The sequence below is a fragment of the Opisthocomus hoazin genome, chromosome 4, assembly GCF_030867145.1.
Source record: "Opisthocomus hoazin isolate bOpiHoa1 chromosome 4, bOpiHoa1.hap1, whole genome shotgun sequence".
NCBI classification, from domain to species: Eukaryota; Metazoa; Chordata; class Aves; order Opisthocomiformes; family Opisthocomidae; genus Opisthocomus; species Opisthocomus hoazin.
Genome location: NC_134417.1, coordinates 59,889,625 through 59,961,713, shown reverse-complemented (window position 1 = coordinate 59,961,713; position 72,089 = coordinate 59,889,625). Strand labels below are relative to the sequence as shown.

Below are 72,089 nucleotides of genomic sequence, written 5' to 3'. Positions count from 1 at the left end.
AGAATAAGAATCCACTAATTTCAATAGAGTACTGTCGGTGTGCCCTGATCACCTCAGAGCAATTCTTGCTTTTAGATTTGACAGTTTTGGAATTCCAGGAAGTGTATTGTGTTGAAAATGAATGCAAAGAAAATAAAACTTGTGGATCTGCACTATTCAATAAAAATTCTAGGGCAGTTTGTCTGAGTCAGACCCTGAATTTCAAAGATAATTTGGTTGGCAGTTTGGTTTGGGGTTTTTATTGCTGCTGATTCCTTGTTTAGTTTTTGAGATTTTTATTTTATTTTTTTCCCCAAAGCTCCTAAGCCCTTCATGGTATGGAAAACTACTAAACTTTCCAACCATATTAGGATGAAGATGGGTGTTTCTTGAAACCCTGATATTTTGGGATTCATACAGAAGGTTTTGTTGGACTCTGACCAAAATCTCATCTCTAGGTTTAATTCTTTTCTCCAGTGTCCTGGGAATAACGTACAATGGGAAGCAAGTCACCTTCTGGCGCGGAATGGCAAGCCAATTACTCCATCTGCTCTCTGACATGTTAGGTTCTCTCACTGTTGTTTCCAGGTCTTGCTCTAATAGATGTCCTGCTCCTATCACATCAAAGTTTTGAAAAAACTGAAATGATTGACAATCAACAGCAAAATAACCGCTATAAGCTTATTAAGAATCTTGATCACAAGGGCATCTGGACACCTTGGAGCCAGCAGCTACTAAGACAAAAAACGTGTTTTTTTCAAGCATTCGGTTACTGCACATCACCATGCTTTATGGTGGACAGGTTTAAAATATTTCAAGACCTTTTCAGGATAACTGCGATCGCAAGTGAAGAAACAGTACTTATATTTTTCAAATCAACTACCCGGAGAACAGGTCCTTCTAGTTCATTGAAGGAAAACTGAGATTTGCAAAAGGTTTATGCTGCACAAAAGTTCCCATCTCTGCTACATGCAAGTGAATATGTCAACACTGTGTCTTTCAGATTCTAAATATTTGTCTCATTCACTACTGTTGTAAAAGACTAGTCTAGTCTCTAGAATAGTCCTGGCAAGAAATGTATCAAGAACTCTGAACAGACACCAAAATGTCGCAAATACTAATTAGAACACCGTATGCTGCTCTCAAACTAGAAGCGTTAAACCATACCTGTGTTCATTCATCTGGAGCCAAGTGAGCTTAGCAGCATACCCAGCAGCATTCTAGCAAGTGAAATGTGCAAAATATCCAAATGGTTATTAGTTTTTCTTGATTTTGTGGTAGTAGTACCAGGATTATATGCTAAAGGAACAAGGACATTTCTTTAACATCAAGACAGCTGGGTAACTCCTTTCATCCACAGAAACTCATTGGCTAGTTTCTCACAGATATCAAGGTAGCACGCATAGACTCTAGCAGGAAGTGGTAACTGCCTTACAGTTGCTATGATTGTCCAAGATGTAGTCTTCACAGCAAAATGACTGTCTAGTATCAGTATGTCCTGCTTTGAAATAAATAAATGGGCAGAGAGAATACACTTTTTCCAAGGTACAAAAATAACTGTGCCTAAATTTCATGTTTACCAGGCCTGAGATGTACAGACCACCCTGAAGAATCATCTTTGCTGTCTGTGTCACAGATATAAAGAGCTCTAATAAGGTAAACCAGTAGGAACTTCTGCTTTGGCATTTAGAGAGTTTTTGAATCCAGATCATAGTGCTTGTCTACCTCATGGCAAAGCTCTGGAATTTTAATTAATGCAAATCACAGACAAGTTGCAACAGAAGACAGGGTGTAATAGAAGCATAAACTGTTGTTATTTGTTATTGCACTCTACCACAGAAATTTAGGAGCTGCGGTACAAAGGAATCTGATGAATGCTATGAGAACACTAAAAAGCAGAGATTTTTGCAGAAGTATTGGCTGTCAGTTAATAAGCTTATTTTTCTCTCAAGGGAAAATAGATTTTCCTTCTGTAAAGATTTTTTTTTTTTATTATTTTTTCCTCAGTGTGCAGTACTATAAATTGCATGCAAGGGCCTTGGTTGGAATTTACAAATGACTGTAGCTTTTTATTGTGTTTTATGCACTTATAAAACTAGAATGGCTACTATAACTGAAGTAATATATTAGTCATTTTCTACACAATTTAATATAGGGAAATCTAATGTCTGATGAGAACTTCTTATATGATTGAGCATTAATATTCTTTCCTGTTCTTTTCTGGTTTAGTACATCCTTTCTCACACAAAGTTCGTTGACATTCTCCCAGTCATGCTCAAAGTTACTCATTACGTGACAATTACTTCCTGCCTTTAACTCACTTTTGGGGAATTTCTAGTCTCAGACCATTACAGTGTTTGGAGAGCCCTTCAACAGTTTTAAAGTTTTGCAAAAATCAAAATAATTGCTTCTTTGGAACTACCCAAAACTTCTGGGTACCAGTGAGACACCCTGTGCCTCCTACCATCACCCCCCTTGAGCAGCTGCGGTGATAACCTCTGAGAGCCAGCTGTAGCTTTCTTCCATGCTGCTACCCAAGGCTGATGGCAAGTGAAGTTTCTAAGTTTACCACAGGCCTTGAAGGGTTTCTCTACACCACTCTTGTCCTTTTGATGTGTGACTTTTATCCCAATACACTTAAAGCTATTTCTTGAAATGGATTTGTGCTAAAAATAAGGACCATTGAACCCAAATGTGCCTGAACTCTATAGGTTTGATTTGCAGGGAACATGCCTTTCTGCACTGCCAGCTTTGTGATTTTAAGCTGAAGTCTCCTGACATTTGCTGTTTAAGTTAATGACTTGTCCCTTGAAGACCGGTGATTGTAAGACTGTCTGCTTTCATTTAGGTGAAATCTCTAGGCCTGTAACTGCGTGGGAAAGTTTGAAAACTTACTATGAGTTCGCTTTACATTTTCAGAAACAAAGACTGAAGCCTTCCAATTAAAAAACAATTTAAGCTTTTTCTTGTTTTTTTGTAAATAGAATTGCTTTTTGTCTTGTGGAGATTAGGGGCCTATTAAGGTTATGGAGTTCTTATTATCATTTTGGATTGCAGCACCTTTTCTAAACTCAAATCTTTTGCACTTGGCGAAAGAGCACTTTGCTCCTATTGTCATTTTTGTCATTGTCAAGAAGTTCTTTACTCTTGAAAATTGCTTTGAAGATCTTTTAGATTACTAACTCTTATTAAGTCAGGCTGTTAATGATCAGAGTTAGGGTAACATATTGATTAGTCAGCTGATCCAGGGATCCATATGCATAAATCAATGACATTGTAACTTTCAGATATGAAATTGGATTGGGTTTGTCAGATGAACTCTTTGCTCTTGAACAGAGACATTCTATATATAATAATGTAAATGGTTTTAAGCCTAAAGAAACTAGGGTACAGATATCTGACAGGAAAAAACACAGAAAGGTGTTAGAAGGAAAGGAAAACTGAGAAAATCTGAGCAGTTTTCTTCAAGCACTGTCAATTTTAGTGGGCTGATTAGCACTGAGAAGCCAGAAGTCCTGGTGCTGGCACCCTACCCCAAAGCAAAGAGAGGCTGCCATGTTGTAATAAAATCATTTTCTGCTCCAAGGAAAACTGATTTTTTTTAGCTGAAGGTGGTGTACTACTTCACAGAAATAAAGCAGTGAGATGTGCAGGATGCTACACTAAATATGCAACCTCCAGCTATACTAACTTTTGACAGATTGTTTGTAATCATTTTCTACACCTTCTCTCTCCCTAATCACTAAATTTCAAATGCCACAAGTAGCTGGCAGCTGCCTCCTGGGTGGGAAAAGGGGCAGAAAGGCCCCTGGCCTGTTTTAAAGAAGTCAAAAGGGAGGAGTCCAAGCTTGGAGGGGTCCTCCTCTGCCACAGTTATAAACCAGGATGAAGTCAGTGTTGCAGAATGCTGGTGCGTTTGACTCTGTAGGCTAACGCTTGGGGCACTTAACTGGTAGAGAAAAGATCTTAAGATGTGTGCTCCATGGGGATATATGAATGTGTGACAGTCACTGAATTAAAAAAAAATTAATAATAGTTTGGTTTTAAGAACACCAAAACAGATGTAAGTAGATTTTCCCCTCTCAGATATGAGTTTCTCACTCACTAGGTTATAAGGCTGGGATATTTCTTCTCTGATGTCCTTCTAGCCTTCTAACCATTGCATTTTTAGAATATACCTCAGATTTTCTTGAGTCAGAACCTTGCATTAGAGTTGGTGATATTCCTTCTGTTTAAAACCAAAGCTGAGGCTTTAGCTCCTCCACTGTCTTGTCTCAGTTCCAGCCAGCATGGCATGGCAAAGCTTACCTTGTATTGGCAACAAGTCCACATTGCTAAAGGGTAGCAAGGGGACTATTCTGTTTCAACCACTGTCATTCTAAGCTTCCCCTGAATTTCTGTGCCTTCCTGCAGGCACCTGGAACATCAGGGTTTCTCAGCCTCACCAGTAGCTGTCTGCGACTTCACAAGACCAAGAGGGTGTTCAAACAGTATATTCAGCAAGTACAAACAGCCTCATTTGAGTATTCAATTACTGCTAGCCGGTAGCTGAACATTAGCCACGCCATGGCAGTGCAGAAAAGACAATGAGACTTAATGCTTCATGGCTCGCTCTTTCATCTTGCCAGACTGGTTTGTTTTGGGGTTTTTTTTGAAAATCGTTAAGGAAGTATATGATGCAACACAATGTAATCTAAACATTTCTTCCTCATAAAGTTTGAATCTTCGTTGACTGCCTGATCACCACTCTTCTGAACCCAGTTAATAGCCTGTTTGTTGAAACAGCAGAAGTACATGCAAAGTAATTTTGTAGTATAACTGTAACAGCATTTTTCATATACTAGCAAATCACTTAGAAATGGATTTTCCACGTGCCTCCTGTCTTGAAGTGCAGAGGATCTAGCATTTGGATAGGATGTGTTAGTAGGCCTTGCAGGTCAGGCCTATGTTCTTATTCCATTAAAAATCAAAATCTATTGGAGGTTTTTCACCTTTCCGTTTCATACTTATTCTTACCTTTGTATTTTGTAACTTTTCTCCTCTTCTTTACTGTGTGTTTTCCACCTTCTCCTATTCACCTTCCTCTTTTTGCACCTCCTTTTCCTGTGCAGTTCAAGATTTGATTATCTAGTAAGACTTGTCCTCAAAGTGGAATTAAGCTGGGAATGAAGAAAAATATTTTTCTCACTGCTCAGAAATAGAAACTGACCAGGAAACATACATGCCACCTGTGACAGCAAATAGGTAAAATGGTAATAGATATAACTCTGGAGATAGGACACTCCAGAGTGTCCTCATAGGGGTGTTAAAAGACCATATCTAAGAAAATCCCTCACTCCACAGCTAGGAAGATGATATTGAAACATTAACATTCATGAAGCTTTGACCGTGGGAAAAGAAACATTTTCTGAATGACAAAGTAAATTGAAAGATTCTATTGGTGGAAATGTAAAGAGGGGGAGAAGAGGGAGAATGATGTCACACTTCATGAATAAAATTCAGATGTCCCTCAGGAGAGAAAGTCACATCTGTTGCTCTGCCACCTCTGCCAGGTCAGTCAGCGCTCACGGGCAGAGCCGCTGGCCTCACTTGGGGCATCTCACCAGCACCCCATTTTCATCCTCTTTCCCTTGGTCACCTTTTCCTTGCTCCATCTGGGTGATGGTCAGTGCAGTGTTATGAGGGAGGAAAAGAAAGAAGGAGCTGATGATACAAAAGGAACTGAGATACGATGGGATAAGGGGGATAGGAATATCAGCATTCCTTATTATTAATGAACAATGAGCAACAGGCTGGTTTAAGACAAACATTTTTTCTCTCTCAGGTCCCTAAAGTCACTTTTATGGCTGGAAACTGACTGATATGTGTGAATCTACATCTACCTTTAAAATATGCTGCTAATCCTGCAACACATATACAACGAAGTCTTATTTTACCATTTGAATAAAAAAGAGGGTGGCTTTGGTAAACAGAGAAAGTGTCCCAGTTTCTGTGTCTCAACTGATCCTCATGCTCAACTGTGTCTCAAGTGATCCCTGTGCTATAACCAGAAAGGAGTATTTTTATTTTATTATAAATATGTGTGGCTTATTTACCCCTCTATTTTCAAAAGATATCTTAGTGTGCTCTGTATGAATGGATGTGAAGGCTACAGGAAAAGGTAGTGTTTTCCCAACAGACATTGTAAATACAAAATTCAGCAGCAAGCAGCCACCAGTCTTCATATTTGCAAAAAATATTGGTGCTGAAAGGTGCTATTTTCTTTCACAAAGGTAGAAGTGTGTTATTTAAAGACATGATGATGAATCTGTGTAAAACTTCATTGTGAGCTAATTTTTAAAACTCCTGGAGGAACAGAGCAGCAAAGGTGGCTAAAATACAAAGTGTTCACAAGGACTGGAAAATAGAACAGCCTGCAGAAGACCCTGCAACAATGGCAGCATTGCCTTTGTAACCTGGGAGAGACACTGCCACTGGGGAGATCATTATGCAGGGACTGGCATCTGAAAGCTTTGCATCACCTTATAAAAAAGCAGCAAAACAAAGCTATGGTATGGACAAACCTCTAAGACCTCAGCACAGCCTGCATCACCTCAGAAATATGTAATCCCTGCTTTCCTAACCCCCTAAGAGATCAATTACGGAAATCTTTTGAATAATAAAACACAGGTGAGATTTTGGTCTCAGCTGCTACCTTATCTTGCATTTAAATTGAGTCCTGAGAAAGTCTAGCTTGTGGCAGAGGCAATGGCATGGGAAAGTTAGGGGAAATTTATAGCCTATAATTTACAGTGCTCTGGCTTGCCGTGAATAAAGTAGGTATCTTGCACAGAAATGCTTCAAAAGTCTTCTGGTTACAGTGAATGGTATTGAGCATGTAGTTTGAATCCCCCTGTTTTTAGATAATCTAACTATGCTGCTGCACAAAATATAACTCCGGAGGACAGTTGGCGTAGGGGGTCCTAGCCTGGCAAGAGCTTTTTGGTGTCTTCCCACTGCCCACCGAGGCAGTGGCTGGTCCTTCCCAGTACCCACAACCCACCGCTGCCCAGGGCCCCCTGGGATGGGTTCGTCTGGCACCACACCATAGAGCCCAGAGCTCCCCTTGGAAAGGAACACTTCCACATGAATTGGCACTCCGGGACAGGTTTTTAATTAGTAGCATTTCTTTGCAACTGATGTTGTCTGATGCTCTGAATGATCTGTAAAAGCTCTCCTTAAGGCAGAGGCCATCGCGCAGGAATGAGGGGCCAGTGCCAAGTCCTGTGCCATTTACACAGGAACCCTATCACAGAATTCTGATAGCCCAGGGTGATATCAGCAAGTGATGCATTTGCTTATTTTTGACATCTCGGAAATGACAGAAGTAGTCCTTTTTCTGCAGCACTTCCAGGTTCCTTCTACCTCCAGACTTTTTTTTCTCATGAGTTAGTGCTGGAGCACACTGGTTGTTCACTGAACAGTAAGACAGTGCCTGAGGAATGGGGCAGCAGCTTCTGCATCGCTTCACATGTGGAGCTTTTCCTTTAGTCTGCTATGCTAAGATATTAACATAGCATGCGGTCTATCTGACTATAAACTAATGTTTGCAAGCAATGTGTATAGGAACAGCTTTTATGCAATGAAGCAGGTTTGGAGCAGGAAAGCTGCAATATGAATGTATAGCTTGCTTTCCAGAACAGTTATTAAGAAAACATAATCAACTGAAGTGGGTTGTTTTACCCTAATAAAATTATTTACCTCTTTATTGTAGTTAAATCCCTTTGCAGTGTGGCCAGGTTTGCACTTGGCTGCTGGAAGAAAAACGTGTACCATTGCATACTTTCATCTTCTTTTTTCTTTTAAAAAGAGGGTTTATGTTTACATTGAAAAAAGAAGGCTAACACTGTACATCACAAGCCCTGCAGCCATACTGCAGCTGGGCTGAGAGGCCAGGGTGATGGCAAAGCAAGGGTTACCTGCCCAGGTTCCGTGGGGGCCCGGGTCCCTGCTCAAACCCAGGCATCTGGGAGTCTCACATTAATCTTTAGAGCCAGGGAATGGGATTAAATTTATTTCTGTAACTCTGAAATTGAAAACAGAAGCTACTGAAGTTAATCAGCATAAATTTTGTAAAAGTTCACAGAAATTTTCCCGGTAAAGTATTGATGTATGTGGAGGTGTTGCGTTAACAAGCAAAGAATTGACGATTTAGACCCCATTGATTGGTAATGCTTAACCAAAAAACTGTTTGGAGAGTGAGATAATTAAAGCAAGTCAGATCATACAGAATACAGTATCAGTATGTGAAAGGTTAACAGCAAGTAGTGAGACTGTTTCAGAAACATCTCGGCCAGAACTGACAGTTTTATAGCCTCATAGAAAATATACCTTTTCGTTGCTCAGCAGCACTTCTGAGCCTTTGTATATCAATTGGGCCAGAAGGAAAACGTGAACATGATTGTTTTTTCCAAACAAAAAAAGCCTATTCCAACAAACGTTGTGACTGAAATTAAGGGATTAAAATAACATGTCAAAATCAGTACGTGCTTAGTATCATCAGTGTGACATTCCCTTGTTTTCCTTTGAGTCTATACACCTGCAAACATTTTCAGGATGCGAGAGTCCTTGTGAAGTTCCATGGTTTTGGAGCCTATAGATAAATTCAGTAGCATAAAAATACATGTGATTAATGACCAGTACTTGAAATAATACTTCAGCAGTATTGGTAAAGGTCAATTTCTTATGTTCCCCTACTTCATCTTGTTTTCTATGGGAAATGTTGGCACATGTTGTTGAAGTCCCAGCATGGTATATATGGGTCCATTTATGTCATTGCACATATCTTCCAAACTTCTCACCTACCAAATGATTTTTCTGGAGGTAACTGTGGTTTATGAGGAAGCTATGCCAATTCCAGCCAACAGATCTTAAGTTCAACAGAGTGCAAGGCACTTTCTTTTGCATTACAGCTAAAATCTCGTAACTACCTCTGTCCAAAAGAAATATGAGCTTTTAACAGCTTTGAGGTGAAACTCATAGTAATAACTATTTTATGTAGCATTTTTCATTTCAGGATTGCACAAAGAACTTTGATTCATGGAATTGCTTTTAAGCAAAGAGAAATCACTATGATTTTGGTCTCCTGCAAAGCACAGACCTGTAGTGGTTCTACAGTGCTGTGTAACTTGTGGCCACTGTAGTAACCCTGGGAGACCCCCATCAGGCAGGTTATATGAGGCTTATTTTGCAGGTAGGGAAATTATGATATTCACTTAACTGGCTGGCTCTCAGAACACACTGCAAGAAACACTATGTTCAAAATAAATTTAGATTAATGTAGGAATTAATTATTTTACCAGCCTCAAATTGCCTAGCTGTTTTCAGACATGCATTTGATGGGGGAAAAAAACAAGCTTCTGACCACATACCCTTCTTGATGTCTCAAGAACTTATATGAAAAGAATTATTTGTCTTTAACTGAAACTGCAGGAGCAGTGATAGACACTTGCTGTTGATCATTTAAGGGTTTCACTATAGTATTTGTGGCATCAAGGAGGAGAAAGTTTGGTTTCTCTTCTTCACATGCCATTAACAAGCTGGTGGTGATGAAAACAAGTCATAAAGAGTGCATTGGGAAAGTTTATTACATTTCATTGCCATCATAAAATAATGAAATAGTTATATGAGAGGCAGATCAAAGAACTGCAAAAGAAAATGGAGGCTCAAAGTTCTTTACATTCCATGATAATAAAGGGCAACTTGCTTTTGTGTTCATGATGCGCTGATAAGCATGGAGTAATTCAGACAGAATGGCAGGTACAAAGGAGTTGTCCCTTTAAAACAATTTCTAGTAGAGATGATAAAATGATAAGGTTTATTTTCATCTGCAGTGGTGACTTTTTGAGATGCAGTGCAACATATGCTGTTCAACATCAGGATCAATGAAACACATTTAACAGACCCAATTTATGGCTAAACTAAATACAGTTACTGTATCATTCACAAGCTATAGAAAAAATCATATTAACATCAGCTCAAGTTTCATTTTACACTTGGTTTTAGAGGCTATCACTAATAGCTATATAAAATGTGTAATAACCCCAACTCCACAAATTCTTATTGTAAGTCTTCATTTACAAGGTTCCCAATAGTCTTTCTAAAAGGGTTGTATAGATGGATTTTTGGCAAGATTTTTTTTATCTGCCTTTCTTTGTTAAAGTTTATTTTTGCTGTTGCCACTTTATGAAATCAGAGTTCTCAAAATACCTGAACCTAGAGAAAAGATTAGGGTTTCTAGAGAACATCATTCCCTACAAGCAAGTTTCCACTTTTTTGGGAGAACTGGTTGTATTAAGCTGTTGGGTTTTTTTCTTTAAATCAGTGCCAAAATGATCCACTTAATTATGCAACATAATAATTTCTTTCTCTAGGAGTGCAATATAGCCTTATATCTATTTAGTCTTCCGAGGAGGCTCTTACTGTGTTTGTTATGCTTGGAGTCAGGTCCTGGGTATTGACAGGAAGACTCCATCCTGTTAAAGAAGGTCTTTCACTGTAGCACTAAGTAGATGAAAGGAGTGTTCATAGAGAGTCACCTTGTTGTTTATCTGGTTTCTCATCATTCCTGAAGACACAGGCCTTTCCAGCTTTGCTGAAAAAGCCAAGGAAGCAAAATGAGGAAATAAAATTACCTGTTTCTTCACCTTGCACACTTACAGCCACTTGACATCATTCAGCTGTCTTTTATTGTGGCAATATATATTGCTGGATACTCCACCACAGGATTTTGTTAGGATTATTTTCACCTGAGTGGTGGAAATAATTAATAACTCTCTTTTCATATTACTGACACTTCTTTCAAGATGATTCTATGCTATTGTTCAAGCTGAATTACCACATCATTGATTTTTAAGCATAAAGAGATTCCTCATTTCTCACAGATTCAATGATGTTAGGATGCCTGGGAAAACTAGATTATTCTCATTTGTTTTTCAGAGTTTAGGTGTTGAAATTGTGCTTAGGTAGCACTGTATTGATTTTAGCTGCTACGTGACCTATGATTATGGGCTTATGTTTGAATATTTGAATGCAGATGGAAAAGTGGGAATTACTTTCTCTGTATCAATGTTCTTTTTAAGTCTAATGGCTAGGAAACCATGAGAATTTGAGATTAGCTGTGTCAGTGTGATTTCAGGGACAAAACGTCGGCTTCAAAGCATTCAACTTCTTTCTGAACGTGAAATGCAACACAGCAACATGACTTCTAACTACAGAAGTCTTTCATCTAGATTCTGCATTTATCGCTAGTAGTCTCAGAAACCAAACTACGTGCTAAAAACAATGAAGGCTCTAATTTCAGTACTGCAGAAGCACTACACTGGGAGCAATGTACTCTAGATAATATGGTAAATTGTACACTGAGCACCTGAAAGGAAGAAAGTAATTTGAAGTATGCCTTTGTGGTTTACTGGGGTTATAAAATGACATATGTAACAAAGTAGAGCATGGGCAGAGAACAACCTCTACATGCAGTTGAAGAGCTATCATGTATATGTTGCAAAATCCATTAAAAAAACATATTGCTTTATGCAGTGTCTTTGGTAATCTAACTGGAAACAAAATCGACCGTAGATGGCAAAGCTGAAGAAAACATATCAATTTGGCATTTTGCACAAAAACGCAGGAGGATTGTTGTTGTTATGTGGTATGCCAGAGGCCATCAACTGGTCTGCAGCATTCTGCAAGTGCTACAGCTAGGGTTTGTACTCAAAACTTTCATCCAGGCTCTTCAGTATCACACAGGGGTGGGCAGGTACATCGCCCAGATCTGAATCTTGCACTGCCAAATTGTTAATGTTCTCATCCTTGATTTTACTCCTGCTACAGGTAGAATGCTATTTCTGCCTTGTAGAATTATATGATAGTTTTAAAAAATGTACCGATCAGTAATAGGACAAACCCAAAACCTTCCTAAAGTTTCTCTTCCACTTCTGAAATACTGGATTATGAGATCTAACCCAGAGTACCGAAACCTTTGGCTGTAAGGAAGTTCAGTTTGCACATGGGTCATGAGGGCATGGAACAGCCAATATGACTCAGATTTCCTGAATTATGACACCTCTGGCGTTGAACCCGAGGTTTCTTCCTTCTCATCTGAAGGAAGGTTTCTTCCTTCTCATCTGAATAAATACAATGTCCAGCATCCAAAATACAAGACAAACTGTATCTTTCTGTGATAGCTCAGTTGTTCTGACCAAAAAAGTTTTATGCAACTTGAGAAACCTTTCCTAAGGAAAGTTGCACTGCGGTTGGTACATGCAGTCTTTAGTATTAAGTAACATAACTGCAGCTTGTTCTTCTGTTTTATTGTCTTTGCATAGGAAGACTAGAACGCTATGGAGTTGGGTTTTGACAGATTTTTTTTTTTTTTTCTCCTGTATTTATTTTAGGGTTTTGGGGCAGTGGGGTTTTTTTTTAGGTTCAGGTTTTATTTTATTTTATTTTTGGTCTTATGTATAGGCATTCTGTAAAAGGTAAAACCATCTGTAAATCTGTGTTTCTTGCACAGATGGACACTTCAATTGTTGTACAGATGTCCATCACGTTGAAGAAACAAGCTGTTTACTGTAGTCCTCAGACTTCAGCTTTGATCTGTCTTCCAGAGCTCACTGGTAGTCTTTTCAGACTAGTATGGAGAATGAGTCTGCAGGAACTGGTGTTCCTGGGGAATGCAATGTAACTTTCTGTACTCATTTCACGCCTATGTGAGACTGCCAAGAACTAATTTAGGCATGTACAATTGAGACTAGCTCACCATCTTCCTGTGACAAGAAGCCAACTAATTGATCAGAAATTGCAGGAAGCTATATATGTAAGGAATCTTATGTGAGAGCAAAAGGTCAGTAAAGAATGCAGTAGAACTTTTACAGTTCTCCGTGCCAGTTCTGGCCACAACCTACCCCGTAACTGTACCACGACATGCTAACACTATTAAAGGAGTTTCATTGTGTAAAGGTTATCTGATCTATAATAAGATGAAGAAAGATGTGTAAGAAAATGATCAAATAAGATACTAAATATGAAAATCAGGCAGAGATTAGGAAACTTGCTTAAAGTGTGCAAACTTCACACAATTATCAGCTGCAATACTGAGGAACTAGATTTTTTGCTATTTTAGTGTTGCTGTTCTTTGTGTTACTGTAGCATCTAGGAAATCAGTTATGAATCCATCAAGGCAATCAAATACCGTACTAGATATTTTATATTTGTAACAGAAAGATATTCTTGTCCCAGAGGAGCTAGCAACGTAGTAGTTAGACATCTAAGAGACAGCAGATGTATGGGTATAGAGGGAGTAATCCTAGGGAACCATTAGATGCAACCTCTCACTCTTCAAAAATACCAGCCAATGTGCTAGCAAAAAGAGCATACTATGACACCTGATTCCTTTTTCTTAATATCCAACCTGGAAAACCAGAAGAACAAGATGCTGTAAAGTTTTTTTGAAATGTTTCCCCTCCCCTGTCAGAGCTGCTGCTTCTCTTTTGAGTTAGCTGGGAAAGTGCTTTGGATTTCAGCCTTTTCCAAACCACTCTAATTGTGTGCTCAGGTAACAAATATAGATGAGAGAGTTTTGGAAAACATAAATTTAGTTCTTGAATTAGAAGCAAGTGGATGTTCATTCCAGAGTGTCTTTGCTCATCCTAAGATGTAAAAAGCCAGTCAATACTTTTTACAGATTCACATGTCAAGAAATCGTAAGATTATGGAAAAATAGGATTGGAAGAGATCTGAAAAGCTCATCTACCCCATTCTTCTGCTCCAGGGTGGGACCAGCCAGGTTTGTGGCATTTTAAAAGTGGAGACTGCACAGCCTTCTCAACAGTGGGTTCATGCTTACTGGTAGGTTGCTCCCAATAACAAACCCACATATTTTCTCCTGCAAGTCAAGTTCACCCACGTGTTCTGAGTGCTCTGGCCATGCTAATATATTCCAACACATTGTATTACAAAAAAACTGAGCACTTATCTGTAGGAGATGCATCAACTTTTTAATTATGCTCCCTTTTATCACGGCTGAGTATTTTGCTGGTAGGAACACTGATGCAAGTAGAAAGTGAGGAGAGTGACAGTATCCTTTAAATTAACATACTTTTTAAATTGAGGTGCAACTGGAAAATCAATCAGTGAAAAAGAAAATGTAGTACTTAGTGGTTTCTGCTGCTACTGTGATGCTTAGTATAATTGCAGTACTCTAATTGAGTTCTTTTTAAGTAAACAAGCAGAAGTAAATTTTTCCAAAATAATTGTTATTGGCTATAGCCATATCTTCCCTAAAAAGAGTAGCTTCAATATCTACGTATCCAATTAGAGTCATATCAAATCAAACCGGACAGGATCTTTTTTCATGTTTTTTTTTGACAACCACTCTACAGAATTTTGTGTAGAGTGAAGGATGAAAAGCTTAATGGAACATACTAGTTTGACAGCTAGTGATTTTTATCAGGCAAAATGGCTTTTATATAATGCCCAAATGTTCTATTTGTGATTCTTTTTCTGAACCCAATATAAATGCATCTGCAAGAATCAATTATTTACATGGTCATTTTGGTGTTGCAAATTAATTTTCTATTAAATTAAATATTTAGAAACATGGCAATTTAAGGTTGATGTACAGTACTATATAAATACTTGACCATTGTAGTGAATACTACAGATGCGATGGTAAAGGGTCAATTTAGCAAATCATTTTAAGGATGACCATAAAATCTTTGATTTCAGTGAAAGTTAAGCTGAATTGCACTCTGAATCTTCTTAACACACTTGTAATTTGGTTAACACTCATTTTGCAGTGAGGAAAATAAAACTGCCATTTAGCCTAACTCAAAGAATTTGTCAAGAGTGAAGGTAAATACTTTGTCTCCTTCATCTTTTTATCCATTACTATGCTACTTCTCTAGAACAAAAGAAAAAGCTGCTGAAGGGGAAAAAACACACTACATCCTAGCTGTCAAACACTAGGTATTCACTCTGTATGTCTGGTAACTCTTGAAATAATGAAACAGACAGTGCTGTTCTCTTTCCAATACTGTAACACAGAATAGGGAAACAAAGGCTATCCCAGGCTTTAGGCTGATGGAGAAACAGGAGAGACAACTTCAGTGCAATCCTCTGCTCCAGGCTTCCTATTTGGCCTCAGGTAAATCAGTTTTTCAGTTGTAAAATAAGGATAAATCTAACTCCCCATTCCTTGAAGTGTTGTGAAAAGATATATTATGTATCAGGTGCTCAAGAATGAGGATACTAGTGATCTGAAAGGTTTCAAAAAGATGGTCAGTATGATGCCTTCTAGAAACTTAATATTGGGTGATAATTTAACCTGTCTGAAAACATTCTTAAAACTCTTTATCGGTTAGATGTTTAAGGGAAGGAATATGTTAAAACTTGAAAGAATAGCGGTTGGAATTTTGTTGTAGCTTAAGCCACCAAAGAACAGTAAACGACTTCATGTCACCAATATAATATTATCAGAGTGGCCCAACCACTGATCCTGATCAAGCTTTTTAACAGAATAAAGACTTAAATTACCCAATTTTGAAAGAACACGATCTTTTAAATTTGTCTCAAATTGGTAATTCAAAACCAGCTAGTTCAAGTCATTAATCAGTCCTGAGAATCTCAGTCTTCAGTTTAGAAGGGATCACTGTATTTTGATGAATCCATTGCATTCAAAGAGCTCTTTGTTTACTCTCCTTCAGAAGTGTGGGGCATAATAGTTAATGTGGGCAATTTCTACAGCATAAGTAAGTCATGGGGATAGGTTTCGGCTTAGACACTAATCCTGGTACAGTTAAAGATCTGAAAAATGAGTACAGAACAGAAGGGCTGGCTCAAAGTTAACCTTGTGCAGTTCAATCAATACTGTAATACAGACCCTCGAGCTGAGACAGCATCACCCTTCCTGATCACCCCTACTTACTGCATGCTGCAGTGTGTTGCCTAAATACTTCCTTTACCACTATAGGAAAGGACTTAAAAATAGAAATGAGGTGCAGTGGTTACTTTGGGGCTGGCTTTCGGAAAGGGAAGAGACAGACACTGGAGAAAAATCTTGTCCTTTCCTTCTAAATGTACTGGGTGAGACAGAGCTCTTATATTAGCAAATCAAGCTGTATTCTGACACTGCACGAGTAAAACTCTCACTTTTGCAATCTCCTGGCAACTTTAAAAGCTCAAAAGTAGGGCCAGACTCGCGTGCTTGATGCAGAATGCAATAGACTTGCTTCTGGCTTTGGGATCCTAGCATTTTTCCATTGCAGTTGTACAAATCATTCTGTTGTTGGTTTATTGTGACTGATCCAATAGAATCATCAGGTAGACTAAAAATACTTTTTTCTAGCTAAAACTAACAAGTTTCAAAAAAAAAACCCCAAATCCCTTGCATTTCATTTTCACTTGTTTTCCACTTTAAAGTCATGTTTCTCTAATGAATGTCTTCATTAGACAATTTGTTTAAAAACAAAAGCTTTACATTTCTGTTTAGAAAATGTAAAAAAATATCCCAATACTTCCATTTTTTTCTTACCCATCTTTTTTCCTAAATTTGTCCTAAATTTTTCCTGGTTTTGTCATAAAATTTTGAATAATTAGGAGAGGGGAAGATTTCTCTGTAAAAGAGAATCTATTAAATAATCATCCATCTTAAAGCTGTGCCTCACCCTATTCAATGGTCTATTTAAAATGCATGTGTGTGCTTAGTCCAGTCCTTAGCATTATAATCAGTTTAATATCACTGTTTAGCAAAAAATCATTGTCAAAACTGATTCCATTATTGGTAGCCTTGCTGAGCAGCTCAAAGACTGAACGAACTGTGGGGTTAATTAGGCATCTAGAATGGGCTCATTTCTCATCTGTAAAGCTTGGCTAATCGGAAGGAGACTGGACAGAATGAAGGATGCTAAAGAAGAGTTTTTTCTTTTGTCACATGAGCCTACTGTGTTATTTTCCATTTCATTTCATTAAAACATAGAAATGCATTGTATGGCAACCTGGTGATTTTAATGGTCATAATGAAACTATAACAAGATGATCCATGATTTTAAAGATTTTAATTAAATCTCTGAGAGCTATGGGACTCATTGTACTGATTTCCAATTTGTCCAGTCAAAAGTATTTTTCTAAAGGCAACTAAAAGCTTGATATAATGTAATCGAATATTTTAAAATATTATTAAGAAAAAAGTATTGATCTAATAAAACAGTATCAACAAAAATTATAAAGCCATATTTTAAATCACTGTAAGCACAGAAGAAAAAAAAATAACTTCAGAAGATCTTGCATTTTTTTTAAATTTGATTGTCAGTTTTGATAATTCTACCCATAGGCATCTTTAATATGGATTTAGGATTCTAAAATTAAGTTTCTATTTTTGCCCAGATGTATCATACTCTATTCTGTCTTAATCTTGTTAAAGAAAATTTGCCTGTTATTATAAGGATTAGTTTATTAAAACTCTTCATCTCTCTGCTTACACATTGACTTCTGCTGCTTGAACTGATACACTCCTGTAATTCAGTGCTGAATTCAAATCTATCTTTCTTCATAGCTGCCAAAGTGACTTTTTTTGTTGGATACAAATATTTGCAATTATATTGATTTACCAGACAGCATTCTTATGTCTTACAACCTTTTTTTCATGTCTTGTGGTGATTAATAGTCTCCACTTGAGCAATTATTTTCAATGCCTTCTAGGCAAGTGTCACCTATGTTGCTTCACCAATTCTAAAAATGTATCTGAAAGTTCACTGAAATTATTGAACAATTATGTGGCTGCTTCATGATCTTTTCTCAGCATGCAGCAGAAACACAAGATATTTAAGAGGATATCTGATGTTTCAAGTGTTGTCTATACTAACACCTGTCTATCCCAAGAGTTTCATAATTGTAAGACAAACCTCAGAGAAAGATGAGATTATCTAGAAAAAAACAGATCGTAAAATATATTTTAGATGCTTTATATTTACCCTCTGGCTTCTGAGGTTTTAGATATGCACCTTAGATCTATTTTGTACCCTTTTCTTTGCAACCATTTGAACAGAAAGTCCTAAAAGAAAATGCAAACTAAGATTTTCTTAATAATAAGGTTGTGGAAACTAGAACTTTAAAGAAGACTAAGATTGTGAGAGTTGGTAACTGTGCCTCAGGCTCTCCTCAATTAATATGGAAAGCAACTGTTACTGCCAAGATCTGACTATAATCATTTAGACTGGACACATGAGGGGTAACTGATTTAGATGATTATGGTGCTTATTAATTAAGTAACACATCACCAAGAAACCAATTCCTTGAATATCTAAAAAACACACCTATATTACTAGTAGTATTAAGTCACAATTGCACTGCTGTGAAGAACCCTTGCAAGTCACACACAAGCACTATTGTTTTCCCTTCTCCATTTAGTTTCACAGTGCAAGTCTGTTCCTGCTTACTCTGTCCTGTCATGCCAAGTCTTTCAGGCATACACTTGATGGGGAACACAGTGGGTGGTTTGGGGGGTTTGCCCCAGCATCCCATGGGACGTGGTTGTGCAGGTCATCTTCAGCACCACCAGAGTCATCTACTCTCCCACTGTCAGAAGACACCACCCCTCTCTACTCTCCACCCAAGCCTACAACTTGTTCTTTTTTTATTACCTTTTTTCACCACCCCACCTACCATCCTGCTCCTAATTATGTTTTCCTCTTTGGTCCCAGTTCTTCTACATGCACATCTAATACAGTGTTTCCAACATTTCTACTTAGGCAATTTGAGCCCATTCTGGTATTACTGATACAACTACCGAGGTACAAGTAGCCTTACATCCCCAGACTACCTCAAATTACTTTATTCATGCTGGTTAGACTTAATTGACCTCTACTGCTCTCCAGACATTGTAATCCTACTTTAGCCTTGATTCCCATATGTAAATCTAATGACGCACATGCAGTTTCTTATCTTATGCACTTACAGTTTGCATACTAGAGCAACTGAATAATCTACTTTTGTGCTCACAGAGTGTCTTTGCCATTGAATAGTTTTCATGGTCCTCCTGGTTCCCATCAAATGCCTTAGTTGATTGTGGGACTTACTGTTCCAGCAGAACCTCTGGCTTGCAGTAATTTTATTACCTTATTTAACACACAGTGCAATGAGTCTCATTAGTTATCTCTTTGTTTTCAACAGGCAAATCATGTACGGTATGGGGGATCCACCTGTGTCCCCTCTCCTCCTGTCTCTTCTTGGGACGTACCTCTCATGCTCCCAATGTCTCTCTTCAGAGACAGCACCAGAGCTGATGGAGGAGGCAGCAAAATTCAGTGTGCTGGTGAGTGTTCAGAAACCCATTAGTTTAAACTTACCTGCAGTGTAAAACAAAGTGAGACCTTCTGGCTTTGCATTTCCATAATAGCCTGGGGCAAGTATGCTCCAAAGACATGGCTTCCTTGTTGAGTATTATTGAAAAATCTTTGGGGGTTCTTAAAGAAGGAAAGAAAACGAAAAATTCTGATGGGATTTGCTCCTTGCTTATTGAGAGTAAATGTAGATTCTTTGAAGTCAAAAGGGTTGATCCGTAGTTTGTAACAGCATTACAACTACCTTAAATTCTGGCTTTTGTGAAGAACTTGGGCCACCTGTGTCTTACACACTGGGAATGTCTCTCTTTCATTTGCTTTTGTTATAAAAATTAATTCTCCATGCCTTAAGTTTCTGCAAAAATAGCCTGCTGCTTATAAAATATTTTTCTAGTGGTGGTCCCAATGATTCTGATTCAAACTAAGCAGTTTCTGAGTACCTGTTTTTTGCATTATTTATTCAGTAACATTCTGCTTATATATGCACACATACACATATATATCTAGATGAAATATGAGACAGTGATTAGTCCTTTAAAAATGACATTCATCACCCAGACTTCCCAATCATAACAAACACTGCAAGCTGTATTGAAATAGATACATAGAAAGCTTTCAAAGCAGCTTCCTTTGAACCCCTATCTCATTTGAAATTATAGATTTTTCTTATAAAAAGCAAAAGAATCTGGAGTGAATTTAATCATGTCAAATTGTATATAACAAATAGTGTTAAACATGTTCCATTTATTGCAGAAGCTGTATTTATTACTTTCTAATATATTTCCTCTAAAACGAGAAGTTGATGAGGAGAGCAGCACAGTGTGGACACACTGAGCAGCAGGACTTGGCTTTTTGTCTTTGGTGGTGCCTGAAGTGCACACTTTCACTTCAACATATATAGATAAAAAAAATTCTCCACTGTCTCCTTTTTGAGAGGCCCCGTAAAACATCTGTGGCTCAGGGCACTTGTGAGGATATGACTGTAGTTTGAATCTATTTTATATCACATTGAATGTATTTTATACCACAAAAAGAAGGCAAGGCTCCTTGCACTTGGGGAATTGACCATACAGTAATCGGCAAGGCTTTGCTTTCAGATGTAGCAAAATATCATGGCTGGTACCGAATTTATGTTATTACTTAACATACTAACATGGATTCTTCAATTCAGTGATTCTGACAAATTGCCATAAAACTACAAATCATGTGTACCTTGTGACTTGTACTTGCAGCTCAGCAGCCAGATAAAAACTCTGTGACAACTCCATGCAAAAATCCTAAAAGAATAAGCAATTTACTGAATGAACTATCATCTAAAAACACAATATTCAAGTCCACTCAAGTGCATTTCAGTCACCACTGCTGCTCTCATTTAATCTTTCCAGAGGCTACCAGCCATATTTTAAAACCATTGTACACATATTCAGGCAATTCTACGCATCTTGCAAAGACTATGTTTGGTTGAAGTTTTGTGACATTTTTCAGCTCTGCCACATCATTTTTCAAAGAAGAAAGTGGAGAAAGAGACTTAGTTTTTTATAGATGTATAATGACTACCATTTAGATTTAAAAGGTCTCTGACTAAAATAGCTAGAATGAATGAAGGAACAATTAACCCTTTATTTTAGTTACACTGTAACTGCAATGACTCTTAGCTAGTATTACTGTATTGACACCTTTCATATTTATTGACACCTTTCACATCATTTCATTTGATGTGACATGTTTCATTTGCTAGAGTAATGAAAGATAGCCAGCTGTATATTATTGTTGATAAGGATACTTATAGTCATCTTATTAAACTGTACTAACAGAGAATACATGGCAGAAAATTTTCCATCGTAAGTCCATCATCCCTTAATTACCTTGAGCTTCTGTTTCTTTGCTTTCTTCCCCATAAGTAGTGTGTAAAAGTTGGTCTTAGAGTGTAGTTGTCATTACTAAAACTCTATGTATTTCTTAGAAATTATGCACATTCAACCAGTTCATAAATTTTTTTTCAAATCCTGTTTGTACTAAAGTATCATCCACACTTAATCACTTAAATAAAAAGCTATTTATCACCTTGGTTTGTGTAATAAATGCATGAATATAAAAGCAAATAATACAATGAAAGCCCTTGTTAAAATTAAGAAATCTTGTAAAAGTTATTAAAATGGCAAAATGGAGTAAATAGATCTTTATGTGAATAAATACATGGTCAAACAGTAACATGACAAGGAGATTAATATTTGACCTAAGCAGCCTAAATTAAAAAGCTTAAGAGAGTTAACAGCAGTATTCTAAAGATGTGTGGGTATTTTGAAGTCTTAGATAGTTGGTGTGTTTTTTGTTTTTTTTTTACTTCCCCTCCTCTAAACAAGCTCATGATAGTTTAGTTAGAATGAGCTGCTTCTTTGCATGACAGAAAGAAAGAAAAGAAGAAATAAACTTGTCCGTAAGAAAACTTATGGCCCACGGTTCTTTCTGAAAAAGTCAACATCTGATAACTGAGTAGTGATTGTAGTTGTCATCTGACAACTGAGTAGTTGTTACTGCAAGTCTGAATTGTTTTAACTGAATCTGGATCTCCTACTATGATTCTGCCTTCTTGCTACCGAAGTCTGTGGTATTCATCTTCTTAATTCTGCATTTCTCATCGTGTGTTTTGACGGTGGATGTGAAGATCTTCATACTACAGGAGAGGTTTCCTGCCCTATTTTGCTTATAGGGCAAAGCAGAATTCAGGAGCAGAGGAATGATGGAGACACATTTAACACAACAAAGCAAAAGGGCTGAGGTTGGGCAGAGCTACTACTGAGAATCTGACAGGATGTAGCTGGAAGACTTCACCACCACAGGTGATGCAGGTGTAGTTTTAGGTGTCTTAAAACTTTTACAGTAGTCTCTGTAATACTAATATTACAAGCTTGTAGCATTTTATATCTGTGTTGCTCAGTTAACACCAGTAAATGGTAAGTCAGCACTCTAAGAGGTGTAATATGGCTTGGTCATTTGACTTAGGTTACTTGTGTTTTTCGTTAAAAGAAGGAAAAAGATACTTGTCCAAGAGAGTCAAATTCTTTGCAGATACAAACAGTGAAAACTCTAGGGAAGTCATTAGTCTTAGTCACAACACAAAATAAGATAGCCTCCTGTGCTTACAAATTTTCTGATCTGTGTCTAAACTACTTTACATCCCTATTTAGAATAAAGAATATACAAACAATATGTTGTCTCTTGCTTTCCATTTTAATTAGGCTAGAAAGTCTTACAGGGCCCACATGGTGTGTGCAGAGCTAGGCATCCCTCAGTTGACTTGTGAATGAACAACTGTTACTGTTATGGCCTCTTATGGTGTAAAACCAAACTACTATTGAAAGTCCATAAAGGAGTAGGTGACACCCCTTCCTAAACCAGAATGTTAAAATTATGCTAAATCATACATCTCTGAAAATTGTACTGTATTTCTTAGGGTTTTTTCTCACTGCAAAGGTACCTGTTTGAAGAGAGAGAGAAGCATTTATTCCTTTTCTTTAATGCCTGGTGAATGAAGAGTGAATTAAACACCTAAGGATGGTGAGCATCCAAGGTATAACCCAGCTGTGTGCAAAAGGCTCGGTCTGAGACCCAGGTGTCAAGAGCACAACAAGTGGTGCCAATATTTTCTGCTCACACTCCACACTGGATTTGGTTTTATCCTTCGTGAGTATGATACTCTATACACTTCAGGCAGTTGAGTAAACATCAGTATTTTTTCATTACCATTTTAAACATATTTTTAGCTAATTTTACATTATAAAATAAAAGGAGTGAAAAAGATCCCAGCCCTCGAAGTTTATGATTAGTGAATATTTTGGAAAGAAAAGAGTTCATGGTCAAACAAATAAAGTCTTACTGTAAAATAATTACTGTGCTTTGCCCTCAGGTGCATTTCTTTTCAGTCTTATCCAGTTTGCCTTGTTCTTGGCATTCTGCAGCTGACATCAAATGGACATTTTGCAGTTAGTTACCTTTCTATCATAGATGTATGAGTCCCAGAAGAAGCTAACCATATAAAAGCAGCTTAGCAAAACTAATAGGACACTTGTTAATGTGTCTTCACATACTTGATGTCTTTTGTAATAAAATTCCAACAGCAATAGCCACAGCTTCCAGAGCGCTACAAGAACATGCCTCTAGTTTGGATAGCAAAGGGAGCTGCTAGATCTTTTTTTTGCCACCGATGTAAAATTGAAGCACACTTGCAAGAAGACTTTAAAAATTATTTTCAAAGCAGGGGAGTTTTATGTTATATCATTTGTATATATTTATTACCACTTCTTTAAAAACTTTGGACCCAAGTCTCATTTAATGTATGTTGAAATCGGTGATGCTGGGCTGATATACAAAGATGCTGTGCATCTGGCCAATGATTACTAGTTGTGTGATTTTGAGAAGCAAACTTTTATATCTGTTTTATAAGCAGAAAGTTTAAGAAGTGGAAAATTTTGAAGGTAGTCTCCGATTTTCAATGAATAAACCACAGATTAATGGTGCTATTCTAGGAGGGCTGTAGCTCCTTCCTTAACATTCCCAATTCATTGTGCTCACTTTGTGTCCTGTGATGCTGAGATGCCTGGTTATAACATTGCTTCTCCTGTTTTGTCTGGGCAGCTGCTGCTTCAGACCCCACAACAGTGGCCAGATGCTCAGCTATAGGCAGCTAAGCCAAGGTTTTCCAGTTGAGTGCTTATTATTACATGCCAAAATACCTGTACTAGCATATGTCGTGCTATCCTTAAAAGAAAGAGATTGTTGAGCATCCTTTTCTTTTTCTCTTTTCCCTTGTCCTTACCTCCAAGAAAATGACACCACGCTTATTATAAATCAGAATGGTCAGACATCTCCTGGCCAAGAAACAGATTCAAGGTGGGATTTCACAAGACAGCTGAACTGTGCTCTGACACTGAAGGCAGCCAGTTCAACTCACTGAATCAGTAGAAAACTAATTCAGGAAAACAAGCAATTGGTTTTATTTCAGGTTAGTAAATTTCAGACATTTGTCAGAGAATTGCAAAGGAGAAAGAAGGACCATATACCTATGAGCACTGACCCTTTAAGGAGCAATGACTCGTTTGACTGATCAGCTGGAAATCTCCTCCTTGAACTTTAAAGAGAAAAGTTAAATCTACCCAAATCCATTGGAAGGCACTGAAGAGGAAGGTGGCTATAAAAGTCAACATGCCACACTGACACAGGTGTGCTTTCTGACGAGATTATTTCTGTCTAATAATCAACTCTCTAACAGTAGGAAGTTGGGGCATACATCACCTTGGTAAGGTGCGACAGCAGACCAGTTTCATGTGGGGTATAGAAAGAGACACATTTCTGGTTTATGAAGTCAGTTAAGCACACTGGATTTTTTTTTAAATATGCGTCTGTCTTTTTGTAAATAAGTGCAAATATGTTACCTACTTTGAAGTTACAGGAACGCGTGCTTTCAGTTGAATTTCACCTTGGCTTGCCTTGAATGAAGTGCAACTTCATGGTAAGTAAATAGCAGAAGAGCATTGCTTATGTAAGTGTGGCAAATCTCTGTGTTGCAGCACCTTGGGTCCCTCCAGAGGATTTCTAAAGTGAGAGCGCTATTCCAGCTGCGTGGGCCAGTTAAAGATCTGTACCACAGTTGTGTAATAGAAGTTTCTTCCAATAGAAGATGGTGACCATGAAAACACTTCAACTTGTAGCCAGATAGTGAGATGCATGTCTGAACTCCAGATCTCCCCCAGAAGTAGCTCACAGCACTTAGTGAAGCAGACAGTTCTGTTGTTCCTGATAATTTATACTGACAGTTATGTAAGATCTGACAAGTGAGTAATGGGAGCAGACAGAGTGATAGTACTCAAAACAAAGCGGATGGGTCACTCTGAACCCTCAGCTTAGGAATGTGTTCAACATCACAGGAGGACCCAGTATAAGAAATGCCTGGGACAATGACTGGGGCTACAACACATGAGTTTCTGTTCCTTACTTTGTATCAATCACCTTGACTTGTCCTGTGCAGTGGATCATGGATATTCATGTGTGTACAGTGCTTGTTTGAGGAAGAACTAGGACTATGGTACTCAAACTGCTGTTGCAGAATCAGGTGGCTATTATGATAACAGTCATGATCAAAGGGACTAAGACAGTCATAAATTAGTGAAGGTCTGTGACCTTTCTGCATAGATGAAAAACGTTTCTGTGCCCTTTACAGCTGAATTCTGTAGTTGCTTCAAGGAGATCTTGACAACTGCTTTTTATTCTGACTTTACTCAATGCCTAACGTAACAGTACTGATACTGCCTGTCTCTGGCTCAGTTACTACAAATAGCACTGTAATAAATCCCTTTAAATATGTCGATCTAAATTATCTCTTGACCTTCAGCTGCGTCCTATCAGCATCAGACTACAAATCTCCACAGTATAGCTTTTTCATTGTTTATATCAATATCCAAGTTGTGCAAAGAGGCAGAAGGAGGTGCAAATGTAGTAGAAGAGTAATGAAAGACAAAGACAGGGTTATAGTATTATGTGTTGCCTTTAAAGTATTCTTAATGAGTCTTCACGTTAATGTGACAGTGAACAGGGAAACAGTAAACCAGGTTAAAAACAAAAACTGCCAAAAATTGGAATAGAAAAAAAGGAGATAATTTTGAAGACTGAGATTTTGGATGCCATCACTCTAATGTCTGTAGGTACTTTGTAAGTACTTAAACCTTTTAAATTTTCCTATGATCCTGTCCTTCATTAATTAAGCTAGTTACAAATAGGAGCACAGGCAAGATTATGCAAGCTAGACTTCGATTACTGTATTGTGCTCAGAAATAATTGATTTTCCTGAGGGGAGCACTAGCCACAGAGGAATATTTTCCAGAATTGTATATGAATCAAACAAGGCTAGAAGAAGGAATGTGTGTTTTTTTTATTATTGCATTCATGCATGGAAACTGTGAGGCATCTTCCACTAAGTGAAACACAGAAAAAAGAAATAACTCCAGAATGATGAAGAGTCACTCTGTTTTTTATTATTCTGTGCCTTGATACAATGGCTGACATTAATGTTTATTTCCTTTTAAATCAAGTTGTTTTTCAAAATTTTGGTGGGACATAACTCATAATATCATATAGGAATTCTATAACTAACCTCAGCAATTATTTCTCTGTCTGTTACTCTGTACTATGCTGACTTCCTCTTAGGATTTGTGAAAGCACTTTTGTGCTCATTATAATCTTAGTCATGTGCTGCCAGTATTTCAATAAGTACCTCCCACAGAAATGTTCTTGTGTACTGTATATCGCATCCACCTGGTGCACAGAAAAGGAGGGGGCATGGGAGCAGAGGAAATTTGGAAATTTTAGTTCCTTTTCTAAAAAAGAGAAAAAAAATGGTGATTTGTGGTATAGGTCATTTAGTATAGCTAAGTGTAGGGAAATAGTCTGGCATTTGGGGAGGGTATTTTGTCACCATTTGCAAGACCAGAGTCCTAAAAGTGTTACACTTGGCGACATGAAACCAGAAGAACACAGGCCAATGTGGCTATATAACTAAGATATTTTAATAGGTACAGTAAAAACTATTATTACTGCACATAATGAAGGGCCAGAGCATCCTTAGCTTATACACACCTTTTAATGAGTCCTTTCTGCCTTAATGAGAAAAAGAAAGCGCTAGCAGCACTACTCTAAGTTAATGGGTGTCCCTGAGGACAAAAATAATTGGGCTTGAGGGAAAAAATTGTATGCAAAGCCAGTACCTTATTTGGAGGCTTGTAGGTGGGCCCAGGTTCAAGATTTCTCATTTAGATTAACTAGCCTGGGATGCTATTTTCCTGTACTCAGTGATATCTGTTTTGAAAGAACCAGTCTGCTAGAGAGAGCTCATCTAAAATTATACAGTTGCAATTAATCTGTTCACTTTGGGAATGATCCAATTGTACAGTGAAATATGAAATAATATTTCAATTAATAAAAAGTGGACAAAATCCTCACTGCTGCCCATTCTGGAGGATGGATGCACCTAACATTACCTAGAAAAGACTCTTGGATGATTTAAACATTGTCTTTTCTCAAGACAAACTTGCTTATTGGGCGTTACACGATCTCAGGTCTCAGTTGCAGCTGGGTATTACACAGAGAGACAGAGGGACTCTTCTGTCAATGTCTTTGTCTGCTAAAGATATTTCCTAGCTTTTATTTTTATTGGCCATATGTACATTGCCAAGGCTGAAAGAAATGAACCACAGCAGTCAAGACTTCTACAAAAACATCCTCCGAGGTCCACTGGTAAGTGAACAAAAACATCTCTTACATGGCTAATCTTACAGCTTATCATACTTTATGGCCTACAGTTGCAACCCAGGCTAGCTCTTCTATCCGAAAGGTCCATCCCACATCTCCACACAGTGTGAGGGTATCACTGGCCCCTCACCAGAGTGCATCGCTGGTCAGGTGGAGCATACTTTCTCCATGCACAGTGAGATGCGTAGGTCCCATGTGCCCACAGTTTGGTTAGGTGATGGATAGGTGTCTGGTTACGTGACAGAAAAAATGCTCACTCTATACAGCCTGCAAATGCTTCCTGTGCAGAACCTGCAAACCTTGTGCAGCCGAAAGACCAGTATTTCTTAACAAACTGCTTCATGATAACGCAGATAACTATAAATGCAGCAATGTCCCATGGAGATAACTATAAACGCAGAAATGTCCCATGGACAAGGCCTGAACTACAGTTTGGAAAAATCTTGGAATACTTTGGGTGACTTTGAAAAAAAGATTTTCTAGCTTCACTTGGCTTCTTGTGTTTTTTCTCACTTTCTATTATTGGAGATCACTGTACATAGATCTTCAACATCAAACAAGCCATTGATGTAGTAAAAATAGATAACAATAATAATCATCCAAGTAATAATAACTTCTTTTTCCCCATTCTCCTCTTTTACCTTCTCCTCCTCTCCAGACATACTTTAGACAAAAATAAACTGTGAAGAGGGCTTCAAATACATTGATTGGCTGTTAATATCTTGTAGTGTTTTTTACTGTATCTTCCACGTCCTGTATTTTATTATATTTTCCTTCTCTGGTGAAGTAATGTGACATGAATTACAGTAGGAATGCAATAGTCCCACATAAGCTCCATCAGCATTGTTCCTAGATTCTAACATGTCAAGTTTCTGCGCCAGCAGTACTTACCTTTATGCAACCCAATCTCCAAAGTATAATCCCACTTGTAAAAAGTCTTTCAAAGGACAAAAGCCATGTGAGGTTAAAAGCACTGTTAAAAACAGGAGACTGGCCTCAATTTCTGTGCTGCTGCTGTGAAATTTCTTGGCTTAGTTCATTAGAAAATGTATAAAATGGTGACAAAGCAGGAACCTGTGAGAAAATATCTTTTGTCTAGAGTTAAATATCATCCTTCATCTTTGGCTTCTGCCTATTAACAGACAGGACTATCACATTTGTGTGTTTTCTTTTGATTTTTGTCTGGATATGTTCTCTCCTGCCTTCAAAGTTCTGTGTGGGCAGATTTTTTTGGCTGGGGCAGCCTGTGACCAGGTTGTTTTCAACCTCATCAGAGGCCGGATACTGGAATCTGTTGCTGAACAAAGAGCCAGACGAAGGGCTGGGCTCAGCCACTTTGGCTGACCAGGGGACTACCAAGGGGTAACAGCAGGGTTTGTAGAAAACATAGACTCACAGAACCATTAAGGTTGGAAAAAACCTCTAAGAACATCAAGTCTAACTGTCAACACATCACCACTACCATGCCTACTAAATCCCAGCAAGGACTTTCAATGCTGTGAGGTAGTGGGTATGGGGCAGCTGAGAGCTGGAGAGGAGCTCTCAGAGGTACTTTGGAGGTGGCAGAAAGCCTGGGGAGCTGAGGCTGTTGGAGGTGAGGATCCAGCTTAGAAGGAGCTGTGAGGGGAAGGAGAAGGTGTAGAGGGGTCAGAGAAAATGGGGGGGTCTCAGAAAATGCCAGGACCCAGAGCGGTGGGCAAGGGAGGGCAGCTGAGATGTGAGGTGGAGTGGGAGTCCATGCTGAATAGCTGCCAGCCAGATCAAGGAGAGGCACAAGAGGTTTTAAAGGGGTGAGCAAGTCTGGGAAGGCAGGCTGGCAGCATGGGTTGCAAGGAGGTCTGTGCAACCAAGGCACTGATGTGAACTCTTCTAACCAGCACTTGAGGTGGGAAATGTGCACAAGACAGCTCCCACACGACGTTACACAGCTCACTCTCATTCTCCCCATCTCAGCAGCACCATCACTTCTGCTTTATGGAGCAATATAGGCCTTCAATAGGCAAATAAAAAATGAGGAACGGGCAAGGTTCTTTTAATTTTTCTGCAGTAGTTTGCTATGTTTGATACCCTGGCATGCAGGGTGTATGGACTGGCACTGAAGTCATCTTGCTGGCTGGAGGCCTCCAGGTAAAGAGACTTGTTTGTATGTATGAAAATGGGGCTTCTGACCTAAAACCTTTAACGATGCTTGCAGGCATATGAGTCAGTTCAGATTTCCGTTTCTATGAGATAATCCTCTTGCACTAATGACTAAGGTCTGTAATTTATTCAGCAAGATGTCCCAACTCCTTCTCGCTTTGTGACATCTTCTTGCTGGGGCTTCAGTGCTTTGGGATTTTTTTTTTTATTTATTTGATAATCCTATTTAACCCTCCTGCAAATGGGAGTCCAGGGAGAGCTTTTCAGTTATACACAATTAGTTTTATAAGCAGCATTATTAAACCATCCATTAGCTGTTTTGGGTTTTTTTTTAAAACTCCTTTATAAATAGTAATAGAAGCTTTTGTAAGAAGAATAGAGCATGGCATTATGTGAAATGGTTTCAGACTCTAATAATAACATTTCCTACTTGTGAGTGGAATTAAGAAATGAGCTTTCTCATCTGAGATTTTGTTTAAAATCTGCCCCTCCTTTCTCTCCTCATCCCTTCCCCACTACATGCTTTTCCCTCAGATGCATGAAATAGGGCTACACTGGATCCTGAGAGACAAGAAAGGTCATGGGGCAGGGCCAGCCCTGAGGAATCTGGCTAGGTTGCCGTCTCCCTGACCAAAGTTTAGGATCGTGCTCCCCCATCAGCAACCCCATTGCCAGAGGCAGCCGGTCAGAGGATCACAGCTATGTCCAGCCAGCTGCTCTTGGCACTTGAGGCCACAGACCAGGAGAGGGGCCATGGTTGTTGCTGAATAAATTGACATACTGTCGCCTCGGCTGGGGTGGAAGGGAGGCGGGCTGCTGGAAAGGAGCCCACTGGGATGAGTGAGGACAGTGCGTGTGAGCCTTTTGTTTATCAGAGCGCTGGGAGAACCAGGGTGAGAGCAGGTGCTTGCTCCAGCGCCTCCAGCTCCAGGGGGGAAGCATGAGAAACAGAGTGAGCACAGACTAGCGTTTCTCCCTGCTGGATGTTCAGTATCCAGCTCTGTGTTATATGGTGCTGGTGGCTGTATACAAACCACCACACCGACCAGGCACTTAGCCAAATTTATGGAACAAATTGCCTTTTGCACCCATTTATGCTTTTGCCTTCGATGATATCCTGTAACAACACATTCCCCAATTGCTCACTGTGTGAAAAGGTATTTTTGCTTATTTTTAAACCCATCGCCTGATAACTTCATTGTTATGAGACATACTGAGCAGTCATTGCTTATTCACATCCTCCCTGTCTCCTCCTTTTGTTCTCAGGGTATTGTATTTGACGAGGCTGTATTTTAGATCCTGTTCTGAATTTACCACAAACCTAATGTTTAAAGCTCTGAACTTGTGGAGTAGAGCTGAATGCACTTTGTCTGCTCTCTTGGGACTGGTGTGCTGCCATCCCTATTCCTGGCATGCCAGTTCATTTACATTTTAAAACCTGGGATTTAGAATGGATATGTAAATAGCTCTTCCAGTCAGTATAGTAATTCCTGCTACTTTATCTTAAAGTCCTCATCATAAATTTAGGATTGAAGATGTAGGCTGTATTCCTGGTCAATTTGTACTGAAAGGACCATAAGTAACAATTTGATTTGAGAAAACTGAAATAAATGTCCAATTAAAACCAATCAGCAGTATTATTTCTTTCTACTGAAGGTTAAGAAGCTTGTGTTAGTTTTGACTGACCTTTTCAAAGATGTGCCTTTTCAGTCTTACTTCCATGACTGTCCAACAAAATAAGAGAAAATTCAAGAGCATATTCTTGTGAGGAGGCCTGGCTTCCCCACCAAGCTCCACAGACAGCCCTGTTCTCAATAGGGAGTTCATTCTGTTTCAGGAAGCAATATAAGCAAATTACTTTTGCTTATGAACATGCTAAAAGGAGTGTACTTTCATCTTTTTAACACACAGAATTTTTAAATGAAGAAAAATGTTCATAAAAGCTTCGCTCATTTCCCTAGTATTAACAGAACTGCAATCTTTCACTCCGTGACCATCTTCCTCTTCTGTTCTTTGTCTTACAAAAGCAAAATTAAATCCATGCAAGATTCCAGTGGACAATATCACTTTCCTTTGTTTATTTTGTTTAAAAATATATACTGTAGGTTAAAAAAAAATAGATTATATATATACACACCTTGGCAACAAATACAAAATGGCACTTTCTGTACTAACAATAATCACAGGTTATTTGACTAACTGTACCCCATACTGTCTGTAGACATTTATTGACAGCAGAACTATCAAGAACAATGGTTATCACCCACACTGAACCAACATTTTCTTCCCATATCTACAGTTGTTCTAGGACCTCTCCAGAGCATTTAATAGACTCATTGGTGTCACGCTACTCTGCAGAATACTATTTGCTACATTCTGCTCCCGGGGCAACTGGAATCCAACCCCCTTCCTCTCCGTTGTATTGTCTTTTCACAGGCAATTTTCATAGCTACAACACAAACAGAACAAAACAGCAATGCCTTATATTCCTATTTGGTTCAGCTGTCCGTAGCTGAACAAGCTATTAGCTGATGAAAAAGCAGGATCACTGGGTTTAGCTGGGAACATGGTATTGCCATCTGCAGTTCTAAACAACAGTCTTTATTATTTAGTAGGTCATTGTCAGCTGGATCACTTGCTGAATCCAGAAGTACTTTAGGAATAAGTCTTTAGAGTCAACACAACAAAATGGAGTTGCTCCTTTGGAGCTGCTTAGTGTTTGCTTTTCACACAGCTTTACAGGAAGAATTAGTGAAAAATCAGTCATTTTTTTAAAAAAAAAAAAAAAAAAAAAAAAAAAAGGCTTACAAGACACTTGCCCACCTCTCTCCTTTTTTCTGACCTCAGTAGGAAGAAGCATGACTGATGATCCTCACTTTTTCATCCCTGGATGACTCCACAAAGAATGCCCATCAACTTGCAATCTGCTCTTGGCATCTGACCTGCTGCCTGAAGATTGGCTGGGGAGTAGCCCTTTACTTATATTTTAAAAGAAACTTCCTTTTCCTTCTCTAAACCTCTGCTTTCCAAAAAAAGCAAGTGAAACCTAAGGAACTGAAACCTTCCCCAAACCCTGCTGGAAGACTGGAACTTGTGTGGGGGAATAATATGCCTTTTCTCTCCTGTCTTGATTGTTATTAATTCAGAAATATATCACCACACAGTGCCATTAAATGGCATGGAGCTGAGGTGCCTCTGCACAGTGACAACAGGAATGGATCCCAACTTCATTGAACAAACCGCATTTGTTTGCATTTCTGACTGCTAGATTTTCCTTGCCGCTTCCCACTGTGGAAAGTGTCTGCCCCATCCTGGTGCAGTCAGACCCAAGAGAAACGTATTTCCAGCTCTTATGGGTAGGTGGAATTGTAAAGCAATTGGTGCTTTCACAAGTATTTCGTTTGCTTACCAAACGTACCTATTCAGAGGTTAGAAGGCTGGTGGAAGAGGTTAGAAGGCTGGGTTTTTTTCAGCCTGCACACACAAAGGGAAATGGAACTGGCTGACACAGCTCTTTTCCCCAGGCTACGCAAAGAAATTGGGAAACCTGGAAACAGAGGGTCATTTAAGGCGAGGATCGGGGGCTGGTATTTTTCCTTGTCTCCACCCGAGAAGTTGTTAATCTCATCTTCACAGAAACCCAAGAAGGTATGTGTGTGCAGGCTCATGGGAAAGCTATTCTCTCTTGACAGGGTGGGAGGAAAGGAGAAAAGGTCAAGAACAGAGTGTGTTTACCAAAGCCATGTGCTCCTAGCTGAGCATCACTGCTGAGTGCAGCTGCTTCCACTCTTAGCTGGCATTTTGTGGTTTTGAATACTAGAGCACTAAATAAAAGATGGAGTTTTAATACCTTTTTTTTAAATATATCCAGTGTGGGCTGCTAAAGTAAACAGAATAGTGCACGAGTGCACATTTTATTCATATGAGCAGAAGCTTAAAGCAAAATGGGGAGTGCAATTAGCAACCGAAGCCCACAGTCAAAGACCCTGGAGTACAACTACAGACAGATATAAATTCCCTTTTAAAGAAATATACTTGGAGGACCAGTTGCATAATTCTGCAAGCTAAGGAGAACACTGACTCACTAAGTCAATATTTGCTAAATCTGCTGGGCCAGATTCAACTCTCGTTCAAGAGAGTTTCACAGCAAAGAAAGGGCTTGGCCACGAGCATGACGGGCAGCAGCCACTTCTCTTCCCAAGTTCCTGATCACTGGCCATGTTCTCGGGATGGATGGTCCTTCAGCCTTGAAGGCTTTGGGCAGCTTGTCCTTCATATTTGGTAGAATCAGACAACTAGGAATGGGTGCTTCTGGTAGCTTTTCCCCCTCTTCTGACTAGTAGTAATGAGAACAGGAAAATGCAGGACTGAACTAAGACACTACTTTCTTTTTCAATAGGGCGTGCAGTAAACATACGTTTACTAAAGGTAAGAAATTAAGATATTCAAAAAACAGATGGAAGCAGAGATCCATTTTCAGAAGCAGGAGTAAGCTGAGTTGCTTAGCTGTTGCAGCCACATTAACAACAGAGAAAAAGACAGACAGAAAAAAAAGGGGGGAGGGGAAGTGGCTTAACAGGGCTTTAAGTAAAGGAGCATGGCCTACCAGGATGCATGAAAATCAGCTGGTGAGAGAACATGGTGAAACTGAAAAATTTGCTTCGTGGTCTGCTCTGGTACTTCAGCTCTTAGGGAGCAAAAAAAAGCATTTCCTTGCAGTTTTAAGCAGGGAGATGATGTGCAACCTGTTGCACCACTGCAAAATCCTGTTCAGGTTTCAGAGTCTCTGCTATTAGCAGGGTCTACAGTGAAAACATCAGCAGTCTAGGAAGCCTATAAAAAAATTTCCTTGGGAATATGAAGTGGTGCATTGTAAGTACTATTTAAAGAATTTAATTTAATTTCAGTTTTTAATATTTATAATTTTAATGTTTTAATTTACCATTTTACCTTTAAAGAAGCCTGTTTTAAAAGGAACCAGTAAGCACCTTTTCCTTACCCAGCAGCACAAAAGAGAAAGACAATAGATGCCTTCTCCCCTTTTGGGGGCCTTCACTACCTGCAAGAAAGGAGCAGCTGGTCTCTACACTGAAGTATGGATCACAAGAGAAAGTTATTACATATTTTATCTACAGCTCTTTTTAAAACTGCATGGGGGCAAGATATAAAAGAGGTGCCAGCACGTGAAACAACAGGGAGCTGTGATAATCTGACTCGTTTATCTCCACCTTTCCTGGATCAGCAACAGCAATCACTGTTTTGTGGGCTGAATTCCTCATTCTGTTGCAGATCAGGAGCAAGTCCACTGAAGCCAGATAACTTGCACACGTGATAATTCAGTCATGCCCTGATGCTAAAGTCTTTTGGTGAGTGAGCTTTCACATTACTAGAGCAAGTGCTCTGTCCTCAGCCTCCTTCCTGAGCTATGCATGTTTTGGGAAAGCTTAATGACAGTAGAAAACAAAGCAGGTCAGAGGAAAGCAGAGGGGAAGAGAAAGGTTTAAATGCAATGTTTTACTTTAGAATCACAAAAACTCCCTTCTTATCAGAGATCAGCTAAGACAACAGCGGAAGCACAGGTTCTGGACTGAAATGCTTCTACTTTGCGGTACTCCTGAAAGAATTTGGCTTTGTCTTGTCAACTGCAAGTGATGGCAGAGCGCCAGTTTTCCTTTCAACTGGTTGCCGGGAGTATTTGCTGATGCTTCTGAATCAATGGCGATCAAAGGTGCTCAGATTGTCTTTAATCTTTTAGATCTACCACTTAACTAAAAATATATTGAACATGTTATGTTAAAAAAACTAAATAAATTTGGAAAACCTGTAGCTATTATTCAGCGTGTATTTTCTGTATTTGTAATAAGCTACTCTAATTGAAAGATTTTTATTGATAGCATCTGAGCAGGGTTCTTTTTAGAACATATGACTAATGATAATTGCTCCCTAAATAAATGAATCTAAAAGGCACTCACCTGTTAACTTTTTTTGAAAAATAATAACCAACACCCATATTCTTTATACAGTACTGTAGAAGAAAACATTCGACAGAAGCAGGTGTGAACTGCCTACAGCCCTTGTACCTACGAAGCCACTCTTCTCTATTTACCTATTGAAAAACAACAGAATAGGAATAAGCAAATGATCAGAGGGAAGGAAGGACAGTGCACACCAAGAAGTCTTCCTGAATTTCTGCTCAGCAGAATCTAGACAAATTTGCCAGAATTAAAAAAAAAACAAAAAACAACAAAGACACACACAAACCCTGTTCAGCTACATCAACAAACTAATCAAAACCAATCACCTTTGACCATTAAACTGCCTGTCTCTCTTCCAGTCTCCAAAAAAACCACCAGAATCTGTTTTGGAAGGACTGAGCACCTGTTTCCCCAGGTGCAAATAACTGTTGAATTCCTGTTTTGTGAGAAGATGAGATTAATTTTGTCCCAGTTGAGGATGAAAGAATCCTAACATTTTTTTCTAGGCTACTCTGTACCCACTGACTTAGAGTTGAGGTTTTTGAGCACCAATTAAAATAATGTATTAAATATTTTATTTTAATACTCCACTGAAAACAATGTAAACCCAGGCCTCGCAGGCTAAACTCATCCATGCATAGTTCTGTTTTTAAAGCTGATCTCCTCCTAAAAGTCAGTGCAATCAGAAATAGCTCCTTATAGAAACTACGCTGTAGAATTCAAGTAATTTTTGTCGACCTCACTAGTTTAATCCTCCATTCTTTGCTTATTTACTCCATAGCCCTTCGCATGCTCTGACGATCTGTAGCTGAGAGCCATGGGGGTAGACCCAACATCAACTCGGGTAAAACAAACTGCATTCTGTCCTGCTCTGCAAGCACCACTGAAACACAAATATCAGCAGTACGGTTTCCCAAGAGATTTTCCCAAAAACGTGTCTTCATAATCTATTCTTCTTCCTCCATTTTGGAGAAAGCACTTGCCCGTAATACCTCCATGCAGTTCACGAGAATCAACGTTCCAGTTAACTCTCGCCAATGTTTGGTTACTGGGTTTTTCATTTTATCCAAGGCCGAGTGCAGGTCTTGTAACACATCCCTGTAACTGTCTCCATAATGGGCACCCCATGTGTAGAGGAAGTCATATGCAGGTTTCCACATCATCTGCAAATAAAGGAGAAAAAAAAACAAGTTTAGTTGCAGAAACTGAATTATTGAGCAAAAAAAATCTTAATCTTTCCGGTAGTAGAAAAATCGTAGAAAAGAAAACAGAAAATAAGTGTTTGATCCCTAGCCACACTGAAATGCTTTATCATAAAAGGCTTATTGATATAAAAACTGCAGTAACCTTATGTACTTCATTTCTATGAAACTCTCCAGTTCTTGGAGGGGAAAGATAAAATCTTAATTCAGATTATTATCACCAAGTAAAAATATATCCCTGTCAGAAAGTATAATTCAAAGAACAGGGGTGGAAGGAAAATAACTTTCCACCTTTGTAATTTTTGCAATGCATACACCCAACAGCATTTTCCCAGTTTGGAGTTTGACTGTGCTTTTGATGGTTAATGCCTCCCTTTGTCTCATTAATCAACATGCCACCATCCCCCTACTTAGCCTGGAAATTTTAAACATTTTTCTTATCTTTACAAAAATGTTTTCTGGTAACAGCAGCAGGAAGATGATCTATCCATAAAATCTCTGTTTGAAAAAAGAAAGGAAAACAATCCCAAACGCTCCAAAAGCAGGAGAGTCAAAAGCTTTTATAATTAAGTTTTTAATATCAGGACATGAAATTTAAAAAGTATAAAGGAAATTAAAAGACAGGCTACCAATGCTCCTTATTTCACACTAGAATATGTTTATTTTACGCCAAACAAATATGAAGCAGATCCTTTGCAGGTGCAATTTGTCATTGGTCTAGTGACATTATTTAAGCTATGACAGCATGATTCAGATGCCAAGCTGGACTTAGATCCTTCAAAGTGCTGGTGTGCAGAGTAAGTTTTCTCAGTTTACAAACAAAAGGATTGTTTTCACAGCTGCTTTCTTCCAAATTTAACTTGGGCTATCCACTTTCTAGTTTCCCACTCCTCACTGGCAATAAAGGTTTTGCAACCAGCAGTTGAATCAGCAGTTGCAGAGATGATACGCAAAGCCACAAAGAAATGCATCACTTTCCTAAAAGGTTCTGACATTTGCTGCTTTAACAGAAACACACTTACGCACAGTAATGAAACCATATGCACTGATGTGTGCACGTTTACATATCTATACACAGAAATGATCAGGTAGTCTTTTTTGCTTTTAGTGGAGAAACAGTTTTCATGGTTCTGAAGGATAATTAAGGAGGAAATGTTATTTCCTCAATATAATCCTATTGATTTACAAATAATACATGACATAAAGCTCTACTTCCATGATTTAAGCTTTGTTTACTTGATCCCTTGAGGAACCAAGCAGGAGAATTTCTTTGCTCATAGTACTGAGTTTTCTCCACATTTGGGCTAAGAACTCTCAATTTACTCCAAGACTGATTCTATCCTAGTTTCTGTAAACATCTCCCTCAACTTCTGCTGCCTTACTCCCCCATCCCCAAATGGAAAAACCCATCAAAGTCATATCCCCAGTAGCGTGTCTCGCAGTCTGATTAGTCTGGCTTCTGCCTTCAGTTTAAGCCATAAAGAAGTGCCTATATTTTCAGTGAAGTTTCTCATTTTAGGTCTATGGGAGGGAAGGATATCATCATCTACCCAAAATGAATGATGCTTACTTCTTGCTGTAAGCAAGTCTATCGTAAATCATAACCATAAGGTTACAAAAGGAGGAAAACAGAGTAATTTGGTGGTAGGTGGGAAGAAGGAGAGTAATGAATTCTTTCTTTTTATTAGACAGGTTATGTCGAAAAAGAAGTTTTTAATGTACTACTGTAAATACTATACATTACAACATATTTTAATGAACTAAAGCAGCTCACCACTGTTGTATTTGTGCTGAGACCGGAAAGTTTCCATATTTCTATTTTTAGCTCAGTAACCAAGGTAGTCAACAAGAGAAGCTGGGATTTTCTGATATTCTGCCACTGACTATGCCTTTTCTCTGTCTCCTGCTTCCTTTCCTTATACTCCTGTTAGAGCAGGATATTTGAGAAATAGGGATACAGCTTTCTGTCCTCACTAGAATGTGAAAAGACAGTGAGTGTGAAAAGATGCTATGCTTTGACTCATGCTGAAGGTCAGTCTGACACTGTGCAATCAGACAATTGGCTGAAATATGCCTAAAATACAAACCCTTCTTTCCTCTACTCTGTCACAACCACTTCTTGTAATGCAGCAGTAATCAACACACTCAGCACACTGAACTAACACTGCAAACCAGGCTTCTAAGGCAGATCTTTTTCCACATCCACATGCTCTGATGCAATGGGTGAACTGAATTGTGTTTGACAGTCTTGAATTATATCAAAGCAGATTTTCAGGCAAAATATTAAATCACTGCAGCATGCTGGGCATGCATGAGTTTTCCCTCTGCTCCCAGTGCCTCTGCTGTGTAATGGCAATGATGATACCTACATCCTCTGTAAAGTGATTTGGAATTTACTGATGAAAAGCACTTCAAAATCTAGTCACCAATTTTATGTACCTCAAGTCGCCTCTCACTAAGGATTTCTCACACTAAGAAAAACATTAAGTTTAAAAGCAAAAAAATTTTTCAACCAATAAATCCTCTTCATGGTGGAACAGTTTTTGATGTGTAAATGAATTTGTTAATATTTTCAGATAATCTTCAATACTTAGTCAAAACTTATTACTCCCCCATCTTTGTTTAGCTTCCTATTTTCACACCAACAACTACTATCAATAAGAAAGCTTTTCCATTAGAAAGCTACAGGCTAGGATAAGATGGTTTCAATGAGGGTTCTATTATACCTGCTACATAAACGTGAGGACCAGCAATGATTCTGAAACTAGTCAGACTAACGCTAACCTTGTAACAACACTGGGGGCACCTCCACACAGGTATGACCTACATGACCTACATTCATTTTGCATCCCTGATGAACAACATACACAAAACTTTATAAGCAGAATATTTCTTTCTGTATGTAGAGATTCAACACACCAGAGCACTGAGTTCAGAGGTGAGAAGAAAGGGCTGAAATTCAGTAGAAAGTACTGAAATTGAAGGTTAGATTCACAGGACAGTAAGGATGCTGAGTGTCCACGGGAAATATCAGTGCTAGAAACCTGATGTGCTTTGAACTCACACCTGTGTGGACAAGTACTGTTACAAAGCTCACATGAAACCAAGAAATTGCCCATGGGCCTGTCCTAAGCCTTGAGAAATGACATAAAGTTCAAGCAAAATTCTGATCTTTGATTGCTTATTGAATGTTCTCTTTAAAAATAGAACATACTCTATTATTGGGGTTTTTATGATCAATTTAACTGTACTATCTTCTGGCAGCAGACACTGTCACTGAAAGGCAGAGAATTTTGTAGGTAGTTTGTCATAAAAAATAATCTAAAAAACTCTTGAAAATAAAAGATAAGGTGTATGAGGCAGAAGATGGGCTTCATGAAAAAAGACACCCATTAAAACACAGTAAATATACTTTTGAATATATTTTTATATTTTTTTAAATGTATAAAAATAATTATGTACGGTGCTTGAAAAAGAGTTTTAAGATTGCACCAGTACAGGCTTGGGGTGGACCTGCTGGAGAGCAGCTCTGCGGAGAGGGACCTGGGTGTCCTGGTGGACGACAGGTTAACCATGAGCCAGCAGTGTGCCCTGGCTGCCAAGAAAGCCAATGGGATCCTGGGGTGCATCAAGAAGAGTGTGGCCAGCAGGACAAGGGAGGTTCTCCTTCCCCTCTACACTGCCCTGGTAAGGCCTCATCTGGAGTACTGTGTCCAGTTCTGGGCTCCCCAGTTCAAGAAGGATGAAGAGCTACTGGAGAGAGTCCAGCGGAGGGCTACAAGGATGGTGAGGGGACTGGAGCATCTCTCCTACGAGGAGAGGTTGAGGGAACTGGGCTTGTTCAGCCTGAAGAAGAGAAGGCTGCGAGGGGACCTTATAAATGCCTACAAATATCTGAAGGGTGGGTGTCAGGAGGATGGGGCCAAGCTCTTTTCAGTGGTGCCCAGTGACAGGACAAGGGGCAATGGGCACAAACTGAGGCACAGGAAGTTCCGTCTGAACATGAGGAGGAACTTCTTCCCTCTGAGGGTGACGGAGCACTGGAACAGGCTGCCCAGGGAGGCTGTGGAGTCTCCTTCTCTGGAGATATTCAAGACCCGCCTGGACAAGATCCTGTGCAGCCTACTGTAGGTGACCCTGCTTCAGCAGGGGGGTTGGACTAGATGACCCACAGAGGTCCCTTCCAACCCCTACTATTCTGTGATTCTGTGATTGATTCAGTTCTGCTGTCTGTTAGCACAGGAGAAAACATTTCCAAACACCATGGAGACCAGCGGAGTCACACACTGGTCTGGACTATAATTCCTTCTGTAGAAAGTTAGGATTTTGTCAGACAAACAGAGAAAGCTTAGCAAGTGAAACAAAAGTCTGAGAAGTTAGACAAGGCACTGCATAACAGGAAAAAATAAAACGTAATGGAAATTACAAGCATTCATATTCTGTTTTAGTATTTCAGAATAAGCTAGTGCAAAAACAGCCAATAACAGGGTGATTTTTTTCACTGAAAGAGGGTAGTAGACCTCTTGGTAGAGCTGAGAGTTTCATGGGTAAAAAAAAAAATTAAGGAGGAAGGTGCATCCAGGCACAAGTAATGTACCCAGAACAACTGAAAAAAAGGAAAAACTACAAAATAAAAAGAAAAGCAAGATCAGAGGAGGAGGCAGTGTTTGCAAACAGCAACAACAGAGAAAATTTGGCAGAAAAGTGTAGAACCTTGTAAGTAAATGTGTAGAATTTTGGTCAAATATTGATTGGGAAGGGAAGGTGGAGCCTTCAAAGGACATAAGAGGTGGTGGTTCATGATTAGAGCAGAAATATCCCGATAGCCATCACAAGGCAGATAAGACTGAGATGAAAGACTCACTGGATTCAGACTGTGGAAAGGAGGAGATGTCTGGCAGAGCACAGAAAGAATCACCTACAGGGATAGGAAAACGAAGAAAAAACATATCTTGAGTAGTTGTGAATTTCTGAATGGGAAATAGCTATTCCTTTGGTATTTAGAGGAGAGAGGGGAGGAATTCAGGCTGGATCATGTGCATTACCTGCAATAATCAAGGGTAGATAATACAGGTAGAGCGATAGTCAAGCTGGAATGCAAGCGCTCAAGGCAGTAAGGTCAGCTTGAGCATCATTCAGCAACGTTTATAAAAGAGGATGCTCGGGGTAAAACCCAGGCTGGGACGTAGAAGTCGTTGCACTTAACTCTGTGGGAAACAGTGGATCTACTGCATGCTTTGGTGTTAAAGTAAGACCAGAGAAATGCAAGAGGCAACTTGGCTACCCAGGCAAAGGTGTGCCAGGAGCACAGGCTGGCCATCAGCACAGACGCATGGATGAAGGCCCACTCTAAATCTTGTGACATATCTGACATTGCATGGATGCCATGGGTACCTCTGGGCACCTCAGATGGCACTAGAGATATTATTAGGTACCTAAGCTGCACCTTAGATGTGTACACACTAAAATGAGGGGACAACTTTACTTTTATTTAGAACTCAGACTTCTGCCTAAGCAGAGTGCTTTACAAAGGAGGATAAATATCATGGCAAACTATGAAATTAAAACATGGATTTGCCACGTTCGTACAATAGGACAGAGGTGGAACTGGCGTCAGAGCTTCCAACCTCTTGTCATGTTACTTAAGGTAAATGATGATAAATCTGACACACCACAGGAGAGAAAAGTGTTAGCGGTGGAGGTGAGCTTCCTTTCAGCAGAAGGAGCAAAAGCTGTACTGAGGGTGATGTGAAGTGGCTCCTGCAAGGACCAAGTGGTCGGTCTTCCTCTCTGTGCCTGAAATGACAGCAGTTAGGAAAGGGATGCGCAGAGGAATAAGATTAACAATTGGACGGGGCAATAAGAAGGGACTGAAAGAGGCCCTTGCGGTGGGAGTAAAGAGCTGAAGTTCAAGACAGAGACCAGGACCTCCAGAGCAAATTGATTTGGCACACACAATAACACTGAACAACTGGCCTCAAAGGAATATCTAGGTAATTGCAAACAAAAGTTGTCGAGAATTCCTCACATTGAAGGGCTTACAAATTAAATAAGGAGGCCGAACTGCAAAAAGAAAATAATGCACAGAGCAAGGAAGAAGAAAGTTCCCTGGCTGTGTTTGTGCAGGGGAGCAAGTGCACACACACCATTACGCCAGAGCCTTACCTCCAGAGCTACTACCCCATTTTTCCCATGGTGGGGTAGTTCATAAGCCTCGATTTGCTGCTTTGTGAGCCGGGCTAGCTTCTCTGCAAGCTCCCGCCAGTATTTGCCAAGCTTGACAGCTGAAGTCAAAATGACGGTGTCCTGGGTAAGACGTGCCACTAATCCCTGGCAATCTATTTTCAAAAGTGCCTGCAACAATCATTTTCATTAATGTTCCTTCACCAGTAATTACAAACAGAACATTATCATTTGTTTTTATAGCACTTTCCTGCATTACTAAGCAGACAAGAAGGCTTTTTGTCTATTTTGTGTTCTTGCAAATTTGTAATTTTTTTTCCTACAAAAAGGTGTTGCCAACAGTTTCATAGGAAAACTGCCCACAAGCTTAAGAAAAAATAAGCTGGCATTCAGCTGTTTCAGCATTCCAGTGTCACATAGATCCTGCCAAGCTTACAGATCCTAAAGGAAAAATACGCTTCTCCAACAAAAAACATTTGGGACATCAAATTGAGCTTCTTAAAAGTATGACATGAAACCTAATTTTTAAGTTAGAGCACTATTATATTAAGGTGTGGTCCTTCATCTACTGCTTTTCTGGAAAATCATTGATTACATTGGCCAGCGCCTTTTGATTTACTCCTCCCACAGAACTGGTAATTTGCTGAGCACTAAGCAGAAATGCAAGCATAAAACTCTTCCCTCCCCCATGCCAAATGAGCTTTTAATAGCAAACAAATTAAAATTGTTCCAGGAATGAAACCCTGAAATGCAGCTATGTTGCATTCTCCTTTCTTTATTTGTTTGGGTAAGAGCTTATGAGAAACTAGGTGCTGTTTTTAATTTTCCCCAAGTTAACAGCAAAATGTTCCACTGAAAATGTTGACTGTATCAGTGAAAGGTCAAGAACAAAATCTAGAAGTTTTCCTTGGATTTTAGATACTGGTTTTTAATAAAGTATCAAGCATTTCTGCAGAAATCAGCTATTTGTGTGATTTAATTGTAAAACATTTTTCCATAAAAATCCTAATTCCAAGCAGTAGAAATTTTGGTAGGCACAGTAGTGAGAAGTAGACTATAGCATACAGTACCAAATTCCCCTATACTTTGGCAAAGTGGAGGCAGTTGTTCAATTTGCCTTTGTTCTAATAATCAAGAATGCTATTAAGCATAAAAACAGATTAATTAAAAAAAATAACCAGTGAATTATACCCAAAAGTCACATGTATGATGTCTAGCTTTACAGAGACAGGCACCTGCATTGGCACTTCATAGCTCAAAAATCATATACATCTCAACAAAACGGGACATCTTATTAATCTAATTATGTCCCACCTTTTGCCTGTTCTGTAATGAACTCAGTTTCACTGTATTCAATTAAAACTTTAGATCATTTTCACCTTTAACTCTCCCCTTTATTTATGGAGACATGGCAGACTAAACTGCGCTTCATACTTGCTCAGTTTTATTCCACGCAGTTTAGTGCGGTCTTAAGAGTTGTAAGCGGCCACTGCTACCAAAATTTTTTGAATCCTGCTGAAAGTGTTGTCAGCACTTCAAAGCGGTAGACTAGTTATAAGAAGTAAATCCTGCTAAGGTTTGCAGTTCAGGACAGTCAAAAGGCTTTACATGAAAGGCTACAATGTCAGTTTTTAAACACACTTATTTACAATACTTTATTTTGATATGAGAAATTTAATTCTCTTCTGTCCTTAAGTAGGCTGGTAGACTTTTCAGTCAGAGCCAAGCACAGTATTGAGTAATCATTAATTCCAAATTAATTTGCACACAGATCCATAAGTAAATTAATGTGATTAACAATAGAATAAAACCGCTTTTGATTCACGTGTAACAGTACTGAATCGCATAGAAGTCGTCCAGTGGCTTAGAAATGAGACCCACTCAAATACTTGCAATATTGTCCTTAGGACACTACAACATTGACTATGAATTCATCACATGTGGATAGAAAATCTTGTCTTCAACATGTCAGTCAGGATTTCCTTGCTTTAAAAATGGGAAGCAAACTTAGACATGCCTCTTAGGCTACACAAGATATATGAATAATGGTGTTTCTGTACTATAAGCTTACTAAATACTTCACAATAGGAATGGGAATTGCTCAGGGAAGCAATTTGCCATGATGATTTCCATGAAAAAAAGACAAAACTATTTCAATCATGGCAGTTTAAAACCAAAAAAAGTCAACTCAGTCAACCTACTACATGAGCAAGGCTCCTGGAACATTCACAGAACCTTGCTTAGAATTAATTCATCAAGGTATTATTCTTCACGAGAGTCTGGATGTATTTTCCATCTATAGGTCTCTACAACTTTTAGTAATATATTTATATATGTAAAGACTTAAAGGGTGCAGGACCATGTTTTCTTGTTCACACATTACTATTGAATAGTTCCTTAGCAATGCATTCCCAATAACCAAGTTAGTTCACGCAATACTTACAACAACGAGCTCATAAAGAAATAGTCTTTTTTTTTTGTTAGCATGGCAGTCTTCCTTCATCCTCTTCACAACATGCGCCACTCTTTCCGATTCTTTATCAGCATGTGCCTCATTAAAGTCATCCAAAGACATATGTGAATATCCTAGCACCTCTGCCAAAGCTCTCCAGTCATAAAGGCTCTCTGATACTGTAGACAGAACTACCGCGTAGATGTAAGTCAGTTTTTTGAATGGCAATGCAATTTGTTCAACAAGATTCCTAGTTGTTAGCTCACTATCAGCAGTGTCCATAGCTTGTTCTTTGGAAATCACTTTTATGTTTTTGCAATGTACAAGACCAATCTTTTTTCTGAGAACTCCTACGTACCACTCTTTTATTTTAGTTTGTCCAATGGCTTTTACTTTATCTTCACCAAGAAGTGCTATTGTGTCCCCTTTAAAATATTCTAGCAAATAGTCAATCTTATTCTGACGTAACACAGTTTTCAAAGCCACTCCATAAGTATTAACATTCAAAATTTTATCTTGAAACTTTGGATATTTAACTGTTGGTATCAAAAGCAAAGGTGCAGACTTGATTTCTTTGCGGTTTTGTAAGCGCTTTGGCTTATTGATAATTCCACTTAATTTTGGGGCTGGATCAGGAGTCGTAACATGGAACTGAGTTACTTGGCTACTTTTTAAGACTTTAATCTGAACAAGGAAAACAAAGAAATGCATCTCCCTACATCCAAGCATGGAAAACAGGAATTGTTGGCGGACCATTTCACCGGCTTTCAGCTCCTCCTCTTTAATATTTTTGCTTTGGTCTTCCACCTTCACTTCAAAATCTGGATCACAGGATACCAAAGAAATGTTTAAATCTTGTGGCTTTTCAAGCAGAAATGTATGTTTTCCCCACAGCTGAAACACAACAGGAGGCATATTTTTCCCCCCCTTTTTTATATCACAAATTGTGAGTTTTCCTGGAATGTAGTTATGACCAAAAACTGTAAAAACTGCTGTAAAAGATGGGTGAATATATTTGGGACCATAAATTCCAACTGAGACTGTTCTATGAACATAGTCCCAGACATTAGTTGCTGGAGGCTGGATTTTGTTTGCTTGTACGACAACCACTGCATACATCACGTGACTTAAATCCATTAGCTTCACTTGTATGGTATCTTGATAAGTGTAGCAATTTTCTAGCTTCTTAAAAGGCCCTTCTTTATTGAGACTATAAAAACACACAATATCACTCATAACTTGGCTAAGTGGATCATTCTTCACTTTAGCTGCTACTTTTACCTCTAGGAAAATGGCTTCCCTTGTGTTGAGGTTGCTCAGTGTAAGTTCTATCAGGGGACTTACGGTGCTAGACAGCTCATTGTTAAATGATGACGGAGGGTTAAGGATAGCCTTTAAACCCACTTCTTGGAATTCCCCAGGTAATACATGACCCACAGGGACATGAATGTTGATATCCGAGTCAGGTAGCTGCACTGAACCCCCTTCATGATTCAGTTTACAAACTACATGAATGTCTGTAGCTTGCGTTTGTGCCCATCCAGGGCTATGGCTCATGGCTTCTAAATCTAGGCAAGATCGGGTGAGTTGTCGGTGAGTCAACCAAGCCATCTTGTAGGCTTCACGGTTATTTTGAAGCCATATCATGTCTGAAGCTATAGTTTTTTGAGGTGTTGTCTTGCGAAGATTAAATCTTCGGTTATCAACAATGTCCAGGAAGTCAGAGACACTCTTGGATCGTCCAGATCTTCTTGCTGAAGTCTTTTTTAGAAGACAATCGATATCTAGCTCATCACCTGAGGAAGCCAAAGAATCCCTGTTGCTAGAAATTTGAGAGAATATATGGGGTTTTTCTTTGAAGACTGAAAGGTACCTATTATTTTCATTTCTATTTGAAGCAGCTATGTCATGTACAAAAGGGTTGGAGGCTGACAGTTCACTCCAGAAAGGGTTAGTCTTGGAAACATCATGGACATGTTTGAATGCATCACACCAGTCAATATCCAAATCCAATTTGCTTTCATTGACATCTGTTTAAAAGAAACAAACAGAAGCATTTCATAAAGCACAGAGACTTGAGAAATTTCATTCTTTTCCAACGGATAGTCTGTTCTTAAGCTAACAGGTAACAAAATTTATCCTCCTAAACTACATATAGATGAAGTTCTTAAGGAACACATTTACATATTTCTCCTTCAGGTTTTTAAAGAGTATAAATATTGATTTCTAAGTAGCATTAAGAATGTTTGTTAATAGAAAGAGTGCTGACAAATTAGTGCTGAAGGATGTAAAGCATCTTCTGCAAGGTGCTGATCATTATCAATTCCTAAAACTACTAACTGGCATGCAGTATGCTAAGGTCCCATAAGGTTTAAACCTTTACATTCCAATAATCTTTGGCCTCTTACAAAATGCCATAGATTTTTTTTCCTTTGAGTCTACCTCTCTGCAAAGTTTAGCTACTACTTTGTCATCTTTCAAACACTTCAGAAAATACAGATGAATGAATTATACAGGATTCCTTTTCATGCTAGTGCACATGCATTTCACTGATAATAGCACTCTTGCAATTTGTCTCAGTATGAGTGGAATTTGTTATACTAGCTTTCCCATTAGAAAAATTTGTTGGTACAATTTATGAGTTCTTGCACAGTTTGAATATTTCAAGAAAAGTGGGTTTTGCAGCTACTAAGTTTTCTGAGATTGCACTTAAATAGACAAATAGAGGTGTAAACGTGATTTTAAATATGCTTTCTGATAAGAATACTCATTATTACCAGTAATGTCTATTTGCTCTGAAGACAAGATGCCCTTATATCTTATACTAAGAACTGTTCACAGAAGCTGGTCTGTAGGTTGGTTAAGACTCACGCTTCCTGCAACAAATAGACTGCCTGAAACTTTTTGTGTTAAGGGTTTCTATTGCTTCAGTTTGCCATTGTTTTTGTATATACAGAGATTGCACCATCCCTTCTTTGTACATCCTTGTAAAGGAATTTAATTTTAGAGGGAAAATTCAGCATTTTTTTCTTTCAGCAACCTATATCCTTCATTATTACACTTTTCATAGTACCTTCCATCTCCAAGGCTACTAATTATTGCTCAATTGCAAGAATGACAGTGCACTCAGCTACAAAAAGAAAAAAAAAATGAAATGTTAGTACTTTTCTTTTTGTTTAATTTGTCGTAAATTGTGACAAAAAGCCAAAACTGTGAAGTTTTTCTACTGTTCAAAAAAAATCCCAATTTGGATGAACCGGAGTGGAATTTACCTGCTTCCCAGCTCCCCATCTGGAGGGCTTTAGCGTTGTCTTGACAAAAGCCTTCCCAGTGAGCTGCTGGGGAGAGTGAGCCCAGGGGCAGCTTCCTGCCCCTCCAGCACCCAGCCTTGCCAGGGCCTCTGGATGGGGCTGAGCTGCTCAAGCACCAGCTGAAAAGGCATTTTGTTTCTGCCTGCAGGCCAAAAACTTTCCTTGTGCTGTGATGCTATTACAGTCAGATCATTATTTTCTATTAAAAAATAAATTAATTAGTCCCAAAAGAAATGTTAGGGTTTTTTTCTGTTTGTTTGTTTCCCCATCCTAAAGGGCATGTTTCTACAGGAAAAGTCTGAGCAGAAAACTCTTGCAAAGCCTGAGTCATTAAGCTGGATGCTTTCTCATGCCAAGGTAACAGCACAGCTTACTGGAGTGCAGGAGGTTAGTGAGGAAATAATTCCTGCTCTGCAACCCACGCAGCAAATACCAGGCCCACCATTACTCATATCTGCTACTGGACAAAAAGCTAAGAGAATGCCTGCCATGTGGATGGGAATGTTTTCTTAACTTTTAGGTTAAAATAGCAATGAGATTAAAGCAACTTTGGTTTTAAATCAGGTTAACAGTTAAAGTCCAACCCCAGGTTTTCTACTAGCTAAAACTCAAGTTTTTAAACTGGGCTAACACCAGAATTAGCTTGCCTTCCTGGTTCCTAACACCCTAAATTACTGTAGTTTGGCTAATAACTCTCTCCTCTTGTTGTTGTCTCAACCTCCAATAAACATACCCTAAACAGCACTTATTCATGTAAGTTTAATGGTTCCAGCTCTTCCTCTCAACCTGCCTGACCCACATTTGCTCTGGGGACAGAGCACTTCTATGCCAGCAAGTTTCTCCTAGGGGACCTTGTGACAACCCTTTGTGTTCCAACTCCAGGGACATCTACGATGGCCTGAGTAGTGCAAAAACAAGCAATAAAAGAAAACAAAAAAAAAAACAAACAAAAACTGAAACAGACCTGGTGTACAGGGGTTTACAGACTAGCTATAGCTCTTGACACTACTGAGAGTTTGAGAGAAATACAGACTTTAGGTGGAGAGCCTTAGTACAAAAAATAGCAGAAGAGACATACTGTAGCTGGCTGAAGGTGTCCGATCATCCACATCAATCAAAGTCCCCTCCGACCTGCTCCGTGGAATCTCTCCGCTGGTTAGGGACGCTGTTCCACTACTGGAAGTGTTTTCCTCCTAGGAAACAGGTAAACATATAAAACATCAGCAAGTATGCAATTTGAAAGAGGGGAAACTGTTGAAGAATAATTGAGCTTTGCTCCTGTGATGAAGAAAAAACAAAACGTGAATTACAGTTTATGAGAAAATTTATGAAGTCTGCCCAAGAGCATCACAATCCTGAGTGAGTCTTACTATCTAATTTGCAGCAAAAACACCAGATGCTACAGGTGCAGTACAATACGGAACCCCAGTCCATAGTGAAATCCAATAACTCACATAATTAAGCATCTTGCAACTGGAACTGAGCCAACTGTACAATAACTTCCATTCAGAAGGCCTTGAATAGAAAACTTTTGTAAAAAAACAAACATCCTAATTCCTGTTTTCAGATAAGTTTGACCAGAAACATTAAAGGGGAAGAGCTAGATCTGTTCCTTCCTTTGCCAATTAACAGAAAATATTTCCAGCCTTTACCGCGTTATTATTCTTCCTATGCTCTTCCCCGAGTGAACATCAGATCAGATTTTCCTTTTAATCTGTACAGGAATGACTTCAAGTAACCTTCCTAAGGCCCATGCCAGCACAGCAACAGCCCAAGAGAGGACATTTGGGTCTCTCCTCTTCGTTGTTCTGGCTACAAGAAGTTCTGTTTGGTTTTGATGCAGTTTGCACATGGACTGGGCCACACAAGAGCTGTAAGATGCTGTGGTTGAAAGAGACACAGTTACCAGCAGGCCTAGCACAAGGGCAGGGCAGGAGGACCATTGCCCTGAGGCAGGCAACAGGAGCATGAACTGCTCAAGGTACCATTGCCTGATGTTATTTTCAGCTGCCCAGAAAGAGGAGTTGCAGGTCTTCAAAGAAGTGTTGGGTATCCCACATGCTGAAGTTACTGTGTCCCAGAAACAGAAGCTGGAGGAAATAAAATATTCTAGATCTTTTTGTGCAGGAAAGCTCATTAAATTAGTGCTATAGACCAAGAGATCATTTAGTGACTTTCCCAGAATCCTCTTACTGATCCTATATGTTGTGGGGTATAAATGCTGACGGGCAATAGATATATTAAGACATAGTTAAAAAGAAAAGAAACAAACAAAAAAACAAGGTGGAGGGGGAGGGGAAGAGAAAAGGTAAAAAATGCAGAAGGTTTTTTGGGTCCATCCAAGGATACGATAGTCAGCTTTGTTCAGGAGTCTGAAATATTGCAACCTGCTACTTGTGCAGCAGCAATTACAGCCTAAGCAGATCTCATTTTATCATGTTCAAAAAGGAATAAAAAGATGCATTGGGCCTGGTTTTACTGTGGCTGTAAGGAAAAGGAATTTTCAGTTACAGTTCTAGTTGGTGAATTATGGGAAAAAGGAAACATAGCATATACCAAAGCATTACTGAATAGAAACTGGAAGTCATCTGTCTGTTTCCACTGCACAGTGCAATGGTTTAAGACATCTTTTTTTTCCACTGCAAATGTAAATTGGTACTTTTTGTTCTTCCCACAAGACCTACCTTCAGCTAATGGCAATCTGTTCAGCTGCTGACTTGCACTCGGGCAGGACGCAGGGCTGAGGTCAGGCTAAGCCTGACTGTCACCCAGCCATGGTGCTATCACAGGGCTGTACGGACTTTCACGTTCCTCTGTTACCAGAAATCTCAGCTGCTGGCCTTAGAAGTCCTGATTTCAGAAGGTAGCAAAAGCTAGCCTCCAAGACCATTACTTTGTGGCTTCTGCTATTAATGCACCACCAGAATCAAACTGGAAACTAAAATACGTCCGATCTGACATCCCACATACCACATATATTTTTATAACAATTTCACTGTTCCTCCCATCTCTAATAAGAGACAGCATCTTCGACAATGTGTACTGCTTCCCTCAAAGGAAATAACTTTTGCGTTCTTGCTGCATCTCAAAATGCTGAAACACTGAACACACTGTATAAACATGCAAAATTTTTATCTTGGGCTTCTACTTTAGGGGTTGGGGAGGTTTAACCACCAGTGTAAGGTATCCATAGTCTGAAATTCCAATAAATGTACAAAAAGGAAGTCTGTTCTTTACAATACCAGTGTATTTGTTGTCAGCACTAATCTCTGATGATTTATTGGTCAATTGACATATTAATCTAAAAATGGTTCTTTAAATAGTTAAAAAACCCACAATTATTTCAGTAGCTGCATGAAGTGTGAGGCTGCAGGTAAGGATGAAGAAAGAGCACAGGAGTGCAAGTAGATGCACAGGGACCAAAACAGGAAACCCTGGGGGGAGAGGGACAGAGAAAGAAAAAAAAAAAACAAATCTCTTTACACAGTGGGAGTATATTGACAGAGACATAACAACAAGATTACATATAGAAGTTTTATAAACGCTAAGAATTTCTGCAAATAGAATAAGCCACTTCCTAAAAGTTCCCTCTGGGAACTCCCTAAAAACCTTCACCACTAGCCTGGCACAAAGATAGAAAAGGCAGATACTGAAAAGGAAAACCACTTTCAAAAACAAGTCGTGCTCCCCCCCTTCCCCGAGAGCGTGATGAGGGAGCCCTCTGTCATTTAGGCATGCCTTCAGGCCAGCCAAGAGGAGGATGAGAGAAGGGGGAAGATATAAACACTCCTGGGCAAAAGCTGACCACATTTGGTCAGCACGCCAAGGAATGTGGGAAACGCTGGGGACAAGCTGTACACATGCTGTCAGGTGCCAGGCAGTATGACTCTTGAACAGAGCTACATGGTCTGACACCAAGTTTGGGTCCCGTCTTTCCTGTGTTCCAGCCCTAGTGCTGGGAACACATAATCCCCAGTGCCTTTGTATGAGGCTAGGAAAATAAGAAAACCCAATGCTCCCCCTTTTCCATGGGTACATTCTGTGATAAAATAGCACCCCAAAAGAAACTTTTGATAGGGTAACACTGTTAATTAGGAACTTACGTGGACAAATCCAGAAGAACAATCATCCACAAGAGAAGAGAGATCAATGTATGTGCGATATAAAGCCATGCTGATCAGTGGCGAAGGGAAAAGCTATGAAACCCTTTTGCTGCAAAAAGAGGGAATTATGCACAGGAAGAATCAGAAGCTAAGCTTTTCATTTGCTGTAGCTACTGAGTAAGAAAGATGTAAACTGACAAGTGCTTAATGGTGCAAAGAATTATTTGATTGATGGTATGTCAGCTCACAGTGTGAAGTGAGCAGGGAACGAGGAAGTGAAGAGGTTGGAAACAGATCATCTGTGGAGGTGACCAGTGAGTGAACCCGAGTGATTGCTGAGAGATGGGGCATTTTTCTGTATGAGGACAAGAAACAGTTTGCCAGGTGCACTCTGCTGTAAAAGCCTGGAGTGCGTTGCTTGACCCATAAGAGCAGGAGACGCAGGGCCCAAAGTGCTGCTGGCAGGCACGTTGCAGCACTGTTACAGAGGAAGAAAAATGCATCTGAGGAAGAAGAAAGTCTCAGGTAGAAAGTTCAGTTTCACAGAAATCAGGAGACAGATTTGTTAGAAATGGCATTCTTGCTGCATGTGATGCCTCTAGAAATCTCTTCCAGGTCTTTTAAAATTCAAGTGAACATTTTTTTTTTTCCCCTTTCCAGTCTCTCTACCAAAGAAAACATGTCCTGCTGTGCTTAAAATAGTGGTAAGAGAAAATTTTAAAAAGCCCAAAAGCAAACACTTCCCAACAGCCTTTGCCCTTAAAAGTGAGGGAGGCCACATTCTTTCGTGTTGTTGAACTATCAACTTCCCAGAGCAAGACAGTAGCAATTTGCCTTTCATTAAACCTCAACCCTGTTTGGCCTTCTTCAAAAGCAGGTTGTGTTAAGAGCAGAGCTCTCCTGTGGCAGTGTCTCCCCACGGAATCCTACATGCACCTTGCACAGATAGTGCTACTCAGCCATACCATTACTCACAGTGATTCATGGCCTTTGTATCCAAAGGATGAAGCTTATGCATTTGCAGAGACAGGACAAGAAACACAAACAGGTGATGGAGATGTGCCTCTTTCCTCAGGCTCACTTTTAGCTGTCACGGGGAAAAATGACTTGCTAGTAATAGAGGTTGGGTTGTTAGACTTACTTTACAGGTTTATTTCTGAAAAGGGAGCAAGATATATTCATCAGAATGTTAAATACAATGATCCTTATCTGACGGAATACAGAGTATAGTGAATTATTTAAATTCTGTTAAATGGAGAGAAGCAATTCTAAAGAGAAATGAACACAAAGAAGTTACATGGTTTTAGAAGGCACAACACATTATCATCAAGTCTGAAACACTACCTGCTCTCAGCAGATTAACATGTTTCTAGCTAAACATTAGTTACAGTATTAGGTCATATTTTATCAGTCCTTTAGCACTTGTGGCCTGGAACAGCTTTATGCAGCTCAGAGTTTGGTGTCAGGCAGCTGGGCACAAGTTTACCAATCTTTGATTACAGACCTGAACTGTGGTACAGTAGCTAGTGATAGTGAAGGATTGCAAATGAAACCTTCAGCTGAAGTGATAAAGTCTTTGACTTATTCTTTTAGCCTGTTGCATGTGAGGCAGTCAAGGAAACACAGCTGTATCTCATTGTGAAGAGGCAGAAATGGCTTTTAATGTTCAACCTCGAGAGATTTCAATCATCTGTTGCCTACTTTACTAATACTTGTCAGCAATCTTAATGCTTTAGTATGACCGTGTTACTTCTTGCTTTTCCTGTAATGACAGAAAAGCATTTTCAATTGATATATCTACTAGTTTATTCTGTTGTTAATTAAATACTTGCCAAGTTTGGTACCTACTTTTTCAAAGTTCTGAAAATTTATCACCCTGTGGGAACTGTAGAGCCATTCATACTCCTTCCTGAACCCAGGGCTTAACTTCTCTGCAGGCCCAACATGCGTCTACACTGCTGCTTGTGACGGGCGTAACTGCTGCTGGTAATACTCCATCCGAGCTAGTGTTAAAGGGTAGAACTAGTAGTCTCAGCACAGCAAAAATGGGACTTTAAGTGGGTCATCCTCCCAGTAGATTTCCTGTACTTCACAAGTGGGTTTTTACAGCCTCTGCTCAGCTCTGCACAACCCAGAACTGACTGCTTTACAGGCAGATTGGAGAAAACTATGCAGGCAAAAACAACTATACCATAGACATGCCCTTTACAAGGCAAGTATCCTTCTTTTCATTCCACATAGCTAAGCTTCCAGAATTGCTTGTTGTAAGCAGAAGGACTAGAGCTTTTATTTTCAATTATAAACGTTACATTTGGAAATATGGCTTTCCAGAAGCCTCAGGAATGTGTAGTTAAGTTTTGATGTTGTCTTTTGGATTTCAGCTACCACTGAAATACTCCATGGTTTCCCTTTGGCCTCAGGAAAAAAGAAATATGTTGCCTTCTACTTACATTACTCAGTAACTTTTTAAAGAACGGGAAATGGAAAGTAAAGATGTCACTAAGCAATGAATTAAAGGATCCAACTTTGTACTATTAAATTGCAATATTTCTTCTTTTTGCTGAACAGAGAAAACTTTGCAAGTTTATTAGCTTCATTCTTCTATTAACTCATTTCCTTACAAGCTCTTAAAAGCCTCTGAAAATAACAATAGTTAAAAATCACACCGGATTCTCATTGTATGTAACCATACATACTTTGGAAGCACAGCTAGTTTCTTCACTTTTGGAGGTCCTATGAAAACACTTCTGGATCCTTCACAGAGATTAAAATACTACAAGTTACTACTGACTGTGATGCCATCAGAGTTATTGCTTCCAAACAGATGCTGAAAGCACTCTGTAAGAAACACCTTTTTGTTTAGCAGTTTCCTTAAAATGTAGAAGTTTTCATTTCCAGGTGCCGCAAGTATTTCAATGCTGCCGTAATACACGCAACATTTCAGGGCAAGGCAAAGCCTGTAAGTAACATGTTCTGCCTGTAAACCAGAGCCCTTCTGCCCATCCTTGGATACTTTTACTGTTTGCTAGGATGAAATAAAAACCTTAACTGTCAACATTTTTTGAACAACCTAGAGGAGTGGGAGCTACTAGGAATCTCAAAATCTCTACTAGCTGTTTAGATCCTTGTGAACTATAGCTGTGATCAAGGGTTTGTAAGTACGGATAACCTCCAAAGTACTCAATGTATTGTTTTGTTACCCTGATTTCATCTATTCTTTCTACTAAATTAGACTTTTTTTCACATCCAGGCTGCACGCAGGCATTACACTGGGTCTTTAACTGAGCAGTTTACCTGTCAGTGGCAAGTGGAGATAAAGCCTTAGACACCTGCATGCTAGCTTGGCTTAGAGTGCACTCCCAAATCTGTACAGTATTTATTATGCACTTCCTCAGGAAAGGCTCACGTCTCTGCTTGTTAGTGCCAAAAGTCATCTTTGCAGAGGGACTGATACAAGCTGTGGTCTTTGAGGGCAGGAAGCAGTGGTGGGAGAAAGAAGTAGCTGTAGCATGAACAGTAGTGAATGATTTACAATCTGAGAGCTAACTTCAAGGATAATAAAGGAAATCTCTTTTTTAAAAAACAGAAAAGTCTTTGTATGCCTGAATCACAAGGGCATGACAAAAAAAAAAAAAGCAAAAAAGTCTTCCTCTGTCCCAAAGACTTGATTTTGGCAACATCTTACTGTTTAGCACTCTTCCAGTTATATATAGAAAATAGCACATCTAGTGTCCACCCAGAAAGCAGGTAAAGGATACAGTCTCCAGACAATCAAACCCAGGTCAAGTAGTAAAGTAGTAGTTCATCAGGCACTGACAATCAGGCACTTATGAGTTATGTGTTTCCTAGAAATAATTACTTCTAAATTTAAGGGCTGAGCACATGCAGGGGAAAAATCCCTCTTGATTTGCAGCATTTAAATGTTTCATCTGCTCTGGTCATACTATAACAGAAATCCTACAAGAGCTGCACGCTCTTCACAGCATCAGGGCAAAGCAGAATGCACCAAGGAACTCACTTGCAGAGAAGAGTCAGTGTTTTACTTGCGCATGTCTCAAAGTTCTTAAAATTATAATTGTAATTAACATTAACAACAGATTTTAAACATCAATATCAGCTGAATATGTTGCAAACATGTAAGATTTTTTTTGTTATTCCATGCTAAAAACAAATATTAAAAAAGATGTGGCTGACACAGGACCCAGTCTTGAATATCCAACTGTAAAACTAAATTGTTTGTCAGTATGCAGTCTGGATACTTTATTTTGAACAGGTGTAGACTGAAGATGTACAATGTGAACCTTGAAGTAAATTGAACCTGATATCCAGATACATACAAGGTGCCTCTACTCTTCTGGTGTTCTGTTTTCAGCAAACTGAGGTGAGCACCTAGAAAAAGATACTGGGGCATGCTGCAGTGTGCTATGCTATTGATGAGATAGGAGACTAGAAAGGTCTCCTTCCAAAAGCATGACAGACTTTTGCTCCAGGGAAAAAGAAAAACATGTCAGAAAGCCTTCACCTTTTTTATATGGAACCACTTTCATTTGGCATTCGTTAACTTGGGGGCGACAAAAAAAACCCAACAAAACTACAAAACACACGTACGCACCAAAAAATAAGTTAACATGGCAATACACACAGAAAGTTTGCTTTGCAATGTTTAAACTCTGTCAGGCAAGCTTTCAAGAAGTCTAAACTAGTCAAGAAGAAATCCCAGTTGTGTAGGGCATGAACTGGGGGCAGGAGAGTGGGACAGGACAGGACTCAAGTCAGTTGTTCCACTTGTTCCATCTCTCCTGGGGAATATAAAGGGAGATCGATACCAAGAGGGCGGAAATGATGGAAGATGGGTGACATGTGGCCAGCCCAACGTGGAGAAAAATGAATGAAACAGGCAACTACCTGTGCTGGGAAAATAAATCCATTAAACATGGTAGAATAAAGTAAATCCATTTGGCGAGGACTCCTCTGGTTTTCATTAGAGGTTAGTTTAGGGAGTTAATAACTGTAAGAATAATCATTCTTCAGTACATCCACAGATTACTTTTTGCTCTAGTTGACTGACCACGTAACAGACACAGGGAATATGTAACAGCACAAATAGCATGTTTGATACATTGTGATAACATTTCCAAGGAAAGACTGATACCTGTTTTTTGTGCATTGATCTGTTTTGACTGAAGAACTTAATAGTCCTTGGCACTTTAGAAACACCTTGAAAAGAGCATCAAAGAGGAAGCCTTAATCACAGGGACACTTTTCAAGGCACACTGCAGAAAGTGCATTTTGTCACTTTTTGTGGCAATTATAGTCACCAAAGTTTGGTCAGAACTCTTGTCCAGCAGCCATCATCACATTTAAAACATTTGTGCCTGTGTTCTTAATAACAGGCTGAGCTGTCCATTAATTTACACTGCCAATATTTTAAAGTTATTTTTGACACTGTAATTTTGAAGGGAAGAAGGGAGGGGAATTCATAAAAACGTATTTTGTTCTCCAAAAGCCAGACTCTGTATCTCTCATTATATTGCAGACTCTCCCTTTATATAGCAATTACATATGCTCTTGACAAGCAAAAATCCCTCTTCTTTCTGTCAAACGGGACTCATGTTTAAATGCATAGTTTCTCTACTAATGAAGTACATTTGAATCTCTGAATTGTACTCTTAACTACTTCTTATTGATAATATTTTTAACAGAGTATTTTTACTCAAATAACATGACTGCCAGATCAACTCCAAAATGGTAATGTTAGGGCAACAAAAAAGAAGTCAGAGGAAGATAAACTGCCATGAAATATCAGATCCCATTTAATAATCTACCTCTGATTGCAGAAGACTACATATTTCAGAGGAAGAAGTAAGAAGTCCTACATATGAAACCGAGGAAGAGCTGCTTCCAGTATTGCTGCTAGTTTTATAACTGAAATAGGAGTGATTCTATTTTTTTTTTTTAAATAAATTTTACCAGTCTACAGTATCACTGGATCTTCTTCTAAAGGAACAGTCAAGTTCAAGATGATTTGAGGTAATATGTTTCCAACAAATTGCATGCCCTTATGCGTCTAAATTTAATTCTTAAATCTAGCTGCCTTAGAGGCTCATTGATTGAACCATCCATTCCCACCTGTTAAGAAGGGAGCATCTATACTTCTGTTACTTACTCTTTTTGGTACAATAAGGGTAATGACATGTCCAGTATCATCCATTTTTATGCAGCAGTGACAAAGTCACACTTCAAAGATTTTATCTTCTCTTCTTCTTCAGAAGCAAAACAAGAATTGTGTGACATCATTGTTATAAGGTCTCCTCTTCCTCCAGACCCTATATTCTTCATGCACCTTCATTCTCTCCATTGCATCACAGTGTCCAACTGTCTTTCCAGCAGCAGATCTCCCTCTGGTGATGCATAGCATTAGCCTGGATGCAATACCACAGTGCAAAGCTATTTTTCCCATCCAGGAAAACCACACTATTGCATTGCAATGGATAGTTTTACCCACTGGAAGCATTTTAAGGATGCATATTCCCTTGTCCTGCCTCCCTGGAGGGCTCAGAGGCAGAAAAAATTCCTAAGGTTCTCACCAGCCAGCTAGCTGACGTCCAAAATTGATCAACGAACTGCTCGTACAACAAATCAGAGAAGTCCCCCATGTTAGCCCAGGCATACCTACGCCGATTTTAATCTCCCATTGTCTCTATTCAGCCCCAAAAACAAGAGCTCAGCTCTAGCTTGCTCTTCCCAATAGCCCTACACCTCAGGATGCTACAGGCACCCTACCTCCCTGCTGGCTCTAGCTCTTTCTTCTGAGCCAACACTATTGACTTTTGAGGGCAAAATTTGATGAAGCAGCTGAGAGCTGTAATTGCTCAGAAGTAACATGAGCAGGTGCTATACACAGATGGGTGCCTTCTCATTCAAGAAATCTTCCCTATTCAGCTCTATAACATCTTTCCATGCCATTTGCCATGAAGAAAGCACTTCATGTTATTTATCCTTTGCATTTAATATGGCAGTGGTGAGAAGAGGAAAAAGGTATAAAGCTGTTGCTCGCTTCTTTCTTATTTCCTTCCCTAACATGACTCATGTGCACTGACTACAACACTGTGTTAGAGATGTGGAGGGAATTGGCATAGGACAGGAGATGAGGGGGGTCAGTAGCTCAAGCTCTATAATAAGGAAGACTCTCCACTCAAGCCACATATTAAAAGGGGAAAAAACCCAAAACTAATCCCTAAATTATCATAAACATCAACCTTTTATACACAAAAAATATTCAGTTTAGTTGAAGAAAAATTTTCATCTGCCCCAGCTGATACACTCAAATAAAAATAATGACTGGAGTGATGCAGTTACAAAGTTGGACTGAAACCTAATTTATCAAATTCCTAAACAGTGCCTCTCAGATAACCCTGCAGAAAATCTTTCAGAGAGTGATTTGGAAGTGCTATGGATTCTATTCTATCAGTTCAAAATGTGTGCCCGGTTTTTTATTTTATTTATTCTGCCTCAGCAAACTTTACTATTTTTCACCACAGCTGAAGTTATTGCCTTTCTAGCAGAAGTGGAAGGCTGCAGATTAGTAACTCTTAGACATAATAACAGCATTTCAACATGTTATCTCCAGCTTCCCACAGTCTGTCCCTGTTCCCCCTCTCCCCCTCCCAAAAACACCCCCTGCAACTCCTGACTCCTGTCAGTCCTGCACTCCTTCAAGAATTTTACATGCAGTAAATTAATTTTTCCCTGATACAGCAGTCTCTGCAAGGCCTGGCCACTGTCAAGCCTTGTGAAGATACTGGTGTCAATCCTTTGTTTTGCCTCACCTTTCACAGCCCCTGAGCTTGCTCACCTTCGAGTTTCATATAGGCTGAGCAAGCTCAGTATTTTATACTACTAAGTCTCTGAAAAGGCTGTGGTTCTTTGACCTCGCTGGCTTCCTGCACAGAAAAACTCTGGGCATCATTTATCATCTGAAACCATCTCAGCAGCCATATGATGCTCCATTCACATAAAGTGAAACTGCTGTATAGGCTATTGTCAGACTACAGAAGTTACAGAAAATTGATTTAATTTATTTGAGACCACTAAGATATTTAAACATCATGCAAAACCACTTTAATTTCACAACTATTACTTTGAAAGGAAATTTTCATGCACCACCCAGAGTTGAGGTTTTTCTGACAGCCGGTCTTGCAGAAAGGGAGGTTAATCTCTCCCTTCTGGAGGAAACTACTAACAGTGCCTATAGCAGATTGAAAGGAACAGACAACCATATCCAATATCACTAAACAGCCCAGGGCGCGACATCCCTACAGGTACCAGCACAGGCCACTTCATTTGGGATCAATGTCTCTATGGAGCTGGAGTTCCTCTAGCTGACCAGTTTCTGTCTGATCAGTAATAGCAGAGTAACCTTTGCTTCAGACAGGAAGAAACCAGGTGCAAGGTTACAAGTGAAATAAGCTGAGATCCAGACAAAACTTAGAACAGCTTTTCAGGACTTTGATTTTCTGAGTTAAGAACCTGAAGGCACCTGCTATGTGTTAGCTCAGAGAATTCAGCTTATTCAGCAACACCTTCTAAATACCAACCCTAAAGAAACACTTTTTCTGGTTTCATCTTCATAAGTTTACTGTCCCTGCTCCATTTGTATCGAAATGTGGGAGGAAGCATTCACAGATTTTCCAAAAGGTCTCTGACTTTGATGAACAAAGTATTTCCCTACCCATCTATCTCACCTCCTTGGCAGCAAGACTCGAGTTTTGCACCTTTGACTAGCTCCTACCTCTAAAGATAATAAGGGTTCAAAATGTGTGTTATATGAAAAGCTCCAGAAACATATATGCAAAATTCTACTCTTTGCATTTTTTTCTAACCACATTTGTTATTTTATGGATTTTCTATGGAGATCAACATACACAACACATTTACAGTGCAGTTGAAAGGCTGTTTAGATCAAGCAGCTCACTCTCACCATTACACATGTATCCTTGCCATCACTGTCAGGGGTGCCTTGATTAAAGTGTGCAGGTGTCATAATGTGTAGATATCATTTTAACATTTAACTTATAAACATCAAATCAAATACACACCTTGATGTGTGATGGCAAGTTACTTCGCTTAAGACATTTTTCCTTGTCTGTAGTAAGACAGAAGACTGCTGTTGTATCTCTGTTACAGACACTTGTAATCCTGGCTGTGCAATTTATTGGACGAGATTTTCAGTCTCCCTTTTATGGCAAATATTCTTCTATGTTTCAGGCCATTGATGATGACAAGCAGATATTTGCAGCACATAGGATTCTCCAACAAAGAGCTGTCTAGTACAAAAAGGGAAAGAAAAGCATGAGGTATGAAAATGAAAACTCAAATGAAACATGCTCTGCTTCCAAAGCTTCATCTAAACTTTAACTTGGCAAGTATTCTTGGAGGTGCATGGTCCAAATGTTGTCCAGCATAAGGTTAGTTTAGGTCAGCTCCTAGTCCAGGGTTATATTTGTATAAGTTGCTTCGTCTGTGCTAAACAGAAGTGTGTACAACTTTGCTCAAAACCCGAAACATCCTGATCTAAAAAATGTCTATAACATAGTTTTTCTGTTTTCGGATCATTTTGTTTTGCAGTGCAAATTCATCTCACACTGCTGATTTTAGCAAGATTTTACAATGGTAAGTCAAGGTTGTCATCATTCAGTATGCTATATCACTAGTGTTCACATAAGTAATTTCATTTTAAAGTTCTTTAGAGATTATCACTAGAAAAAACTAAGGCTTAACCCGTAATCATATGTGATGTGAACATTTTGCCTGGAGAGAAAGAGAGTGAGCTTTCACTGCACTTTCTCCGTATTAGGAGAGAGGCAATTTGCCATTTAAGAAACATGCAGGTTTTTCAGCCTCCCAGATCTACCTGTCCCAAGAGGAACAGAGCTCAAGACACACAGATCTCAGCACCACAGGCAGAGAAGCTCAAAACCTGGCAGCTCCTATAGTTACCAGGCTGTTTCCGAATCACTAAATTTGAGTTATTCACAGATTTCAAAGCCAAAAGAAACAGAGCAATCATCTTTGTTTTTCCTATGTGGAATCAAGACTACAGACTTTCACCTAGCTGTTATTGTGCCAAGCTGAATACCTTTTATTGAACTGAAACTGTTGAAAAAAAAAAAAATCCAATTTTGAGCCCCAGAGCTGATGTTTCTATTCTGTTGGAACCCAAACCAAGGTTTTCTTTTACTTTTTTTTATTTATATCCTGGTAGAACTAGCTGCAATAGCATCCATCTGCTAAGCTTTGTACCAATACATAGCAAGCACAGCCTGGTCACAAGGAACTAATTGTTTAATGCACAAGGCACGGAAGGGCAGAGATGGGGGAAAAATGGAGATAGACAAGTTTACAGTGGAAAGACCAAAACACAAAGAGACTGACAGCTACATTCCAGCATCTTCCACTCCCACAGGAAGAACTGCATAGACATGTGCTAACCCCTTAAAAATCCATCTCCAAACAACTTTCCCCAGATCACTCAGGAAATCATCAACCAAGCACAGGACTTGCAGGTGCCATGGGAAGAAAACTGCCACCAAGACCAGGGCTTTGAAAGCAACTGCATAAATATCACAAAAGCCCTTCTCTGTCCCACAGTGTTCACATCATGAAAAGGCAGTTAACCGCAGAGCAAGGCAGGTATTCATAATACCTTCTGACAGCCTTTGGGATTGCTAGGTTTGGCCTCCCTTTCCAGCTATGAGCACAAATCACATCTCAAAATCAGATACAAGTAACCTGTAACTACATATAACAGGTAGCAGGAAATTAGTGGCGTACACACATTCCCCACAGAGTTTTCTCTCTTCCATGGTTTCATTTACCCAGTAAAACAACTGGCCAGTAGCCAAATTTAGAAGTCCAAGATCATTTATTACATTAAAAAAAAAAAAATAAAAAAAAAGAAAAATCACTGTGATGGTGAATGCAACTTACTTTATGTCCAGACTTCAAGAAAACTGTCCTTCTGTTTCTGCTACCATATTCTACAAGAGATGAGGAAAAGTCTATGGAAATTCTTACTTTTCTGGGGAGCATGTCAGTACATACAGTACCTCCTGCATGTGTGTTTTGTGACTGAAGTACAATCATTACCAGAAAAAATACACCAGGGAATTCCAAGGTGCAAAGGTCTTTCTTACATATTTTCCAGATAAGCAGCACTTTTCTGCTCAGCCATTTTAGTATCCATGCAACAGTGCAAGCCAGGCAAGTAACTGTGGGTGAGATCCAGCTGGCAGAGCAGAAGTACCTGTGCTCTGGCAGACAAAAAGGTAACTCTAAGAACCATTAAATGCACCTCTTGCTCTTCACTGATGAGAGAAAGAGATGAAGTTATTTATGTTAGGATGATGCATGCTTTAAGCACTTACAATTAGAATCACACATACACCTCAGAGTCCAAACGCTTCTGAGCGCTTCAGAAAAAAGAAGAAAACCACGTATCTCGCTCGGGAAGCCACGCTAACTTCCCACACTCTCCTCAAAATTATATGGAGTTTAGCGTGCAGACTTTTAAGCTTGGTTCAATGAGTTTAACCCATATCCTGTGTACCATCTAGCTGCAGGTCTAGACAAATATGCTCCTTGTCAGTTTGTCCTATGTATGGAAAGGGAGGGGCCAGGTTCGAGTTTAGCTTTCCTCTTCTCATCCTTTAAGACAAATATTATGAACACTTCAATCAGAAGCTACTTCTGCTGAGAACTGTTGGACGTTTCCTCTGAAAACTAATGAGATACATATATTCGTCATGTTATTCATTTCACTTGATAGTTGTATACAACTTACTGGAAGCAAGTTAACAGTCTTAGTCCACACCTGAAAAACTAGTGTCCACACTAAAGAACAGACTAAATTTCAAACAGGAAGAAGAAAGAAAGAAAAGGGAAAAAAAAGAAAAAAAAAAATCACTGAGCAGGAGAACAAACTGGAATTACTTCTGTTCACAGCACTATAATTTCACAAGGAGCAACAGGTGACAATTTGTGCTGCAGGAATTAGGGCAGTGCTATGAATAAATTGAGAATTCTTATGTCTCTGCTGCGTCACACCCCTCTCACCTTTACAGAGATCCTGCTAAATTAAGGCTAGTGGATCAGAGGGAGTGAACTCATAAAAAGGTTATCATCACATCATAGCCTTTTCTTCAGGGCTCAGAGTTTGTGTTGCATTAGATTATGTATGAATAAATCTAAGTCACCTAAAAGTCTTGCCAACTGCCCCTCCCCTCCCCCCAGTTATTTCAGACAAAGTCATTTCCTTTTAATTACACAGCTTGGTACATATAGAAATACAGCTTATTCTCCATGTCAATACATGGACCAAGTTTTGGTCCAAATTAGATCATAGGAAAAAAATTTAGGCTGTAGGATTTGCCACTGATGGGTCACAAGGTTTAAGTCTACTGATGAAACTTTTGGGTTTTTTACAGATATAGGCTCAAGTGGGAACTCAAACAACTCCTCGTTAAGCTGTTGCACAAGTGTTTTGCGATGCAATGTGCTGCAGCCAGTGAGAAAGGAGCTGCTTGCTTTGGCATGATTGCAAGATGACTGGCACAATGGACAAGCAAGGCTGTTGGCAGTTTGTATTAGTAAGTAAAGACATAACCTGAATTAATACCATTACATCTAACTAGAGGTCAGTGCAGATTAAAGTATGAGCCAATACATTTTAGAATCAATTTAAATACTTGTGAACTCCCATTTAATGCAAGGAAGTATTACATATCTCCATGGAGAGAGAGACAGTGATTAAAGAATTAATTCAGAGCAAACCTCGGATAGAACCACAGTCAAATCTCCCAAGTTTTTAAGGTCTTAGACAAGAGACAAGATCATCTGGCACTGCGCTTGAGGCTAAGCCTGCTCTTGGGGATGCCATCTGACTGGGTGGCTGGCTGTCTGGCTGCTCCAGAAAGCAGCAGTCCTACATCTCCTTTGCATCAACGCTGGTGCTTATCTGGGCTCACAGGGAGCTGGCCCAGGCACAATGAGTCAGTATCCACCTGTGCTGGCCTGTGGGAAGTAATGGCAAGGTATGAGAAAAGGGACTACCCCAGTCAGCAGAAGGTAGCCATTAGAGCAGCCTAAATGTAGTGCAAGAACTTATCCGAAGTAAAATGGCAGGTCCCCATCTCACCGGTATGCTGTAAAGAGGAACACAAAGATTATTAAGTATTCCAAGTCTCCAGTGAAGGCAGACTTCCTCTAATAATTCAAAGAGATCCTTTCCCCATTGACAAAGCTAAAGAAAATGGCAAAGAGATTCAACTCTCTACGTTTCGGATTCAAATAACTGCCATACAGAGTCTTTTGTAAATACTTATACCAAGCAGAAGACTAGAAGAATCTACCAGAATACTCATTGGGTTTCCAGAGCATTTCAGTCTGCTGTCACCCACACAGCAAGGGGGGGGCAGCATCTGAAGGTACGTAACGCAGCTTTCAGCTAAATAATCAGCCATCTTCTTCCTCGGCAGGCTGACTTACTAGGCGAACCTCAGCTACGCAAGGAAAGGACTACTGTTACAGAAATGAAGCTGTATACGCCTCCTAGAAAACTCTTTGAAAAGGATGTCCGGGTACATCCACACCTAAAAGCTTTTCCTCTGCACCATGAGGACACCAAACCAGAGCCCAAAACATCATTTGCTGCAAGCTATAAAACTTTGTTTCAGTTTTCTGAAGTTTTCAGTCATTCAAAGCCCTGATTCAACTTCACCACCGCTCCTTGGTAGGAAAGTGCTCCAGTGCCTCTGCTTATTGAGATATACAATAGGCACTTTGAGTAAATCCTGGAGGGTGGGACAGGAAGGTCAGTGGAAAGGGATATGACAGTGTTTGCTCATAAATCAAAATTCCTGAGGTTACTAACACTAGAGCAGACTATGAAGAACTACAGGAAAGCCTAATGAATTGAACAGCATAAGATTAAATTTGCTGTAGATAAGAACAAGAAGAGGTGCTTTCACAGCAGCAATTTAAAATTACTCGTACACGTGGATTTGTAAACTAGTTGTAGTTTCTTTGAAAAAGTTTAAGCATGATCCTCAGCAGTTTATCAAGGATGTTTACCTGATATATAGAAACGCAAATAAGATACTGGTCTGTACTGAGAAGCAGATGAAAATACGGTAAAATTTTACAGAGCAAATACATATATATGTTTTCCACAAGTATATAGCCTCACCTTTACTCTGGAATTCAGTTTCTGAAAAAAAACTTACGTACTCCTGAAAATACAGATTTAAAGGAAATGAACTGAATAGAATTCAAGAAAGATGAGAGGAGAAGGCTTTCATAGAGGCAGCAGTTAAAAAGATAGAGGGTCAAATTAGACTAAACTTTTTGTTGTTGCAACAGAGTATGGGAATGTCAGGAAAGGGATGCTGCAGAAATAGCTCCTTTTCTCCTCTCCAGTCACCTTCCATTTCCCGTTGTGGGGTCTGTGAGGTAACTTACGATCCTATGCAGTATTTTGTAGGAGAAGGGATGGGAGAGCCTATAGTTCCAGCCAGAGCTGTGCTTATTCTTCTGTAAATTTTTTTGCGAGTACGCACCATAGTTTGGGGTGCAGAAGTTTGCCATAGTGCAGCTGCCACTACCGTAGAGCTCAGCTCTTCAGACAGGAGGACATTCTTTAGACACCATCATGTTAGGCTGACTAATTGGCTGTTCTGTCCAAAAAGCTAGTCTTTTGGATTTTACAGAAACATCATTTATATTTTCTGCATTGCATGTGCTTATAGTGTTTCTTCCACTTATTTTGTATTCATATTTCCAGGGTAGACTTCCCTGCAGGGACTTACACCAAAGTTTACAGTAGCATAAACCCATATAGTTTCTCAAGGAGTTTATCTGTTGTGGAAAATACAGAGGAAATACAGCCAACTTCAGAGGTAGAAAATGTCAAAGTTTTTTCTTCCCTTGGACACCCTTCGTAGAAATCCCTCAGAGACAGTCCAGCAAACACAAATATTCCTGGGCCACAGGAATATAATCACTATGATAAAGAGTTAAAAGGAAGCTGAATAGCAAAGACGTGTGCAATTGAACCCAATTAACCATTCTTATAATAAGGGGAGGAAGGGGGAGGAAAAAGAGACAGCAGAACATTTTAAACCAAACATGTAAATGATCAATATTGCAACATATAATTAGCCCTTCAACACATTCCCACAGGATATTGTTGTACTATACAGTGTAGTGAATCCGACGCTAGGTATTCCTCAGTTTTAATATACCCAATGTAAACACTATTCTATGGCTTCCAGCATGACAATAACCAGCTTGTACTTGTGTTGTGAATCCCGTTGTACATCTCCCACCCAACACGGACACCGTGTGACTGGTTTCAGTGTGTAAGTTCAGTGTTGGAGCATTTCTTATTAACCACTGTCAAATACATGGTTTTGGGCTAGGGAAAGGGTTGCCAGTGTGGCAATTCACACCTCCCAAGATTTACCCAGTACAAATGATCCCCTCCCTCATTCCCTCCCTCTCTAACTTACTCAGGGGGATGCCTATTGCCATTTCGTAGTAAAGCCAGGCTGTTAAGATTTTGAGCTGTGTCCTTTAAAAAAGAAATCTGTATCAAAGAAAATATGTCATTAGCTAAGTGGTAATAACAGGTGGGAAGAGAATAAGAACTGTTTCTTTCTTGTCTTTCATTTAAATGTTTATATTTTTAAACAGACTGGCCAGCTCTGCTTGTCATTTTTTAGCCATAAAGGGAGCTTGTTTAAGGTCTGTCAGCATGATAGGTCTTGCCTCCACAGAGATCTTCCCTCCATTTAGCCTGGAGACACTACCTTTCAATGATTCTTTTAACAGAGAATGAATATTTTGAAGTTCAGAAGTACATATGCTCTCGAAAATGTTTTTCTGATTTCTAATAGCTGCCTTTTTAGCAAGGAGGATTGTTATGCGGTGTTCAGCACCCTACTGCACGCTCCTGACCCCCTACTCACAAAGCCAGGGGCCAGTCCAACTGCTGCATGTGTGAAAAAGAGCATTTCAATTCATATAATGCTTCAATAAAACTGAACCAAACAAACAAAACCCAAACCCCACATATGCACGCATACACACACACACCGCCCCACGGTGCCTTATTTCACAACAGAAAGAAGACAGAGAAGGCCAGCTTAATACTGGTTGATTTAAAATCCTAAGAGGTTCACTGTTATTTATGCTCTCAGGAAAGGCAATCACCAGCACTTAGCAAGCGCCGTCGTGCCTTTCTCCGCACATCCCAAACCACCCTAGGGTACAATATCGTGCAATTCAAAACCTACACAGGTTCTGCACCTTCTCCAGAGGCACCTGGCACTAGCTATGGCCAAAAAGAGAGTATCAGAGTGCAACATTAGTACTAGGTAAAAAACTACTCTGATATTTCAGCCCTTCCAAAGTATTTTAACCAAAACCAGCAACAGATACTTGGAAGAAAAAAGCAAACTCACCATTCTGCAAGCTAAGAGCTTTCTCCTAGATCCAAATTATGTCGTTGCTCAAGACATCAGCGCCGTTGAAGGAGCACTTATTCTTGCTCCGGCTTTGAAAAACTCCGGCGTGCTCCGGGTTTGGGTAGGTGCTGGGAGCACACCTGGCGAGCCCGTCTCCTTGGGGTGCTGAGCAATGCCTGCTGGAATATGCAGTCTGGCAGGGACCCGGCACCACTCCTTCCAACAGACAGGAGGGAGAGATGGAACTACATTACCCAGAATTGCCTTCAGCTGGCTTGTGATTACACCTGAAACCAGGAGAGGTGGTGTGGGAGTTTCGCCTTAGGGAGGAGAGAAAGGCACATCGAGGAGTGAAGAAGGAAGCAGCGTGTGCTCCTTGTGTGCTACTGGGAGTTAGGGCTTTCTATTTTCCTGCGCCATGTTGCAGATACATTGAATTGCTGGGAGGGGGACAAAGAATGGTCTTTTGAGAAAGGTCAAGGTTAGAAATAATTAGATTTAGAGGCAATGAATACAGTGACCAAAATCTCGTGAACCTGTATGACCGGTTTGGGCATCTCTGTGCTTGTGAGAGAATCAGACATGGGTATGAGGAAGCAAGTGAAGGAGGGGTGGCAACGGCCTGAGAAGACATTTGCAGAGAAGGGAAAGCAGAGACATTCAGCAAGGCAGGCAGGGGAGAGAGTTGCTTTTTGGCTCCACAAGCTTGAGGAAATAGCAAGTTTTCCCAGACGTTATATTGCAGGTGTTTTTTCAGTGATTTCACCATTTTGCAGGATAAAGTTGATCAAGATTAGAGGGACAAAGATTATAGCCACAGAAAGATAAGATAAATGGTCTTTGCACCAGGAATGTCACAGGGAGTTGGAGAAGAAATGATTTGCCTGTCCTGTTGTTATTTGTTACCTGTGTTTTTGCAGCACTTAGGATTCATAGCTGAAACTCCCCTTTGATGAAAAGAGGCTTTACAGGCTTTCTAAGCCTGACTCTGAAAAGCTGAAGTATAAATCAAACAGGATAAAAAAAAACGGAGAAAGGCAGAATCCGGATTGTTTATGGAGGAGATAGCATCAATATCGGTGGGCAATTGCCACCAAATAAGCTACTTGCCAAAATAAGTGGTTTTGTTTGGCCAGGACTGGTAGTACCGTGGGGTGAAACTCAGCAAATAGTTTCATCTGGGAATAAATGAACTTGAAATGGTGCCAGCACTATTTCAACTAAATGGTCAGTCTATTGCAGCACCATTCAGTTCCTTCAGAGAACTGAACACTTTCCCTCCTCCCTCCTTAATCCAGAAAACAGCCTTTCCCACCAGACCATATGGAATTTTGGGGTGCAAATCTCTTCTGTTTTGTATAATAATGTATTGACTGCGACAAACATAAAAAAAGAGATGCCCCATCTCCAAATCCTTTAACCCGCTAAATATATTGTTGAGAGCGCTCTGTCCTGCTGTCAGAAGCAGGAGGCTAGAGGAACGTAGCAGGGTTATTCAATTCATGCTCAAACTACCTGTTCCAGAAAAAATAAGTCATTTCTACTCCCGCTGCCTCTCTAAAAGTGTAGTTTAGAAATTCAGGATCTGGAAATAGAATATGTAGGGCAGATAAAGCCCTGTCAGACACCAGGAGGAGAAGGAAAACATTTCCAGACATGCTTGGCTCACTCAGAGCTATTAAGAAAGCAAGTATTTAATTTTTGTTATATATTTCATTTTCTGGATTTTTTGAGGTAGGTACTGTCTATCATGTGTATCTAATACTAATGACAATGACACCCAACCCAGTTGAAACTCACTGTTATATGAATATAACTTAACAATAAATCAAGACCTTGGCTCATTAAACTCTAAATTTCAGCCCCTTTTCTGTCATCGGACTACTCCTTAAAATTTTCATTTAGATAAGATACTTTTCCCCAGTCTTCATTTCTCTGAATGGACCATTAGCTCAAAATAGAAATGTTGATTACCAGTGGAAGTGTTTTCAGAGACAGATGTTTTTGACAATCCATTCTTTTGATTCAAAGAATAGTCTAAAAAATAGCAGTGGTATTTTGCCTTAAACAGGAAGACTTAAGTTTAGTCTGATGATTTCTAACATCTCTTTTCATAAGGATGGATCAAAATTCATTAAACCTAATACGATTTTGAACTGTTTCTCAGCTAGAAAAATCACTATAAAGGATATTTATACCTATAGCTCTGTGGGACCGTGCAGCCGGGATCCTGCTGACCCACGTAAAGCATTTACAGGATTTCAGTACACCTACGGGCCTCAGAAAAGGGCTTGAGTATTAACATAGTCTATCTGGGTTTTCTGTAAAAGGGTGACCAATTATTATATCCCACATTTTTATTAAGCTCTGCCACTTTTGTCTTGTTGCATAACAGAGTTTACCTTGAAGGCATCTCCAGCAGGTGTTTAAAAGACAGGCTGCATACCCAGCTACCTCTCCAAAACCAGATCTGACCAGCCAGCTTCCATTTCCAGACTCCGCTGAAACCCATGCTCTGCAAGGACTTTCCTTTGAACATCGTTTGAGG

At 39.4% G+C, this 72,089-nt stretch overlaps 1 protein-coding gene across 1 annotated transcript; it reads right to left on the bottom strand.

Moving 5' to 3' along the window:
* Nucleotides 1-36,624: 36,624 nt before the first annotated feature.
* Nucleotides 36,625-69,603, bottom strand: MACC1 (MET transcriptional regulator MACC1). The gene is made up of 5 exons (XM_075417460.1): nucleotides 69,539-69,603; nucleotides 49,994-50,108; nucleotides 45,596-47,634; nucleotides 43,135-43,323; nucleotides 36,625-36,930 (listed from the first exon to the last, which is right to left on the bottom strand). The coding sequence occupies exons 1-5, from the start codon at nucleotides 69,539-69,541 to the stop codon at nucleotides 36,715-36,717; spliced, it is 2,562 nt and encodes an 853-aa protein (XP_075273575.1). The 5' UTR covers nucleotides 69,542-69,603; the 3' UTR covers nucleotides 36,625-36,714.
* Between the last annotated feature and the right edge of the window lie 2,486 nt (nucleotides 69,604-72,089).

What these genes read in the sequence shown, in the direction of transcription:
- MACC1 (XM_075417460.1), bottom strand. An exon ending in GACACCTTCAGCCAGCTACA is followed by an intron (nt 47,635 to 49,993) that starts GTATGTCTCTTC and finishes TCTTTTAAACAG; the next exon opens with ATGTCAATGAAAGCAAATTG. An exon ending in TTCTTTATGAGCTCGTTGTT is followed by an intron (nt 43,324 to 45,595) that starts GTAAGTATTGCG and finishes TGATTGTTGCAG; the next exon opens with GCACTTTTGAAAATAGATTG.